The sequence below is a fragment of the Eschscholzia californica genome, unplaced genomic scaffold, assembly GCF_041429995.1.
Source record: "Eschscholzia californica isolate CP2 unplaced genomic scaffold, dmEscCali1.0.p SCAF_1, whole genome shotgun sequence".
Classification (NCBI taxonomy): domain Eukaryota; kingdom Viridiplantae; phylum Streptophyta; class Magnoliopsida; order Ranunculales; family Papaveraceae; genus Eschscholzia; species Eschscholzia californica.
This window is the reverse complement of record NW_028238198.1, coordinates 25,967,324-26,037,025: the sequence shown is the minus strand read 5'-3', so window position 1 is coordinate 26,037,025 and position 69,702 is coordinate 25,967,324. Positions and strand designations below refer to the sequence as shown.

Sequence of the window (69,702 nt, the reverse complement as noted above, 5' to 3'; positions counted from 1 at the left end):
GTGCTTAGAACGACCATGAAACACTGGGTTGGCAGTCATGAGGATGGCACTTTTATTGTCACAATATATACTAATAGGAGTAGATAGGCGAATACCCAATTCCTGAAGAATATAACCAATCCAAGTTAAGTCAGCAGTAGTGGAGGCAAGAGCCCGATATTCAGCTTCGGTGCTGGAACGAGAAACCGTAGGCTGCTTACGAGCACTCTAGGTGAGAAGATTCCGACCAAGAAAAATGGAGAACCCAGATGTAGAACGACGTGTATCAGGGAAACCTGCCCAGTCAGCATCAGAGTAAGCATGAAGAGAATTAGAGGCAGAGTCCGCAAACAACTGTAAACCCATGTGAATCGTCCCCTTAACATAACGCAATATGCGTTTAACAGCTTGAAAGTGGTCAACTGTGGGAGCGTGCATAAACTGGCACGCCACATTGACTGCATAGGCTAAATCTGGACGAGTTAACGTAAGATACTGAAGAGAACCCACCACCTTACGATATAGAGTAGGATCTGAAAAAGCAACACCCTGTCCTGACAACTGAATGCCTGTAGTCATAGGCGTAGAAGCTGGTTTGACACCCTCTAAATTTAAAATTTAAAGGATGTCTAATGCATATTTAGATTGAGTAAGTAAAAGACCATCCTTATTCGAAGTTGCTTCAATACCCAGAAAATAATGTAGAGAACCCATATTCTTCATATCAAACTCAGAAGATAGTTGAGAAATAATAGTATCAATGGTGGAGGAATCAGCTCCCGTGAGTATAATATCATCAACATAAAGCAACAAATAAATCATACCCACTGGAGTCGTACGAATAAAAAGAGAGGTATCAGACTTACTAACACGAAAACCAATACGGAGTAGGTAAGAGCTAAATTTGTCATACCATGCCCGAGGAGCCTGCTTCAAACCATAGAGAGCCTTGTGAAGACGACAAACATACGATGGATGGGAAGTATCAACATAGCCAGGAGGTTGGGCCATGTAAATCTCCTCAGTTAGATCCCCATGAAGAAAGGCATTCTTCACATCTAACTGAAGAATGGACCATCCACGAGAAACTGCAATAGATAAAATAATCCGAATAGTTGTAGGTTTGACCACAGGGCTGAAAGTCTCATCAAAATCAAGTCCAGGTTTCTGAGTAAAACCTTGGGCAACCAAACGGGCTTTATATCTGTCAATAGTGCCGTCAGGTTTGAGCTTAGTGCGAAAAAACCATTTAGAACCAACAATGTTCATAGAGGGGTCAGGGGGCACCAAAGACCAAGTACGTTGTTTCATAAGAGCTTCCATTTCTTCTTCCATTGCACGTTGCCAATGTATTGATTTACTAGCCATACGATATCCCCGCGGTTCCGTGATAGCAGATAAGGCAGCATAAAAGCTGGAACCAGAAGAACCAAAAATATCAGAATCACGGGGAGAAATAGGGTACCGAGAATATACCTGAGATGGAGTCGTGTCAACTAGTAGAGCATCACGCATGATTGAGTCCATCAACCTGTAACCTTGAGGACCACACTCCGAGCTAAAATCTAATGAAACCGTCGGAGCAACCCCTCCCGTAATCGAATCCGTCAGAGAACGCATGGGAACCGGAGTAATACCTGCCAAAGAACGAGGACCCGATACTAGAGGAGTGGTAGGAGAAGATTCCGGTGGTGTAGTAGAAGGAGCTGCGGAGGGGCCCTCAGTCGAGACTGAAGGCACCTCCCCAGTAGGTGCAGGAATAGGGGTCACGAATGAACTGACAGGGGTATCATCTAGACGAATTGTGGTAACTAAAGGTGCCTTTGAGGCAGAATCATCCACCGGAATGGGATTGGCTTCAATGCTAGGGGTAGTAGTGGAAGACGAGACAGACATTAAGGGACGAGTATCAAGAAAACTCACTAGATCATCAGATGAAGACACAAAATCAGACGTTTTAAACGGGTAAATAGCTTCATCAAAAATAACATGACGAGAGATAAATACCTTCTTGGTGGTAGGATCTAAGCATTTGAAACCCTTATGAAATTGACTGTAACCGATAAACACACATGGGAAGCTCCGAGGTGAAAGTTTGTTAGAAGCATAAGGTCGCAAATAAGGGAAACAAAGACATCCAAACGAACGCAACATGGAATAGGAAGGTGGCTTACCGTATAAAGTGGAGAAGGGAGAAGCATCCTGGAGCACTGTCGTAGGCATTCGATTAATGAGAAAATTTGCTGTTTGAAAAGCTTCAACCCAATAAACAGCAGGTAACCCACTATGGAATAAAAGACTCAGTCCAGTTTCAGTTACATGACGATGTTTACGCTCTACACGAGCATTTTGAGCAGGTGTATACGGACAAGAAATACGTCTGTCAATGCCATTTTCACTTAGAAAATTTAAAAATTGAGTATTGTGAAATTCACCTCCTCCATCTAATTGAAGAGTCTTAATTTTAGAGTCCAATTGATTTTCGACAAGAGATTTAAATTTTACAAAGACTTGAAAAAATTCAGATTTAGCACAAAGTGGATAAAACCAAGAAAATCGACTGTAATCATCAACAAAAAGCACAAAATATTTAAAACCATTAGAATTAGGAACAGGAGAAGGACCCCATAAATCAATGTGCACAAGAGCAAGAGGAGAAGAAGCTCGTTTATTATTCAAAGTAAACGGAAGTCTATGACTTTTACTCATATTACAAGAAATACAAGTAGAAGACATAGAATTCTTGGAAACAGACTGAATTAAATTATCCTTAATTAAAATATCTAATACCCTAGAAGACACGTGACCAAGTCGACTATGCCATATAGCAAGTGGTGCTTTGACTGAGACTGAAGTAGAACTAAAAAATGAGGAATGAGCTTCATCCAAGACAAACAAATTTCCTCGCCTACTGCCGGTGCCCAGAATCCTTCCTTTCTCCTGAAAGATAACAAAACCATGTTGTGAAAATAGAACAAAACAATGAAGATCATCCACAAGTTTTCCTATAGATAATAAATTCTTAGTAAGAGAAGGAACATGAAGTGAGTCAGGTAAGGTGAGGACACCATGAGGAGTGGGAAGAGAAAGGGAACCTTTATGTCGAATGGTGAGAGGCGAACCATCACCGATGTAGACTTTATTTGAACCAGAATATGGAGTTAAGTGAGAAAAGTTACCGGAACCTGACGTCATATGACTTGAGGCACCACTATCGGCATACCAAGACGGATCTGACGGATTGGTGATGACGAGAGACTGAAGAGCATCAGCGGCGGCTTCAATAGATTCAGCATCGGCAACGTGGGCTTCTCGGCGAGGTGATAAAGATCGATCATGAGGACGACGACGAGATGAGTCACGGGTTCGACGAGGAGAGGGTTCTCGGTACGGTTGTCGTGGTGAATATTGATCACGAGGAGAGTCTCTTTGACGTCGCGGTGGTCGACCAGTAAGCAAAAAACAACGATCAGCAGAATGCCCAGGCTTCTTACACCACTGACAGACAAACGTCGGTGTGGACCGAGAGGGTCGTCTATCATGGCGAGGGGGAGACCGAGAAGACCGATCATAACGAGAGGAACGTTGTGGAGACCGATATTGGCGATGACTTGAATTGTGGGTAGAGACATTAGCACCTTCGGTAATAGGAGGAACAACCCGAAAGGATTTTATAACACCTTCTTGAGCCTGAAGCATAGGTAAAATATCTTTAAAAGTTGGAAGAGGTGGTTTAGAGAGAATGGATCCGGCTAAAGTTTCATAATCCGGGCCGAGACCTTTCAAGAACCAGTATACTTTCTCAGCTTCAGAAATATGATGACCAGTGGTGGCTAATGTTTCACATAAAACCCTGTAATTACGAGCATAATCCGCTATAGATGCATTACCTCGTTTAATACATTGAATTTGTTCCTTGAGCTGAAGAGAGCGAGTGATGCATGGACTAGCATAAGTTTGATTGAGCTGAGCCCAAACATCAGCCGCTCGGGTTAAGCCTATAATATCAGTCATTGCCTCTTTGGAGAGAGAACTATAGATGATCGAAAAAACAAGGCGATCTGTAGTTAACCAAGATTCATAGAGAGGATTAACAGTTAACGAACCTGTAGGGGAAGCAAGTGTGGGTTCCGGTGGAGGGACCGTATTATCAAGATGATGAACCAGACGTTGACTTTCCAATAAAGATAAAATCTGAGGACGCCATAGCAAAAAATTTTCTGAATCAAGTTTTAAGTTGATCATAGAGCTAAGATGCGGATAAGATATCATAGTTGGTGCCGAGGGAGATAAAATAGCACTTGAAATAGAAGAACCGGGTGAAGATTCCATAGCAAACAAACTTAATAGTAAAACCTTTTGAAGATTTTAACCTCGATATGAAATCGAAAAAAAAATAGCTCTTGAAAAGAAGAAGACCTCGGTAAAGATGAACCGGACAATAGAATAATGATCTCGGTTGGAGACAACCGGAAAAAATAACAAGGATCGAACTCGTTAGAGAATGGCTCTGGATACCATAAAAGAATATGAATAGGTTTTGTGTGAGGAAAACCATTAACCTCCCTTGTATATTTATATTGTTAATAGTTTACATAAATATGTAATTGACATAGATAGCTATACACAAGAGAGGAAAGAAAATACATAAGAGAGGAAAGAAAATACATAAGGTAGGAAATAGTATATACAATATATTGGAAAGAATCAAGTCCAATCTCATCCAAAATCTTTAGTCAATTATTTCCCGAATCTGATTATTATTACCATTATTAGAAATTACATACTTCAGGGCCTCTAAGTTTCCTCATTACCTCTAGTAAATGACTAGTAAGATGAACACCTAATGAACTCTTCTTCTTTGTCATCATACTCTTAGCTTCATAAACAAATTTCAATGGATCGGCAGATCTTCTGGGCGCTTCTCTTTAAGACCGAGAGTGCTTATATCTTGGTAGGTATTTCTGTTTCTGTTGGTAGTTAACTTCATCTTCCTCATTCTCTTCTTATCTCTGTGTACTCTCTTACATAGGGTGTCATTGGTGTGTGGGTTTCATAGGTGTCAAGATGGTGAATTGAGAGGATCATGATAGTAGTGTTAAATCACTGTCCTCTCCGACAAGGGAACAAAATTGTGGCGCGATAACAAAGCCGATATCTCTAGCTAGACTGACTGAATGGGATAAACAGAGAAGCTTAGAATTGGAGAACTTCTTGGTTGATGTTGGACTACATAAAAGCATAAAAGAAGCTACTAAGAGAGAAGACATTATTGGTAAGATTAAACAAATAGTTGAAGTCTGCCTAAAAGTGGTAACACACCAAAATAGCATATACAAAAAAAGGGTTGAAGACGCTAGCTTTATTTGTTGGCCCAGCTTACGTAAACTAAGCCGAGGATTTCTTCATTAGTTTGCATGATATTCTATGCCATATGGAGAAGTAACATAACTTCAAGGAATTCCCGATGCATATGTTCCAGTTATAAAATTCAAATTCTTAGGAATATCGATTGATCTTCTTTATGCGAATGGAAGTTGTTCGAGTGCAATATGTTAAGTGAGTCTGCTTTGATGTTGAAGGATAGTTGCACGCGAATATGCGATCAAGTACATCGATGTGTGAAGTGCTATTGAACTGGTCTATCTAGCAAAGTGAGAAGGTCATTAAGTGTAGAAATTTTTAGGGTGGAATAACAGTGGAACTAGCAACAGGTTGGTTGTGAGGTCAAATCAATAAATCCAATTCAGATTCCTCCAACATCTTAAATCTACTCCTATCTAAAAATCAGAAAACTAATAGTTTTAGGGAAGTTTTATAAGGCCTCCCCAATTTTGTTAAAAGGCCTCCCCATGAACCATTTTACTTGCTAAATTATCACTGAGAGGAGGCCTTTTAACAAAAATGAGGGGGCCCTATAAAATCTCCCATAGTTTTATATATGAAGAAAATTAGATACGTATAAAAATTTCGGCAGTTGTGATTCTTTGTTGTAACTTGTACGAGACTTTTCAATTATATTCAGTGAACCCTTGATAATCTTATACAAAAATGATAGTTGGACAGTTTTAGAACTTTTCTTATGATTCATTTAATTATCATGCACGAACTATAACAATAGCATGCAAGATATGAATGAGACTCCATGTAAATAAAATGTTAAAAGGATTATTTTACTTTTACTCCTTCAAGCTTTACATAATTTAGTCTCTGTCCAAAATTAATGCGCTATAGATAAATCATTGTCTACTATCCCATGTTTATTTCACTCGAGCAAGGCTCAGCTATCTTCACTTGCTTAACGAAATACCCTTTCTCCATCCTTTCACTTCAGTGATACCCGTAATTTTTCATTTAAGACGGACTTGCGCATTAACATAGAGAAATAGAGAGTTGGTGGAGGATCAAAACCCAAACGCCATTCCAGATAGGAGAGTGCTACAATGACAAAATCCTTGATTAATAGCTCATTTTCACTAAAAGACAGAGTGTTTTCAAAATTTGACTTTAATCTAGACCGTTTTGTACCTGTGTGATTCATCAAATCAAGTATTTTGTCGAAAATCCGTTGTACACTTAGCATTTCCCTTCCAGATAAACCATCATCGTCCTATACACAAGAGAGGAAGATAAGTTCCTTAAGGATGAATTGACGTTTAAATTATTTTAGTGATTAATATCAAGTGTTCGCGAAAAAGTTAACTCAGTTGTATGGAATATTTAGTAGCATTCTTCAAGCTTTAGCTCTCTACTCTTATTGTCCAAGGCCTAAACATTAGATACGAAAAGAACTCCACTCTTTTTAACAAAAAAAATAACAATAACTCCACTCACCACACCTGCATACGGGTAATCATGAAGAAAAAATAATGTGTCGAGTTGCTAAATCATTATAACAGGTTTATGCTTAGTACTACGGTCATGACAAATCTTTCTTGGCTAACGTCAGTAGATCACACTTTTTGGAATCTGCATTCCAAAAAAAAAGGTGACCAATACATGGACAATCAAATACCTTGCGTGCACAACAATTTTATGTGGACAAACGATAAATTAGAAATCTTATATGGACAACAATTTTATAAAGGGGCATTACTCTAATATTTTAAGTTATGTCCTCTAAAACTAGAATTTTCTTCCATAAACCCTATCACCTTCGCCTTCCTTCTCCTTCTCCTTCTCCACTACCAACAACTAAATTTATAAAGATAATAACATAACAAGTTTGATTCTGCCAAAACCATATACAATTGAACAACATAACAAGACCCAGACCTCATTGGTTTTGCAGGACGTATAACTTGGGTTCATGTTGTATTGAAATAGTCAAAGAGGAGGAGAAGTACTGGAGTTTAATGCCTCCATTGCCATCATATGGTTTTGGGCGAGAGAGCATCCTCGACCTCGTACTTGAGTCTGATCCAATGATCAAAATTTCACCGATATCATTATCATTTGTAGAATCCATTATATAATTTAAGGGGGTATATCTTAGTTTAGCAACTAATTGATTGTTTGGTGCAAAATCATGATCCACATTTGTTGATGAACAAGGCACAATGGAACCATAGATGGACACGATAAAACATGGTGGGATAATTCCTATTATAAAAAACCTGGAAAAACATTTTAATGGAGATTGGGAATTTTATCTTTCTTGATCTAGGGTTGGAGAAACAAAATAGTTAAGGGAAAAAAATTTTAGTCTACTTATAATAGTAGTAAAGAATAAGAAGAAGAGGAAGAAGAAGAATAAGAGAAAAGAAAAAAAAATAGAAGAAAGAAGAATAACAATGGAGATTCTAATGAGAATGGAATAGCTACTTCTAATGAGAATGAAATAGCTACTGAATTAGAGGACTTGAAGGTTTTTTTGAGATGAGTTTTGTGATGCATGCTGCTTTAGGTTTGTTTAGGTTGTGATTATACTTTCTTTAGGTCTAGTTATCATGTCTAATTTCTGTTAATATCTTCTGGTGCATCTTTTTACTTTCGTATCTCTGTTTTTTGCTTGGTTATCTCGCTTTTTTGCTTTTTCTGGTCTTTTCGCTCCTGCTTTTTTGTATTATAGTTTCTTTTATATTTTCTCGACTCTTTTGTGTTTCCTGTGTGTCGAGGTGACCTATCTTAGTACATCAACCATTAGTGTTCTTGATCTTGCTTAGGTCTTTTAAGGTTTCTGTCGTCTTGTGTAGAGGTGACCTATATCTTCAAGTTAGTACATCAACCATTAGTTTTTGTGTTTCCGGTGTGTAGAGGTGACCTATCTTCGAGTTAGCACATCAACCATTAGTGTTCTTGATCTTGCTTAGGTCTCTTAAGGTTTCAGTCGTCTTGTGTAGAGGTGACCTATCTTCGAGTTAGTACATGAACCATTAGTTTTTGTGTTTCCTGTGTGTAGAGGTGACCTATCTACGAGTTAGTACATCAAACATTAGTGTTATTGTTCTTTCTTAGGTCTTTTAAGGTTTCAGTCGTCTTGTGCAGAGGTGACCTATCTTCGAGTTAGTACTTCCACCATTAGTTTTTGTTCCAGTTTATTTTGATCCCGTTTTCTTTTCTCTTGGTGGTCTGATGTACTAATGATATATGTGTGTGTATATATATATATATATATATATATATATATATGTCTCTAGTATCTTCTCCTTAAGTTTTAGTTCATACGTTTAGTACATTATCGTATTACTCTCTGGTTGCTACTTTTCTGTTTTCTCAGCTAGCTAACAGTGTTGATTCTCAACTGGGGTGGGATCGCACAAGCCACTCCCCTCCAGCTGGGTCTTTCTGTTTGAGGTGCTTTTAGACTTATTTCTTTGTCTCGTTTCTGCTTTTCTGCTCTTTGGTTGTTAGCAGACCCTTCTTGGGCTTGGGTTCCTTCCTTCTCTTTCTTGTCCCTTGGTCATGCAAACCCCAATGGGCGTGGCCCTCTTGGCCTGGAATGTTAGGGGTTGTGGAAATTTCACTAATAGGAAACACATGTGGCGTCTAATTAAAGAGCATAACCCTGATTTTATTTTCCTATCGGAAACGAAATGTATGAATGTTAATTTAGACAAAATTTTAAATCTGAAAAAAATTTACAAGCACCACACTGTGGATCCTATTAACAAAGTCGGGGGTCTTTCTTTGTACTGGTCTCCTGCTTACTCCTTTGACATTATTTATGCAGACCATAACATGATTCACGCTAAAGGCACCAAAACATACATCAATTATCAATTCTATGTCACTGGTTTCTATGGGTCCCCCTGTAGTAATAACAAGATGAAGCCCGAAAGACCTTAGCTAACCTCACCCCTGACACCCCAAACCCCTTGGATAGTGATAGGCGACCTCAGTTGTATTTTACACCCGTCTAAGAAACAAGGAGGGAAAGAGGCTCAGTGGTCTATCATGTTCAAAGGTAAACAAGCCATTAATCATCTGGGCCTCCAAGACATTGGTTACTCGGGACTTCCCTTCATTTGGTCTAATAAACAATTTAAGGGAAATCTCATCCAGGAAAGGCTAGACAGAGCTCTAACCAATCACAACTGGCTTTCCACTTTTCCTCACTCTAAGCTCACCCACTTTCCCACGCTTGGCTCTGATGACAATCCCATCCTCCTCACCACCAAACCAAACTCCTCTCTGGGCCGCAAACCCTTTAAGTTCATTCGTACCTGGATGTCTCATCCTAATTGCGCTCAATTTATTAAAACCAATTGGACTTCTCTCCCTAAGCAAATTCAAACCAAACTCAACTCTCTCACCATTCGTTTGGCGAAGTGGAACAAAGAAGTCTTCGGTCATCCAGACACTAACATTGAGAAACTTACCAACAAAATCCAAAACATTCAAGACCCTTCTCTTTTTCAAGACACGTTTATTCAAATTGAAACTCTCCTGCTCCAACAAGAAAGTCTTTGGAAAGAAAAATCGAGGATCGCCAACATAAACCTGGGAGATAGAAATACCAAGTATTTTCATGCCAAAGCGGCTACTCGTAATCGTAAAAACCAAATCCACTCCATTAAGAAAGATGATAACTCGTGGACCAATGATGAGGCGGGAATCTCTTCTATCTTTTCTGCGCATGTATTGAACATTTCCACCTCAACAGAGTCCACTCTCTCGTCTAACCTCTTAGAGTGCTTCTCCCACCAAATTAGCCCCCTTCAAAATGATTCCCTTATCTCCATCCCTATGATTGAGGAAATCAGAAAGGTGATTTTCTCTCTCAAACTAGAAGCTGCCCCGGGCCCTGATGGCTACCCCCTCCTCCCCTTTCTTCTACCAGTCCAATTGGGACACAGTTCAGGAGGACATTAAATATATGGTAACCCACTTCTTTAACACTGCTTCACTCCCTACTCATTCCAATCATACTCACATTTTCCTCATTCCTAACACCAAAACCCCGCAAACCCCGGCTGACTACAGACCGATCAACCTTCTCAACACGACGTACAAAATTATCACTAAAATCATGGCAAACCGTCTTAAAATTATCCTGGCAGATCTCATTTCCCCTTTTCAGGCAGCTTATGTGCCAGGAAGGCAGATAACAGATAACATCCTTATCATCCAAGAGCTTGTTCATTCCTTCAAAAAAATTCGAGGATCTAAAAGTTATTTTGGTCTTAAACTCGATATGTCTAAAGCTTTTGATCGAATCGAGTGGAGCTACTTGAAAAAAATCATAACAGCTATGGGATTCTCTAATCACTGGATCAATCTTATCAAGGCTTGTCTCAATTCCAGCACCATGGCGGTGCTTATCAATGGCCGCCCTGGTCCGACTTTCGAGGTTAGTAGAGGAGTCAGGCAAGGCAACCCTCTCTCTCCCTTCTTATTCGCCATCGCGATGGAAGGTCTCAGTCGTATGCTGGAAAACAACAATAATACGAACTCTTTCGTCGGCTTCCCCATTCCCAACTCCAGTCTTTCCATTAAACACCTTCTTTTTGCGGATGATTGCATGATTTTCGGTCAAAATACTCTTGAAAATATGCATAATCTTAAACAAATTCTGAAAGAATTCAGTGAGGCCTCCGGCCAAGTGATCAACTACGCTAAATCTAACATCTTTTTTCCAAAAACTCGCATCCCAAATTTAAAAGGATGATCATCTGCAATCTCAAAGTGCATCAACCTTCGTCCGAAGACAAATACCTCGGTACTAATCTGTTCATTGAGGGAAACAAAAAACAGGCATTCAATTCTCTTCTCACTCAAATTCAAACACAAACTCTCCAAGTGGCAAGCCAATCTTCTCTCACAAGCTGGTCGCTCGATAGTGATCTCCACTATTGCAGCAGCCATTCCCGATACCAAATGCAGTGCTTTGTCATTCCCAAAGGCATTTGTAATAGCATTGAGTCCCATACAAAGGACTTTCTGGTGGGAAAATCCAAAACCTTCCATACCATCAACTGGTCCTCCATTTGTCGTCCACGCAAAGTAGGAGGACTAGGTCTCCGTCTCCCTCATCTTGATAATCAAGCCTTCCTCAATAAGCTAAATTGGCGTCTTATCAATAATTAATCCCCAGTCTATATGGGTTCAAGTGTTCAAAGCCAAATATTTTTCGAAAACAACGAAGCCTTCAACCCCTAAAGCGAATCATTCCTGGCTTTGGAAAGCAATGAGCAAACAACTTAGTCAAGTTGTCAGTTTAGTTTTCTGGGACATCAACAACGGCTCTCAAATTAGCATCTGGCATGATTTTTGGATTCTGAATCATCCTCCCTTTTTAACTAATGAGAGCAACTCTAGTCTTTAACTGTGTGGCCCAACTCATTACTAATAACACTTGGAATATTGATTTAATTAATAATTCTTTTGACAGTGATTTTTGTAGTGCGATTTTAAGCATTAACTTGCCGAATGATCAGGAGGACACCACAAAATGGACCCTTACTAAATCAGGTAATTTTTCGATCAAATCAATGCATAATTATCTGAGAACATGAAGCAATAGGTCTATGAACGACCCCACTGATTGGTTTTTTATATGGAATCTAAATACCATACCTCGCATAAAACTATTCTTATGGAAATGATGTACGAATAGTCTACCAGTTAGGGACAAAATTGCCAGTTATATTGGTAATATCTCCACATGTACATGCATTAATAGTGATAATACTGAAACTTTAGACCATGTTATGTTACACTGCAACTACGCCAGAGCTATTTGGTTTCACTTTCAGGTTAGAGCAGAACAATTAACCACGGTAATGCAATGGATACATCAATGGAAAGAACTGGATGCCAATCTAACTACTTTATATGCAAAAATTTCATGATTTATATGGAAAGCTAGGTGCGAAAATTGCTTCACCACTCACAAACAAACTCCCATACAGATGATTAACCGAATCAACACAACGACAACCACACCACTCAAAATCGAATCCATATTAACCAATAAAAGCAAGGAAAAACCACGGCAACAACAATGGAGACCTCCATCGACACCATTTCTTAAGATGACACTTTTTTTACGAAACTCACGGAACCGCCAGGAATAGGTTGCATTATTCACGGTGATGAAGCACAATTTATCATAGCGCTACACAGTTAGAGGACAAAATGCAGAAAAATGCAAATGTCTAGCGATATACTATGGCGTCTTATGGGCTATCCAACTTCAACTACAACATGTTCACATCGAAAGCGACAATCAAAATATCATCAATCACATCAATAGGCAAGACGAGGGAATTCACTGGCAGTCTAAACCATATGTCTCTGAGATTCTCAAACTCAAGCAACATCTATTATATAAAACGCAAAGTTTTTTGCTGACTGGGACAAGTCGAAAGATAAATCCGGTCGTTCGTTCGATTTGATCTTAAATCTTGGCGGTTAGATGTATTACCCACCTAAAAAATATCAAATTTATTCACCCACTCCAGGGAAGAAGGTAAACATATTGACGAATCTGGACCGTTAGAAAAGAAAAACTTTCTGCGTGTTCCATCATCTCCACCGTTACTATCTTCCTTCTTCACAGTCCCTGATCTGGTCCGCTGAAATGTATAGGTGTCCACTTGAGATTTTTCTAGCCGTCCGATCCCAACATTAATGCCTTAATGGTAAGGTTTTTCAGTTTCAATTTCACACGAACATACTTCTCCTTTCCCTCTCTAAGTCTCTCTCTAATCAAAGGAGCAAATTTGTAACTGAAATGACTATGTAATGGGAAAATGGAATGGGTCGGTTTTGATTTTTTCTTTTCGAATTCTGTCTTTGTAACCCCCTTTTTTGCAGCATTTTAAGTTTTATAGATATTTGCAGTGTTTAATCATCGTTTGGACAACTCCCTCAACACAACGATTCCAAAAAACTAATAAGACCTACTACTTGTTTTTGATAGATTCATTAATAGTGGTGATCCGTTTCTTGGTATTTGGTGTTTTTCTAGATTCGGTTTGCTGTTTTTGGTATTTTTGTTTCTTGGTATTTTACTGTGATTAGTGTTCTGATTTATCTCTCTTCATGTTTCTATTTTGAGGGTTCAGAGGAATCAAGGTGAAGAAAGGTATGGTTCTGATCTCTTTAACTAAACCTTAATCACAGTGAGTGGGAGATATTTTTTTTTAATTCAATTCGAATGTTTATTACTACTTGATTAGGGTTCTGATATACTCTATATATATCATAATTTTTTTACTTTCAATTTTGTTACTTGGTTAGAAATGTTTAATTGGTTGAAAAGTGTTTGATTAGTTTGGTCTGTCTGTTAAAAGTTCATAACCCTAAAGCTATAACACCTATGGTAGAGACAACTGAAGCCTTCTCATAATCTAAGCGAGTCAAATTTAAGTTTTGTTATGAATCTGGATTTCCTCTTTAACTCAATGCTATACTGCCCTAGAAATTTAAGCAGTACATTTTATACGGTTTTTTGTTAGGCTTCACTCATAGAGAGTAATGGAATCAACTGTTCTTTACTACTAAACATCTTGGATATACTACTAACTTGGAACATCTTGCCCTTTTACTTCTATTACTGCTGACTTGTGACTATAATTTCATATTTTCATCTGGTTTTTTCTACTTTCTTCTCTTTTTTTCAGGGCTCTGCCGGAAACTTCGTTGCACTCTTTGTTCGATATGTCATCATGGCACACATTGCTGAGATGTATACGCAGAAATCTGGTACTATATACATCAAAATGCGCTATCCTATTATACGCAGAGATCTGGTACCATATGCATCATGGCACAAATTGCTGATATGTATACGCAGAAATCTGGTACTATATCCTCTGTACAAGTAAGCTTCCAAATTTACGTCCGAATATGAGAGATGTGGTAAAGATGTTGGTTGATGTTGATCCTTCTATAGTAGTCATAACTGCTGAAAAAATCAGAAGTATTGATAGTTTGTAAGTTTTTCGTGGTATGAAAATCGCGTTACCGATTTTTTTTTCAGAGTTCAACTTAATGGGAGCGTGTCAATTTTCTGGAACATCATTTGTGCACAGAATGTTGTCGTGGATTCTATATGATGAGGCAGATAGGTAGGTTTTATTTAGTAGTGCAACGACAATTTCTGTTTCTTATTTATTTCATTTTGCAGTTCAATGCCGTCAGTTTCTTTCTGCAGTTCATTAGATGTATTATGGGACTGACCAACTAAATGTTAATTAATTAATAATGTATGTGGCATATGATGTTAAATTTGCTTATCCTTCTTCATATCAACTTTAATCAGCAATCCATTGTCGATAACGACAATTGGTTTCTCCTCATCCATTGTCTGCTTTCTAACTCAACCTGTTAAATATATAGAAAGCACCCGAATTTATCCAGATTGTTGCAACGTTGGGGTTTCCATACAACATCTCGAAGACTCGTTACTCTATGTTTATCAAACAATTGGCTGCTATAGTCTACTTTTCTAGGCATATATTAAATGAACAGTGAATCAGTAATTGGTGCAAGTATGTTCATAAAAGACTAATATTATTTGTATTTCTAATAGTTTGATGTTTTTGGTTGCAGCATGTTCAACCTTGTATTTTTGCATGTATTGGGTGTGCCATTTTGATGTGGAGAAAACTTGAATAAACTATTACTTCGTCTTCGAATTGGCTCTTTCCAAAGATCTTACTTACGGAGGTACTTCATGATTTGTACAACATCAATTATGTCATCACTATCTCTCCAAAATGAGGACTTACATGGGAAGTATCATTGCCATTTATTATAGAGATTGGTTTTACATTTTCCTTATGTGTTTTGAGTTTTCTGTTTATTGTGATATTTTGGAATGTCAAGTTGGAATCAATTACCAAGTGAGATAAGTTGGTAATTTCATGTTACATCATTTGGGTAATCTGGAAAGGAAGAAATTGTGCGATCTTCGAATGGAAATCCGTAGATGTTGATCTCTTTGAGTTATTGATTCCCTTATGAGTCATGAAAGTCTTTTTTAAAAAGTGAACTCAAAACATCTGTTTTTTTTTAATGTGGTTTTAGTTCAAGGAGCTGCTGGGGATGCCAAATAACTGATGATGGTCTGTACAAAATATCTTTATCCAAGTGTGTCGGAAACCTCATATAGATATCCTTATGGGGTATGTCTGGTATCACAGATACTGGTGTAGTTCATTTGGTACGTAACGATTTATGCTCTTTGTACACAGACCCACACACATATATAGACTTGGGAAAGTTGAAGTGTCAATTTGTTACTGGACTATGTTTTTGCAGGTTTCAAGAGCTGCTTCCTTGCAATTAATGAAGTATTCGTACATAGTGCTTTCAGTTAATCTTATTGTTCACCTCAAGGGTGGAAACATGATTTCTATCGAGGAAGACTGGTTTGATAGGCTGCTCTGATTAAGTTGACTCTGGAGTCTGGACTATAAACTCCCAAATAACTTAAGTGGTGTCTTTTTTATTTGTCTGAGTCTGACTCGTCCAAGTCTGAGGTCGTCTGGGTATGACTTGTTTTATTCCGACTTAGTTTATTTTTTACTCAAATCGACCAGAAATCTGACCGAGACAGCCACAGAAAGTTAGAAACAACAAACAAGGCAACCCCATGAGTCATATTAAAAAAACAGTCTGAAATTCGACTCGAGTCAATTCACATTACATATTATGTCAGGCCTTCTAAAGAGAACCAATACTAAGGTACCCTGGTCTAGCCCATCAGTAGTTCAACCTATGATTCACCTGAAAGGATTGGGACGAATTATTTAGTTAACATCGTTTCTTTCGTCTGTTGCAGACTACTGTTTTATGGAGTTGTCGCCACGTTACTGAGAGTGGGCTTCTCACGCTTGAAAATAACTACCTTAAGCTCGAATCATGCAATGTTTGGGGATGAGACTTCCATCAGCTAGCTTCATTGGTTTGCTTCCTATCACACCTGCTCTTCAGATAAAACCTAGAAGTGAGCATCTAAATGTTGGAATTGGTCCTCTTCCTCATCTATGGCCAATGCCATGAAGTTGTGAATTTACACTTCTATCACACCATTGAGTTTTGTAAATATCATTTATGTAATCACCTTGGTGAACACTCATTCTCAATGTTTGCTTGACACTGAAGTTGAATATGCTATCTATACTTGTAAGATATAATTATAATAATTGGTTCACCTGTAATAATTGGATACATAAGTCAATCCTACCAATAAAAGATTTTTCTTTTTCTTTTATTTATAACAAATTTTGTTGAAGGTTGGGTTATAACTAGTCTATATAATAAAACACAAAGTTTTTTAGGACAAACAAAAAGACAAATCTGGTCGAACGTTGCGGTTTTATTAAATCTTGGTCATTAGATATATTACCCACCCAGAAAAAACAAAATTCATTCACCCACTGAATGGAAGAGAGTAAACAAGATGGTGAATCCAGACCGTTCACCTCCCACGTTAATGAGGAATCGCGGGTTCAAAATTCATTAATGAGAAAGGCTTTGATAACACACTCTCTCTCTCCATTTACTACCTACGTTTTTTAGAAACGGAAGTGGGATGCCTCTCTTATTGTCTTGCTTTGACTACCCTCTTCTCCCTCATTGGAGTCAGTTTTAAAATCCTCTATTGAAATCAGTTTTTAAAACCTTTCGTTTCGCAAGTATCATTTTGGTCTTCTTCAAGAATGAAATTTTAGGTTGTTGAGGATGATTTTAGGTTGTTGATGCTGATTTGAGGTTAGATTATATTTTGTAACAGTAAATTTTTTGAATAGGTTGTTGGTGTTGATTTGAGGCTCAGTGGATTTGCATGTCATCAGTCCTTTAAAAATCAGTGAAAATGAGTCATTAAGTCAAGAATTTTGTCATTATAGCACTCCCCTTTTCTAATAGTGAGTTTCTGAGATTATTTCATGGTTATTAGAGATTTTAATTTGTGGTATTCGTTTCCTAATTTTCCTTCATAGCTAATTTTCTTCAGTTATGATCTAAAGATGAGTTACGATCTAAAGATCAATGATTTGTTTTATGTTTGGGGGGCGCCAATAAGTAGTTTGCAGGTAAGATATTTATTTGAGGTTTATTCGATAAGTTTCTCATATAAGCATTTAGAGGTATACCTTACCATTCTATTTAGATTGTTAAGTTGGTTATGAATTGGGGTTTTAATAGTTTCTCTTATATTGTGTGAACATCTTGGTTTGTAATAGTTTTGTTGGAGCTGCAGAAGTCGCAGGAAGTGGTTTTGCTGCTACTATTACTGGTTTCTCTTATATTGTAGAATGCATTTAGAGGTATGCCTTACCGCACACTTAGTGTTCGACAAAATTCCTAACTGAACTCATTACATTACCCCTTTTTTGTTATTGTTTGAGAGGAACTACATATGACTAGAATTTGTAACCATTTGCACTCTTGAGAATACGAAAAGAACTTGGATATGATTAGAATAATCAATTTTAGGAATTTTGCTGTGTTGTGGCACAGTTTCAATTCAATTTTTATTCTATGATAATCTTTATGTTTCAAAGTACTAATAACATATTACCATCGAAAAACAGGAAAATGATCATTCATCAATGTATACTTGGATATTGGGCACTGGTTGGTGGAAATCTTGAGCTCCTGTCGACCCGGACGTTGTCTTTGTGGTTGGATTCTTGTGTATTTGTTTACTAGGAGGCTTCATTTACATCAACAGGTTAGAACTCTTTCAGAATACATTTTACTATTTTTCTATCTAGGAATAATACTCTTCATTATGGTCTTATATGATATATAAATCTCATTTGAAACTAAGACTACCCATTATATTCCAAACTCTAAACGGGTGACCACACTTATCACCTGATACCTGAATAACCGACTGAGTTGTGTACAATGGTGAAAGCTTTCCTCCGTGGATATCATAGAATTACGTGATTTTCATATGAAAAGGTTATAGTATCCACAAGGTGATTTTGTTTTGTAAAATTTACTTCTGACCAATATGAATGGCCGATTCGGATTGATTTTGGGTTTATTTGAATCAGAGAACAATAAGTCTTAATCTAGAAGTTTATGAACCTACCAAGTATATATCTTTATGGGTTTAAAATGTAGTCGAGCTTGTTTACTCAAAACAAAGAGTACTGCATCATTTGCTACTTGTGATCATCAGCGAAAAAAAGACTACATCTGCTTCTATTTCCCGCTTCCTATTCTGAACAGACATCATTCTTCCTTCGAATCTAAGACTAAAAACAACATGTAACATTTTACCACATAAAACAAAAAAGTGGATGACTAGAATGGTTCATATAACCTTTATTAACCATAAAAATGTCCATTAAATAAAAAAAGATAATCAAAAGTTTACTTGTATCAAGACAGTAGTATAATTTTTGACAAACTCTTGGAGTTGGTAAGATGAAGAATTGCTCATCTGGGGCTTCACCAAGTACACTCTTATATATAGAGGAGACAATATGGTGTTGTGCTTAACTAGGTTTTGTTGGGACTGCTGGGTCAAGTTATGCAGAAAGTAGATTTTAAGAAATTCTCACTTAGAATCGGGAACATCTTAACTGTCATGTCAGTTAAGATGGCATTTTCTGGTAGATTTGGGAGGTCTTATAAGGTAAAGCATGTCACAAAATATTGCATCGAATCTTCAGTCTCCTTTAGCTTTAATGCTCAATGTTGATAAACTATGCAGGAAAAGGAACCATATGACCTTGTTCAAGTTGATAAATTGTTCGAGAAAGCTTTAAAGCAAGAAGTTGATTATTTGTTCATCTTTTTTTTTTAATTAATTATCTGATTTCTAATTTTATTTGGACGATAATGTGTTCAGTGTTTATGAAAATGGAGAACCATCTAAATGAACATAAGATTTGAGTTGCAGATTTTGTTTCGGATGGAAATACTCTGGTTAGAAGTTGGGGATTTTATGAAGAGATTGTATAACAGAAAGTTGTGAAGTCGATCTGCTCTCTGTTGGATATCATTCAGTGCCATCTTAAGGGAGTCTTTTTGGAGACGTTAGCCTTGATGCATATGTCAAAAAGAATATAAAAGACATGTAATTTGAGCTGATTCTGAAAATGTTAAATAGGTATATGGGTTTAGTAAGCGTGAATATTATTGTATCGAAAAATTAATTTTGTTATGTTTCGTCATGATTTATTCTACTTTTTTTTTAGCGTTGGTAGATGTAGGATTGGTGGGTTTGGTGGATGGTTGTGTAGAATTGGAGGATCCAAATGAGTTCGGAAGAGAGAAATGCTCTTTCCATTTAGGAATCTAACTACTGACTATCTCTTCTTTTAGGGACATTTAAGTGTTAAATTTGAAATTCTTTTTAAAGATTTGTCTCTTTTTTCTCCCTAACGGTATAAGCAATAGCATTGAAGTTCTTCAAAGAGCAATCTGCTGGGGAAAAACCCGTTCCATTCATACGATTAACTGGTCTGCTATTTGTCTTCCTAAAAAGCTTGGTGGTCTAGGATTTCGTTTTCCATATCTTGATAACCAAGTCTTTCTTAGTAAACTGATCTGGCGTCTTCTTAAAGATCCTGGCTCCCCGTGGGCGGAGATTCTCAAAGCGAAGTACTTCACCAAAGAGCATAAACCAAAAGCGGCAAAAAATCATCACTCGTGGCTCTGGAACTCCCTCTACAAACAGGTTGATAAAGTGACCAAACTAACCTTTTGGGATATTAACAAAGATACGAATATTAGTATCTGGCATGATTATTGGATCCCTAATCACCCACCCCCCATTAGTAATATCAATAATAGTACTCTCACTGTAGTTTCTCAGCTAATTCGTAATAATACGTGGAACATGACTATTTTATCTCAATGCTTTAACAGTGATATCTGTAATTCTATCTTGAGCATTAATTTACAGGCACAGATGGAGGATGTACCCAGATGGTCTCTTACAAAATCAGGTAAATTCTCTATTAAATCTATGTACTACTATCTTCGTACTGAACACCATCCAATCGAACAAAAGGAATGGGTCTTCATCTGGAATATGCATATACAACCTAAAATCAAACTATTCCTCTGGAAATGTTGTACTAACAGCCTACCGGTAAGAGAGAAAATTGTTAAGTATGTGGGAAATATTTTCAACTGTGCATTTTGTCAGGAATACGAAACGATGAATCATATCCTACTACATTGTAACTTGGCGAGGAGAATCTGGTTCCATTTTAATATTCTCTCTATCAATATTACGAACCTTCTGGACTGGATTATATCCTGGAAAGATCTTGATGAACAAATAAGTAGTCTTTTTGCTCATACTCTTTGGCAGATTTGGAAAGCAAGGTGCGATAAATGCTTCTCCAATACTCAGATTGTACCCATGAAGATCATTGATCAGATCAAATGTTCTACTTTTGCGTCAAATCCACAGAACATCAATAGGAAGATTGACAGAACTATCTTATGGTCGCCACCGAAACCGCCCTATATTAAGATTAATGTGGATGCCTCTTTTTTGACTGAACAAGAATTAGTAGGTATTGGTTGCACTATGCATGATGACAAAGCAAATTTCATTGTGGCAATGGCCTGCAACGTTCGAGGACAAAATGCGGAAGAAGGTGAGTGCTGGGCGATCATTAAAGCTCTCCAATGGGCCATGAAAAAGAGCATTTCATATCTACATATAGAAAGTGATAATAGTAATATGGTTCAGCTCCTCAACAACGAGACCTCAGATATATCCTGGCAAACAAGCAAAATCATAGATACAGTACATCAGCTCGAAGCAAATTTCTTCAAAGTTCTCTATACCCACATTCACAGAGAAGGTAACCACAAAGCGGACCAATTAGCCAAATGGAGTCGTATGCACGCGGGATCCTGGGTGTGGCTGTCTCTGTCTGATCTTCCAGTCTCTTTGTACGATTGTTGCTCTTAGGCTCTGTTGTTAGGTCGGCTTTTGACAAATGGAGTCATATGCCCGCGGGATCCAACCTTTTTATTTGATATATAAGATTTGACAAATAATTTTATTGTCACGGATTTGAATAATTTAGAAGGGATGTAATATTCTTTCTTACAAACTAAATGCATTAGACTATTGTATTTGCTAACTAAATAATGCACCCAAAGATATTCGCCGTGCCGGAGGCACGGGTTATACCTAGTTTCATATATATCAAATTCTCTTTCGCTCCCAGAGAATGCAACTCTAAAGCAGATGGGCTAACTAAATGGGGAAGGAAACATCTTCAGAAAAATATATGGAATGTAATCCCACCTTTTATTTCTTCTTTAAATTAAGGTTTTCTCCTTGTAAGAATTTCGTTTTAAGTTTAATATATCTCATAAAAAAAAGGATATATGTTTAATTCATGAAGCTTTTATTCATACCTTTCATTTGTAGGAGAGTAATTCTCTCATACTGTCTTTATGTTATGTGTAAAAAATTGGAAGTGAAGCTGGGTTTCTAGAAATTTTCCAAGAAGAAAATTACCCGTTAAAGTCCCCGTACAAATCCAAGGTTTGCATGGCTTATTGTTTGAAGGATAAATGACCGTACAGGTCAGAGTATTTTGCTTAATAACTAAAAAAGCCAGGTTCTTTTATAAATTAGCAAACAGTGGTGGAATAATAATTTGAATTGCTCATTCGTGAGGAAAAAATATTCTTAATTAATTATCAGGTCATTTTTGAACTTTGATTATCCCAAAATACCCCTAACAGCAATAAAAAAGATTTTCTCTTTCTGTCTTTCACGTTATTTCTGCTCCTTCATCTTATTATTCTGATTAGGATTCATTAGGTTAGTGTTTTACATCTCATGATGATGATGAATCTATTGTTTTAATCTCCATCTCTGAATCCAAGTTTCATCTCCCCACAGTAGAAATATTTAGGTTTTCTTCTTCTTGGATTCTTCTCTGGTTCTCCTTCTTCGATGCTTCTCGTTCTTTTTCTTCTTGATTCGACAAAACTTATTCAAGTGTGCGTGTTGTTCATCTGATGTTGATGATACAAACTCAAGAAAAATGAACCCTAAATTTGGGATTAAGAAGGGTTACATGAGGATCATAAATTCATTTTCGTGATTCAAGCCGGATATAACTACGAGAATATGACGAAGCCTTTTCTTAGAAGACTACTTTCTATAACATTAAGTGACTCAGTTTGGAGAAGTAAGTGAGAATAACTGGGTGGATATATTGTGCTGCCAAGAAGAGCGAAACTTCAACTCTCTAAGTATTTATAAGAGATACCAACATAGCTCATTAGGTGTTTGACGAAATGCCTTAAAGGAACCTTCTTTAATGGACAGGTCTTATGACTGGATATTTAGTGGAATGCAAAGCCAAGGTTTTTCCTGCCATTTTTGACATTAGAAGATCTTAAGGATATGGGTGTTAATGGTGTTGGTTCAGGAAGGAAAATGTAATATGACATTAAATAGCTCATAAGGGGGTTCTCCAGAGACTCATTAGGCTGTGCTTGATTCATTATGGGGAAAATGTAACCACTGCCTTCTTATTGCATACTTGCCTTTTCTTTGTACCTGTTGATGAATCGATATTGTTAATTCTTTCTCTTTCTAATTTCAATTTCTTTTCTTCCACACTTGTTGAAGCAATATTTTCATCCTCACACTAAGATCGATCCTTAATACTAGTTAATACTAGTAGTAAATCATGTTTGCAATTTAAATTTTGCAAACACAGTTTGCATTTTACATTATGCAAACATGTATTTGCAGAACAAATTGTTGCAAACACGTGTTTTTAGAACATGTTTGCAAAACAGAATACATTATGCAAACACATGTTTGCAGTTTACATTATGCAAACACATGTTTGTAGATCAGATTGTTGCAAACACGTTTGCATACTAGATTGTTGCAAACACATTTGCATAACAGATTGTTGCAAACACGTTTGCAGAAAAACGTAAAAGAAAAAAAATACCGTTTTTTTCTGGATTTTTTTTTTGAAAAAAAAATATTGAAAGTGGATCTTGTTAGAAAGCTAATGAAAAATCATTTCTAAATATATAATTTTTATAGAAATCCAACATCTCAAACAAAAGTTATATCGATTTAAAGTTTAAAAAAAAAATAAAAGAATTTAGTTACACAAAATGACAAAAAAGGGTATTTTAGTATTTGCACACTTTTTGACCTGAACAATAATTTTCAAATGTTTTGTGCTTTTCTACTCATTTTCAATATTATTTTGACCTTTCTAGAAATTACCCCTTGTTTGAAATATGAATTAGGGTATAAGTTTGTTTTTCGTTTGTTGCTTTCAAAATGCAATTTGATGTTTATAAAATTACCCGATCATTTTAATATTAGAACATTAAAAATTAATATTAATATTTGAATATTAAATTATACTTAATATTAAAAAAGTCAACATTATTAAAAGTAACAAAAAGAATTAAATGATCCCATCAAGTTAAAAAGAATATTAGAATTAAAAAGCATATTAATTATTTAAAAATAATATTTATTTATCAAGTTAAAAAAGTTAAAAGAGTATTAATATTAAAATATTTATTTATCAAGTTAAAAATTAAAAAAAATTTAATCAAGTTAAATATGTATTAGAATGATGATATTTAATCAAGTTAAAAATAATATTAGAATATTTATTTATCATGTTAAAAATGAAAAAGAATATTAAAATTAACCTATCAAGTTAATATTAGAATATTAAGAAAACTAATTATATCAATATTAAATAATATTAAAAGGTTAATATGATAATATCAACATCAAGTTAAAAAGGATATTAATTATTTAAAAAGAATATTTATTTATCAACTTAAAAAAGTTAAAAGAGTATCAATATTAAAATATTTATTTATCAAGTTAAAAATTAATATATATATATTTAATCAAGTTAAATATAATATTAGAATATTTATTTCTAAAGTTAAAAATGAAAAAAATATTAAAATTAACCATCAAGTTAAAAATAATATTGCTCTACCGATTGATGGAGGGGGTGGTAGCATCAATTTGGAGGGTACCTGTAGGTTGTTCTCGGTTTTGTAAAAGTGATACAAGGTGGCGGTATTGCTCTACCGACATCAATGTTGCTGCAGGCACCCCCATATCTTGTTCAACCGTGGCAACCGAAGTGGGTCGAGGTTTGCGGAGATGATCCGGGTAAGCATGAAGTTGATAACAAGTCGCTTTGATTCTTTACTTCTTCTGCTAAGGACCTTGACAAATTTTGAACATGGGCACTTTGTTCCAGATTGGATACTTGGAATATTGCAAGATAAGGGGATTCAGCAGCTGCTACATATGGGCTTGCCCTCCAAAGGAGGGTCAGGGTTATATTTTCTATTGCCACCAAAAACTCAGAAAATACTGGAACCTTATAAGCTCCGGGAATGGTGAGCTTAATATGAACTTGACTAGTTTTTTTTTGGGACTGCTAAAAATTTAGTTTCTTTCTCCACAAATACCTCTTTGGGATGTATTAACTCCTATTATTTCAGATATTTAGCAATGTTACAGAAGGCTTCGAAGGAGGGTATTGTAGTCGAATTTACAAATTTGTATGATCATTTTTTTAAATCCGTCGGTGAATGTAAAGCTAAGGTGACAGCAGCTCGCATACCATACTTTGACGGTGACTGCTGGCCTGAGACTGCGGAGTATATAATTAATCAACTTCGACAAGATGAATCTAATCTTTCTGCAACCCTGTCAATAGATGCTCTATTAATGCAAGAAGTAATTTTTATTTCCATTTTGGCTTGGTTGTTTGCTCATTATTATCCTTTCTTTTTAAAATTAACCTATCAAGTTAATATTAGAATATTAAGAAAACTAATTATATCAATATTAAATAATATTAAAAGGTTAATATGATAATATCAACATCAAGTTAAAAAGGATATTAATTATTTAAAAAGAATATTTATTTATCAACTTCAAAAAGTTAAAAGAGTATCAATATTAAAATATTTATTTATCAAGTTAAAAATTAAAATATATATATTTAATCAAGTTAAATATTTATTAGAATAATGATATTTAATCAAGTTAAAAATATTATTAGAATATTTATTTATAAAGTTAAAAATGAAAAAAATATTAAAATTAACCATCAAGTTAAAAATAATATTGCCCTACCGATTGATGGAGGGGGTGGTAGCATCAATTTGGAGGGTACCTGTAGGTTGTTCTCGGTTTTGTAAAAGTGACACAAGGTGGCGGTATTGCTCTACCGACATCAATGTTGCTGCAGGCACCCCCATATCTTGTTCAACCGTGGCAACCGAAGTGGGTCGAGGTTTGCGGAGATGATCCGGGTAAGCATGAAGTTGATAACAAGTCGCCTTGATTCTTTACTTCTTCTGGTAAGGACCTTGACAAATTTTGAACATGGGCACTTTGTTCCAGATTGGATACTTGGAATATTGCAAGATAAGGGGATTCACCAGCTGCTACATATGGGCTTGCCCTCCAAAGGAGGGTCAGGATTATATTTTCTATTGCCACCCAAAAACTCAGAAAATACTGGAACCTTATAAGCTCCGGGAATGGTGAGCTTAATATGAACTTGACTAGTTTTTTTTTGGGACTGCTAAAAATTTAGTTTCTTTCTCCACAAATACCTCTTTGGGATGTATTAACTCCTATTATTTCAGATATTTAGCAATGTTACAGAAGGCTTCGAAGGAGGGTATTGTAGTGGAACTTACAAATTTGTATGATCATTTTTTTAAATCCGTCGGTGAATGTAAAGCTAAGGTGACAGCAGCTCGCATACCATACTTTGACGGTGACTGCTGGCCTGAGACTGCGGAGTATATAATTAATCAACTTCGACAAGATGAATCTAATCTTTCTGCAACCCTGTCAATAGATGCTCTATTAATGCAAGAAGTAATTTTTATTTCCATTTTGGCTTGGTTGTTTGCTCATTATTATCCTTTCTTTTTAAAATTAACCTATCAAGTTAATATTAGAATATTAAGAAAACTAATTATATCAATATTAAATAATATTAAAAGGTTAATATGATAATATCAACATCAAGTTAAAAAGGATATTAATTATTTAAAAAGAATATTTATTTATCAACTTCAAAAAGTTAAAAGAGTATCAATATTAAAATATTTATTTATCAAGTTAAAAATTAAAATATATATATTTAATCAAGTTAAATATTTATTAGAATAATGATATTTAATCAAGTTAAAAATATTATTAGAATATTTATTTATAAAGTTAAAAATGAAAAAAATATTAAAATTAACCATCAAGTTAAAAATAATATTGCCCTACCGATTGATGGAGGGGGTGGTAGCATCAATTTGGAGGGTACCTGTAGGTTGTTCTCGGTTTTGTAAAAGTGACACAAGGTGGCGGTATTGCTCTACCGACATCAATGTTGCTGCAGGCACCCCCATATCTTGTTCAACCGTGGCAACCGAAGTGGGTCGAGGTTTGCGGAGATGATCCGGGTAAGCATGAAGTTGATAACAAGTCGCCTTGATTCTTTACTTCTTCTGGTAAGGACCTTGACAAATTTTGAACATGGGCACTTTGTTCCAGATTGGATACTTGGAATATTGCAAGATAAGGGGATTCACCAGCTGCTACATATGGGCTTGCCCTCCAAAGGAGGGTCAGGATTATATTTTCTATTGCCACCCAAAAACTCAGAAAATACTGGAACCTTATAAGCTCCGGGAATGGTGAGCTTAATATGAACTTGACTAGTTTTTTTTTGGGACTGCTAAAAATTTAGTTTCTTTCTCCACAAATACCTCTTTGGGATGTATTAACTCCTATTATTTCAGATATTTAGCAATGTTACAGAAGGCTTCGAAGGAGGGTATTGTAGTGGAACTTACAAATTTGTATGATCATTTTTTTAAATCCGTCGGTGAATGTAAAGCTAAGGTGACAGCAGCTCGCATACCATACTTTGACGGTGACTGCTGGCCTGAGACTGCGGAGTATATAATTAATCAACTTCGACAAGATGAATCTAATCTTTCTGCAACCCTGTCAATAGATGCTCTATTAATGCAAGAAGTAATTTTTATTTCCATTTTGGCTTGGTTGTTTGCTCATTATTATCCTTTCTTTTTTCGCTTAAAGTTATTTGGGATTTTAATTTTCTCTCTCTATGATATCTGTAGTTTGGCGAGACAATTTCCCCCGGGAAAGAAGATCTTATCTTGGTTCACTTGCAATACGCTTGCAAACACTGTTGTAAGCTAATTGTATCTGGAAACTGCTGGGTTTGCAATCAATGCAAAGGTTTCCAACTTTGTGACAAGTAAGCCTTCTTTAAGAGCTAAAACATAACCATCTAGTTTACTCATGAAGTGCAATTTAGTAGTCGGATGTTCCTTATAAGTTAGGAGATGATTTCTTTAATCTAGTTTTACCACTTATGCAACTGGGCTTGGGTCTCAATTCTCCTTAAACTTTCATGCAGATGCTATGAAAAGGAATCGGCCAAACACCCTAGTAGGGATAAACATCATTTTCGACAAGTAAGTTCTTTTCCAAATTCATAGTTTTATATATTGATTCAAAGTTTTTTTAAAAAATCTCTTCTAATTCTGCCAAACCTACTTTTTAGTGCACAATTAGGCTGTTTGAAAAATCTTAATGGGATAAGTATCTAAGCAGGTGGTTGAAGTCAAGGGTGAAGCAAATACAAAGGACAAAGATGAAATCCTGGAGAGCGCATTCTTTGACACCAATGATCGTACATATATATATGTATATGTATACATATATATATATATATATGTATATATATATGTATATGTATATATATATGTGATCGTATATATATATATATATATATATATATACACGATCACACATATATATATATATATATATATATATACATAAATATATGTATATATATCTTTTTACAACCAATTTAGTCGAACAGGCGAAGCTACATTTGGATTTCCTCTCCAGTATGCATGAGCAGTCCTGTTTATCCAATTTAGACCTCCAGATACTTTCTTTACCTTCTTGAATTCCTCATCCCATGGTTGAATATCTGTTTCAGGCCTGCATTTTGCAATTTGATCAAAAATATTAGCTCAATATAGTTACAATTAGAATCATTTCGTGTCTCTGCAATGGGGTTATCAAAGTTCGGATATTACTGTCTCAAGAAAAGAAAACACAGGCTCTTAATTATTAACTTCTTTTATAGTTCGTTAAAATCTGTGTATAACAATTTAAAATATAAAATTATCACATATTAAAGATTCCCAGACAGCTAAACGACCCAACCACGCTCGGCATGACACTTCAATAGGGTGTCTTGTGTGATGCCGGCCCCTTGACTCCTGAGCACGGCATTACTGTGCCCTTGTCGTTCATGTACCATAACGAGGTAGGACAAGCATATTGGCCAACTAAAATGCTTGTGGGCGGGCCACAACAGGCTGGTGATGCCAACCTCTGGACCACCGACTAGCTGTGCTGAACCCTTTTCCAAGTCAAACACGGCATGTTTGAAAACTTACCAGACCCAAAACGACCAATCCGGAAATGTGATATCAAAATGTCCATCAGTGGTGCAGTACTGGAACAATGGTGGCGGGGGCCATCTCTTCCGGGGCCTATATCTTGAACGACTAACCGAAGGCCTATCCATACAATGGAACATAAGATCGACATCTGGGATCATCCCAGGATACCTCCTCAGAAGTTGAAGCAATCCCCATAATGTAAACATCGCCCGCGTTTGTGTACAAGAATAATATAAATCCACATAAAGTCTTCCCTCAACAATCACAACACGAAATACAGCAAATCTCTGAGCTTCCATCAAGTTTGATTGAGATATACGAGAATGAATCCACGGCTCAAGATCGTAGTGTATCCAATGGCAGAAAGACGGACATGTGGAAGTCGTATTATGGTATTGATGTAGTTTATTTTGTATTGGAACACTGGTGCTAAATAGACAAGATAAATAAGAGCATTTGAGCAATTTGGAAGCTTTTGAGTAGTTAGAAGATTCTTCTTCTTCATTGAAGTTCTTGGGAGGGAAATGGTGCCATGGGGTTTGACCCAAGTTGTGACCAACTACTGTTTTAGTTTGTGTGGCTATTTGAGATGCAATGTCATCTACCTGCCACAAGACACAAAATTGAGAATACTCCTATATGAAAAAAATACTATAGTAATAAAGAATATAATTTGTAAGTTTTATCTGCTCTTGGTTAGTTGGTTTCGAGAGGCGCTCCGAAAAATTGTTATAGGCCCGTCCTCACTCTTAGGGCCCCTATAGACTAGGAAGTCTGAGGATACTCGGACTAGACCTAACCTGTGCTTGGTTTGGACCAACACAAACTCAATCCAGTCAGAGGGCTCTTGAACTGCCCACAGGTGGTGGTAAGAGAAATGCGAGCCTATGGCAAATTTCAGGAGCGTCTATAAACCCATCAGTTCTGAGTTAAATGCCAACAAACTAACATGGTATTAATGTTAAGCCTAACACGTCATACATAAAAGAAAGACACGTTGTAGACTCAAAAAACACCAAATGTAAAAGGGGCGTCTCAGAATAGTCTCACGTGAAAAAAGTGATAACTAGTGTCAATTTAGTTTTGAGTGAGAGGGCCCACAAATTTAACAGAAACCCGAACATATTTTATAGAGAAAAAAACTAAGGAATAGAAGAGAATAAACTATGAATAACCAAGAACAGGTGGTGTATAATAGACCTATAATGGTCTATTATATAATGAAAACAGAGAAGAGATAGAGACGAGTGATGAAGGAGGGAAAAGCTAATTCAAAATTGATTCTCTTGTATTGATATTAATCAGTTTACATTGGTATATATATAGGGAAGTGAAAGGAGATATTATAGGAATACAATAAGATACAAATCTAGTTTGTTACTTGACCAAGTTGACGAGACATGAAAATGTCTCGTTTGAATCTCTTAACTTAGGTTAGTTAGTCTAGTTCGAGCGGTTACTCTGACGTTTTGTTTGATTTTCTTTCTCAGGTCTCATTTCGGAGTTCGATGCGAAAACATCGTGATAAAGACATACTTGAGGGGCATTTTGGTCATTTTAATAACAAGGGTATTCTGGTCAATATTAGGGCTCATGTGAAAGTAGAATCCAATACGAATCTATCGGCGAAAGCAGAACTGGAATCGGAGTCCGGACCAGGGAATAATAGTCAGTCAATGTTTGGGTCAAAAGCAAATCTTTCTGTGACACTTGGCATGCAATCTGACGGTTACTTAAATTATTTCCGTACACTGGTGGGCGCAAGGGAGTACATTCGGGATCCAAGCCAGGCGCTGATTCCATGTGCTTTGAAGCAGAATATAAGGATGATCCCGTCCACGTGGTACTGGATCTAGAGGCAGACATTCACCCGACCGAATCTCGCATCCAAGAGCCAACACTCCACCTGCTCCAGCAGCTTGCAAAGCACCGGATCATCTCCAATATCTCTCTCTCAGTAATTGGCGCGTAAGTTTTGTGACTCAATCTTTTCCCTCTCCATTCTACTGATTCTTTTTTGGATATTAAACTGAAGAGAGAGAGAGAGAGAGAGAGAGAGAGAGAGAGAGAGGATATAGATGGAAGATAAACCGAGAAGGAAAAGAAAGATAGGAGCTGATTAGAAAGAGAAAAGAAAAGAAGAGAGAAGGAAAGAATGAGAAGAGATGGAAACCGAGAAGGAAAGAGGAGGACTAACCGAAGCACTACATTTTAGAGAGAGAAAGCTCTCGGATTTTCTTTCCATATGAAGAGAAAGAGATTACATGAAGAGAAGGAAAGAATGAAAGAGGAGAGGAGAATTATTTTTGATATATAGACAGAGAGAGGGAGACGAATGGGAGTATCAATCGACGGCTAGAAAGGGAAGAAAAGCAGAGTTTAGACAGAGAGAAAGAGGAGAATCACCACGGTTTAGAGAGAGAGAAGATCATCATCATTTGTGTTTTTACTTTTCTTTTCCCATTTTTGTTCCTTCCTCTTTGTGAGAGAGAGTGAGATTACAGAAAGAGAAAGAGAAATTGTAGAGAGAGAGAGAGAGAAGTAAAAGAAATTTACAGAAAAAAGGTTGTTCTCGGATTTTGATTATTATTGTTATTGATTTACTGCATTCTTAGTGAGAAAGATAATACAGAGAGTTCTAATAGAAAGAGAGAGAGAAATAGAAACAGTAGAGTGAAGAAAGTTAGAGAAATTGATTGGAGAAGACGAGAAAAAAAGTGTGGAAAAGAATTTTCTCCCAACTTCTAAGAAAATAAGTCAGAGACTTCGGGAGAATGGAAAGATCTTTGAGATGCTTATCGGAAAGTAAGTGAGCAGAGATAGAATGGAGTAAGCTAGACTGTTATTGCTCAATATTGGATGCCCCTTGTCTGAGTGTAGCCTCCTGTATTTAAAGTGGTAGAGGGGGGTCGTCTTCATGACGACCAACTAGTAACGGTTGCATTTACTCTGCGACGTTACTCATGGGAGGTGATTAAGGGATCTGAGGGATCGACCGTCAGATGAGTATTCGAATATCTTGAGGGACGGCCAGGATGTTATCGCGTGTGCGATAAGCTACTGGCTAGTAACGTCTGTCTTTAAGTCGTAGATACGGGATATTTAACACCAGCGTGGTTACGGATTGTGCAATAATCCTATGGCCGTAAGATAGCTTAATACTGGCAGGTGGCTATCGCGTGACACGTGTCAAATACGCTTAGTGTCAAGCGGGTATGGTTTTGCCTGCTAGAGTTGAGACTTGGGACATTATCGGGCCTTGTGATCGGGCTTCGCAAATTTATCCTTACGAAGCGGTTGGTCCATTATCTTACAAGCACCTCGTTGGGCGGATATTTTCCCATACAACCTATAAAAGAAGCAGTAATGAATCGTAATTAATGATTAATGGTTTTTATTCTATCTTAGGATGGTAGAGTAAAAGTGTTAATAACCTGAAGCTCATAACGTCAAGTTGTTTGTTTTTTTTGAAATTCATTACGATCAACGATAGTTATTACATTTGGTATTGATACATCAAAGATGTGATAAGTTCGATAACCGCCCATTCAAACTCTTACAAGACCGGACCCATAGCCTAAAGCCCAACTACATTATTTATACCCTAATAATCTCAATTCAAATAACCAAATATTCCACCTTCTCTGAAATTCAAACCTGGGCCTCCAGGGTTTTTGGAGTTTATGTCAATACCTTGGAACCACTTGGGCTACCAACTGTTGACTAATGTGAAGTTGTTACATGTAAACAAGTTGTGCGTAAAAGTCCTAGTTACATCTGAGTGTCAAAATATTTTTAGTTAGTATTAAATTTTCTTAATCATAACAGGTTTAGAATTAAAGCATCTTTCTCTCAACCGCCAAATTTTCTCCAGCTGGATTTTGGTCCCACATACCAATTTTTATTGTTGTATTTATTAGATGTCTTTTTTTTATTCAGTTTTGAAACAGCTCCTATACTTTTTCTCCACAGAGAAAATTGTATAGTTCTAGAACTCAATTTGACCATTAGTGTTATATTTTCACATAATCATTTATGTTAACTATCATTGAAATAAATCTATTAGTCCTAAGTAGCCATGATTGTTGTGTTAATGTATAATTACATGATTTTGGTGTAAATGTCTTTTTCTTCTTTACTTAGGGATACAAATGTAATTGTACATCTCATCATTCTCATATATAAACTACTCATGCCTAGGGGTGGGATAACGGCCCGGAGGCCCGATACCCGCTTGGGTCCGCCCGGGTCCGTTAGGTACCGCGGGTACCCGATACCCGTGACGGGAAAAGCCCGGCCCGTCAGTCGGGTAGTTAGCAGGCGGGAAATGGTCATATCCCTTTGACCGGGTGACCGGACCGATTAACCCGTCCGATTAAAGACCGATGGTTAATACCGATAGGCCCGACTATTAAGTACCGAATTAACAACCTACCCGACCGATAGGCCCGTCATATCCCTTTGTAACTAATATACTAATATCTCACTTTTCCCTTTTGTTAATTTAAATACCCCCAATATTGTAATGTTACTTTATTTTTGTTGAAAGTATTATAAGCTTACATGTAAATTGTAAGTGACCAAGTCTAAGTCTAAGTGGTATTTAAGGGTATAAGAATAGTTAATGAAATCTAATTTTAACTTTTCATGTAGGTATTATTTAATTGTAAATTAGGTGGTTTGGCCCGATACCGTCCGACCGACACCGGTGAGTCCCGACCGGTCTCTCGGTCACAAGCGGGATTTGGTCAATGGAAATGTTGATTTTGACCGGACCGGACCGACCGAGTAAATAGGCGAACATTGATTTTGAGTGCCCGACCGAGACCGACCGATGAAGTTAAGGCCCGCGGTCGTCCCGACCGGACCGATTCCCACCCCTACTCATGCCCTACAATGAAGGGCATCCTAATTTTCCAAACTCACATGGTATCAGAGCTGAAACGATCCTTAAGAAAATCCTCTTAGTTTCTTGTGCCTTCAGCCTTCTTCTTCTCCTTTCTATTCTTCTAAACTTTCTTTTCTTCACTGTTTCATTCATGGCTGGTTCAACAGCACACCCACCCTCTTCCCCTACTGTTCTTTCTTCTCCCCCAACCCACACTACCTCTGTTCCTACCTTACCTTCTCTTCAAAATTTTGCTAGTTTGGTTTCTATTCGCCTTGATAATACGAACTACCTCCTATGGAAAAGCCAGCTGTTACCCATCCTTCACTCTCAGGATCTCTTCAAGTTCGTCAATGGCACATTTCCTCCTCCTCCTGAATTTTTGACAACCTACAATGATTCCTCTTCTTCTTCTATTCCTAACCCAGACTTTGTTTATTGGTATCGAGTAGATCAGATGCTTCTCTCTTGGCTAAATGCCACTCTCACAGAGCCTATCCTTGCTCAAGTTCTTGGTCTTACCTCTTCTCGTGCTGTCTGGGAATCTTTAGAACGAAGCTTTTCCTCTTTCAACTCAGCTCGTTTATTGAATCTTAAGCTTCAACTTCAAACCTCTAAGAAAGGATCCGTCTCAATCTCTGAATATCTTCTTCGTCTCAAAAGTTTAGCCGACTCACTAGCTGCCATTGGCCACTCTATTTCTGATGATGAACTTGTTCTCATCATTCTCTCAGGTCTTGGGTCTGATTATGAGAGCTTCGTTACCTCTATCACTACTCGTTCTATACCTCCAACCTACTCTGAGCTTCACTCTCAACTACTCACTCATGAGTTTCGTCTTCAGCTTCTTCAATCTCAATCCCCTTCTCAAACTGCTCTGTTTTCTCAAACTCCTCAAACTAACACTCCTTTCTCTCAATCCACACCACCAAACTACTCTTTTGTTCCTAGAGGACCTCGTGGTCGTTCTTATGGTAGAGGAGGTGGTCGAGCTTCAGCTAGAGGCTCTTACTCTAACAGAGGCAAATTTCGATCTAACTCATCCTCTGTTTTGGGTAAACCACCAGATAATTATCCAGTTACCTGTCAATACTGTGGAAAAACAGGGCATACGGCTCGTAAATGTTTTCAAATCACTCGCACTGCTGATTTAGCTCAATCATTTGCTGCCCTTGGCCTTGATTCGATTCATCAAGATCCTCATTGGTACATGGATTCAGGAGCCACCTCTCACATTGCTTCTGATACTTCTTCTGTTGTTTCTCGCAATGATGTCTCTGCTCCTAAACAAGTTATGGTTGGAAATGGTAATACAGCTTCAGTCTCGGGTGTTGGTAACTTTCGACTTCACCCTAACTTCTTACTCAAGAATGCCTTAATAGTTCCATCTTTCAAAAAGAACTTAATTTCGATTTCTCATCTCCTTCGGGATTTTAACTGTGTTGTATTATTCTCTCGCCATGGATTTTTTGTTTAGGACCTTCCAATAGGGAGGATTCTTCTCGCAGGAACGATTAAGGATGGTCTCTTTCGTCTATCCTCTGCTCCTGCTTCATCAATTCCAATCTCTCTGTTCACTCAATCAATGTCCACTGCAAGTCGAGCTTCTCCAGATGTTTGGCACTGTCGTTTGGCTCATGTTCATCTGAACAATTTAAATTCCTTAATTAAGAAAGCTGTTCTTCCCTTATCAACTAATGTAATGAAAAAGTTTAAATGCATCAGTTGTGTTTCTTCTAAACATCATCTTCTTCCTTTTACTTCTGTCAATCATTTGTCAACTAGCCCAAATGAAATTATTCACACTGATGTGTGGGGACCCTCACCAATCTCATCTAATTCAGGCTTTCGTTATGTTTTGTTATTCATTGATGATTTTACAAGATACACTTGGATTTACTTCATGAAACAAAAATCAGAGGTTAAATCCATTTTTCCCCTTTTTAAAGCTCATGTGGAAAAACAATTCTCAACACCCATAAAAATCTTGCAATCAGATGGTGGAGGAGAATTCATTAGTTCGGATTTATCTCTATTTCTCAAAAATCATGGGATTAAACACCAAAAGTCCTGCCCCCATACACCACAACAGAATGGGGTTGCAGAGAGGAAAATTCAGCATATGGTAGAGACATCTCTCTGTCTTCTACATCAATCCTCTGTTCCAAAACATTTTTGGCCTGAAGCCTTTCAAACCGCAATTTTCACAATCAATCGCCTCCCTTCTTCGTCTATAAAGGGTCAAACACCATTTTTTAAGCTATTTAATAAGCACCTAGATTACTCCATCTTTCGAATATTTGGGTGTCGATGTTTCCCCCTTTTGACAGCTTATAGATCGAACAAACTTGATAACAAAACCATCCCATGCATATTTCTTGGCTATAGCTCAGATCATAAGGGCTATCGTGTTGGGTTTTACACCCTTCTACTAGTGTTTATAGCGGAATTAAGACATCCAATGTCTACACTAGTATTCTCAGGATCACATGCATAAGTCTATGATAATCATTAATTAAAACTAGAAAGATAAATACCTTATTCGCTAGTTTTCCCTCGAACCTTTCCAATTGCTTATGAGAAGATCAAGAGCTTCAAGTGTAGCTCCTCTACTTGGGACACGAGCAATCAATTTGATCTCCCACCTTGTTGTATAGCTAGCACACCAATGGTGGTTGGAAGAAGAACTCCTTTCTTCTTGACTAGATATAGATAGTTAATGGGAATTAGCTCACTTTCTCCTCTCTACTTGATGTGGTAGAGTAAGAAAGCTTAGAGAGAAATTCCACACCTTATTCTCTGCCCTAAGAGTGTTTATATAGAACTCTAATAAGAATCCACCTCCTTTTAGGTTTCCTAAAACACCCTTTAGAATAAGATTTAGGGAAATAGTCGAAAATAGCAACTATTGGTATTTTCTCAATTGCCTAAGGATATGACGTCCAAACCCAGCCAAAATTGGCAGATTTAATGTTCATAACATAAGGAAACGTCCCTCAAAAAATCAGCCCAATCCGAGCCCTAAAAGTGCCCGAATCGGCCTAGGCCCAAAAACCCTGTTTTTGGCCTTTTTGTACTATCTTTGCCTAATTCCTTTTTAGGCCTATGAGATATGTTTATGGGACACTCCCATGATTATATCTCACTCCCACTAGTCATATCCTAGATCAATTTGTCACTCTTATGTGTAACCCGTTGTAGGATCCGATCGAAGTTAGCCGCGAATTACTTCGTAATTCGACGATCGTAGTTGGTCTCTAACTACAACTCTACGATCCCTAAATCAATCGGACTTGATGATCTTCCACATCAATTGTCCTATCCGACAAATTTTTCGCATTGTCACCTTGGTCGAAGGACATCTCCTTCAACTCCTTCATATCGGTGTCTTGATGAGAAATCAAATAGGGTTTATATCTCTCGTAATGTCATCTTTGATGAAGATTCATTCCCCTGTTCTCTGTCAACCCAACCTTCATCTCCTTCGAAAAACCCTAATTTTTCCCCCATTTTATTAGAATGGTCTCTCGACAATCGATTCTCCACTTTACCGACATGTCAGCTACCCTCATCCTCTCACAGTCTGACATCTGCTTCCACAGGACCTGTTCAAAACAACTTGTCCCCTCCACGCCACTTTCCATCCGACCGTTCATTTCAAAATTTGTCCTCTATAAATCGAACGACAGTGGATTCTTCTGCTCCCTCCACCTCTACACCTGCTTTCTCGCCTCCACAACTGTCTCTAGGTCCTGGCCAAATGGTCCCACCTCTAAACGCGTCACCTGCTCTTCAATCCATGTCCCCTGACCCAACTGCTGACTCAGCCCTACCTTCTTCCTCAACCGCACCTTCTATTCCTATTCCTTCCCCTCTTTCTGAAAACCCTTCGTTCCAACCTTCAACTTCTCCTTCACAACCACCACAACCTCCAATAACTTCATCCATTCATCCAATGATCACTAGAAGTCGTGATGGCACAAGAAAACCTAAAATTTTTCTTACAACTGATGCTGCTCATGAATACCCACAATTAGAAGAACCTCAATCTTTTATTCAAGCCTCCAAACACAAACATTGGTGTGATGCAATGACAGAAGAATTTACTGCTCTCATGAAGAATAACACCTGGTCTCTTGTCCCTCAAAAACCAGATATGAATTTGGTAGATAGCAAATGGGTTTATCGAATTAAGCAAAATTCAGATGGATCAGTCCTTCGGTTTAAAGCTCGACTAGTAGCTTGTGGTTACACTCAACAAGAGGGCATCGACTATAGTGAAACGTTTAGTCCAGTAGTCAGGCCTGAAACAATTCGATCAATTCTATCCCTAGCAGTCACTCGAAATTGGTCTATTAGGCAATTAGATGTGAAAAACGCGTTTCTAAATGGTGATCTACAAGAATCTGTTTTCATGATTCAACCAAAGGGGTTTGTAAATTCAGCATTTCCGAATCATGTGTGTCGACTAAACAAGGCTTTGTATGGTCTAAAACAAGCCCCTAGGGCTTGGCATCAACGGTTCAGTGATTGTCTCCTTCAGCTTCAATTTCATCAATCAGTGTCTGATCCTTCTATGTTCTATCTTCGAACTCACTCTAATCTAATCATTCTCTTGTTATATGTTGATGATATTATTGTAACAGGTTCATCTTTATCTCTTCTTCAAAATATCATTTCTCAACTAAAGTCCAAGTTTGATATGACTGACATGGGTTCTTTGAGCTATTTTCTGGGAATGGAGGCCTCAAGAGATGACACTACACTAACACTCACTCAAAGGAAATATACGTTGGATCTATTACATCGATTTGGACTAATTGATGCAAAACCAGTTAATACACCAGTGATTACAGGAACAAAATTGTCTAAACAGGATGGTGAACCACTAAAGGATCCACAAATTTACAGAAGTTTAGTTGGGGCATTGCAGTATCTCACTCTCACGAAACCTTACATTGCTTATAGTGTGAACCAGGTCTCAAAATTTATGCATTCTCCATCAACAACACATTTCATTGCAGCTAAAAGGATATTGAAGTATTTAAAAGGTACAATTTCGAATGGTCTCTGTTTTCGTAAGGCTACTTCACTTCCAATACTCGGCTACTCAGATGCCGATTGGGCTGGCTCGCCTGATGATAGAAGATCAACAACTGGATCATGTAAATTTCTTGGACCTAATCTCATTATTTGGTCATCAAAAACACAACCAACTGTGGCTCGATCATCAACTAAAGCCGAGTACAGAGCTGTTGCCTATACCAGTGCAGAAATTAGATGGTTACAAAATCTCTTGAGGGAATTAGGGATATCTTCTTCTTCCCCACCAACAATTTACTGTGACAACATCAGTACAACCTACCTTACAGTCAATCCGATTCTTCATTCCAAAACCAAACATGCTGCAATCGATTTCTTCTTTGTTCGTGAACAAGTAAAATCAGGAAATCTGAGGGTTCATTATCTGCCCGGAGATGATCAAATAGCAGACATCTTTACAAAAGGTCTCTCTTCATCAAGATTCAATGATCTAAGATTCAAGCTCTCACTTGTTGGCTCCCGTTCGGCTTGAGGGGGGGGGGGGGGGGTGTTAATGTATAATTACATGATTTTGGTGTAAATGTCTTTTTCTTCTTTTTTACTTAGGGATACAAATGTAATTGTACATCTCATCATTCTCATATATAAACTACTCATGCCCTACAATGAAGGGCATCCTGATTTTCCAAACTCACATGTTGTTCCGTGATTGATTAACATAATGGCCAGTGTTTTGGGGAAATCAGCAAAGTTTCCGGGGCAATAAGTTTTGGGTGGAAACAAATTTTTTTTTGTTCCCTCCAAACATCACCTTAACTAGAACACATGCAACTTCCACCGGATTCCGACGATTTCTACCATTAACGTCGGCGACCCTCTCTCTCTCTCTCTTCTGCCTCTCTCTCTCTCTCTTCTCTTTCCCAAGTAAACATGGGTTCTCTTCTCTCTTCCCACTCAATCCCATTACAAAAATGAAAAACTCCAAATCAGATAGGCCATAAAAGTAAGATAATGATTTCTTCATACTTTCTCTCTCTAGGTTTTCTTCACATTTCTGCTTTATAAGTTTTACTATAAATCTTCCCCAGAATTAAAATACCAAATAACAAAAAAGAATGAGAAAATGATTTTAGTGAGAAATCAGATTCATCATTATCATAAAAAACAAAAGAAGATCATGAATCAATTTTCAAATTAAGTTTTGATCTTTTTACAGCAGCTAGAAGAACTATATGTTTTCTATAAAGGGTTTTTGATTGTTACAGCAGCTAGAAGAACTATATGTTTTCTAAAAAGGGTTTTTGAATGTCAATGGTTTCATCATCATCCTAGTCTTCTTCTTGCCATTAAAAGGTAGTAAAATTTTCTATCTTAATTTCTGTTTTTTCTTTTTTTAAATAAATTTTGATAAGTTGATTGAATTAATTGTAGATATGATGAGCTTTGGATGCCATTATTATTTGATCTTAATCTTAAATCAATGACTCCCATGGTTCTTCCTCCTTTAGATATTCAATGGGTTTGGTTCTGTCATACCCTCAATCCAGTAAAGAACTATTTCATCTCTCTAACTTTCTCTATCAAGTTTCAATTGAAAACAAAATTCTAATGAAAACCCGTTTTTGCAGGCGAAGGTCGGAATTTAGAGAGAGAAAAAGGAGAAAAACAGAAGAGAGAAAGAGAAGAGAGAGAGAGAGAAGAGAGAGAAGAGAGAGAGAGAAAAAGGTGCGTTTGGTTTGTGGTGTTTTTGGTTTTGCACCGTCTTCCCCGGAAAATTTTCTGCTTTCCCCAAAGCGCTGGCCAATATAATTTATGGTACTGTAAGAATAACAAACACTAAGTAGAGCATGAGATTATTCCATATCAATCTTAACTAACACATACTTTTTTTCTAATTTGTTGAGATAGAACAACGCTAAAGTTTGAAGCAAAATCTTTTTACCAAAATTAACAACATTATTTGTTCCGTCAAAGGAATAAAATTGTTATAATGAATATATAGTGCAAAATTATTTCTTCTATTTTTAAGGCCAGCGCTTTGGGGAAAGCTAAATAGTTTCCGGGGTGTGAAATTTTAAAGGGAATATGCAAAATTTTGAAAAGTTTCCGGGGAAACATATTTTATGGGGAAAATTGTTCAAAATAAAAAACTCTCCCCCTCACCTCACCTCACCTCCCTCCACCTCATCTTCTCTCTCTCTTCTCCGATAGGTCGCCGGCCGGAAAATTTTTCCGGCCGGCGACCATGAAATTTTTTTTTTTTCTCTCACATCTCTCTCTCTCTCTCTAAACTCCGGCGAAGGGGGTTTCCCTTCGCCGGAGTTCCGGTCTGTTCTTCAACAGACCAGTTCCGGTCTGTTGAAGAACAGACCAGATCCGGTCTGTTCTTCAATAGACCGGAACTCCGGCGAAGGGAAACCCCCTTCGCCGGAGTTTAGAGAGAGAGAGGGATGTGAGAGAATTTTTTTTTTTTTTTTTTCATGGTCACCGGCCGGAAAATTTTCCGGCCGACGACCTATCGGAGAAGAGAGAGAGAAGATGAGGTGGAGAGAGAAGATGAGGTGGAGGGAGAGAAGTGAGGTGGAGAGAGAGAGCTGAGGTGGAGAAGCTATTTTGCTTTCCCCCTAAATAAAATTGTCAAACAAAATTGACCAATTTTTGACCAAATCTTCACACCCCGGAAACTATTTAGCTTTCCCCGAAGCGCTGGCCATTAAATCTGGACTTCTGCTCCTCCATGCAAGACAATGTGAAAACAAGATATAGTGCAAAATGCCCAATTGTAAGGAATATATCTTTCATTACAAAATACAAACTCAATTGGCTTGCAAGTCAAGGACACAAAATAATAACATCAAAACTACCTTCTTATATAAGGAGCACCTTCTTAACCCTAAAATCATTTCTACCTCTCTCTCATTCTCACATTTATGCGCCTTTCTATCCAGACGGAACAAGTCAGGTAGGGTTCATAAAAGAACATCTTAATCACCAGCTTATCTCCCTCAATAAAATATTATCGTTACTTAATCCATCTCTAGTTTCTCTCTACAGGGTTCATTGTAATAAAGCGGCTCACACAATGGATGCTCTAGTTTTATCTTTGAATAGGCCAACCAATGAAATTTATCCTATCTAAGTTAATAAAATGTATTTACTCAGGGTTAATTAATTATAATAAAATGGCACACTCTAGAGCTACCCTAGTTTTATCTTTGATTAGGGGAGGCCAATGGCCAATGGAAAATAGCCAACAACTCTTGGTAGGAGCTGTAAGAGGTATAGTCCACTTCAGGGGCGTGTTTGAGGGGGTGCAACCGGTGCCGTCGCACCGGACCCCCTCAAACCACCAAATATTGTTAGAGAAATAGGGGCCCCTTAATATGGAACAGGTATTATAGTTTCGCAGTCAGAAATTATCCCAAAATGTAATGCAGCTTAGTTGGTTAACTTCTTGTGCACTATCCTTGAGGTCTCATGTTCAAATCCCCTAGTTGGTAATTTTTGTTTATTTTATCAACTCATTATTACCTTGGAAGTATTTCTTTTTTGTTAAGGAATTACCTCACTTCAAGTATTACTAACAACAACTACTATTAGTTAAGGTAATCCATTAGTTTTAGTTATACTTAAAGCCTAGTTATAAGTTAAATACTTGTTTTTCTATTTTTTTTCATAGGTGTGTGGTTGAATGTACAGTTTTTACATATAAAGGTTCAGGAGAAAAAAATACACAACTTGTATTCATATTGATAAAAAAAATTATCTACCTTTGTTCATTTGTGATATTTACTAAATGTATTATGTGTAAAAAAAAGATTACGTTCTAAATTAACCAGAGAAAGGGCCCCAATTTTTTTTTTTCTCACCGGGCCCCCAAATTCTCAGCCACGCCACTGGTCCACTTTGGAGGTCAAGGTTCGAAGCACGCGCTGACCATTCAAAAAAAATTGGCCAATGGAAGATATCTTGTCGGAACTAATAGAATGTATTCGAGATTTTTTTTTTTTTTTTTGTTAAGAGGTACAAGTAACATTAAGAAATCAAAGTGTTATTACAGTACATAGGAATTAAAAAGAAAGGTATTCGAGATTGTTAATGGAATATGTTTTGTTCTCTACAAAAAAGTAAAACTGCAACTGTCAATGTCAATATATTGGATACTTGTATTTTGATAGAGTTTTTATATGAAGGATTAGTATCCATTAATTGACCTTCATTAGACCACATTTGAGGCTAAATATAACCAACTTCCGCCCATCTTCTTCGGTATCTACTTATTTCAGTGAAAAATCCAATAGATTTGCTTTATTTTCGCGGCATCCCATTTACCATTAAATATTTTATGGAGATCATTTCATACATAAGCTCTTACAATTATAAATATCAATTAAAATTATGGCTAGTCGCCAACAACCCTTGGTTAGAGTGGTAAGAGGTATAATCTTCCACCTAGAGGTCAAGGGTTCGTGGCACACGCTGAACAATTCAAAAAAAAAAAAATTGGCTAATCACTTGATGTAAGTTTAACTTTTCGGCAAGATCATACTTATAAGGGGTCTAATGATTTGGATAATTTTCGTTATATCTCTTTGATTCTTTGAAGATGGGTTATATAGGAACATTGTGTTTGACTAGGCGGCCTAGACAATAATTTAATGTTTTAATGTACTACCTCTGAAAAACACTATACAAGACATTGTACGTACATAATAGTTTTGAAAAAACAACATGCAAAACAAATAAAAAAACACGTAAAAATATACTTTTTTTTTTTTGTTGAAGCGTAAAAATATACTTGGAATACTATATATTTCGTTAAGGCATTTTAAAATAACATATGATAATGAAGAAAACTACAGAGCTTAAGCCAGAGACCTCAAAACTAAATTTATAAATTCATCATTTATTTCTATCAATAGTATCATCACCAGGAAAATCAAAGCCTACAAATAGGTGGTTTTATTTTCATACAAAGGTACATCACCAAGTATAAAATTCTACGTTTTTTCGATTATTTCTTAATATTTTTCTTGAATAATCGAGCCCAAAGGTCCCTGCCGTTAACTTGGAACTGCACTCTTTCTTCGCCGTTTAATATTAAGGTTATTCTGGAGGAATTGTTGAACACGGTACGCCCAAAAGTTGGTTCATTACTTCTCTCTAGTGTCACTTCCTCCACAACATGACCCCAGTTCCTGCTATCACAAAACAAAAATCAAGTATATTAGTACTACACCATCTCAGTAATATTTATGGGGTGGTAATCAAATTTTCACCACATTGCATAACAATATTATTGAAGATTAACATATTTTATTTTTTCAGAAAATGCAAATGAAGATTGTAGAACTTACGCGGCGAAGAAGATCATTATTTCATCTCGGCGTAAAGGTGCACCTCTTGAAAAAGTAAGGAACAACGAACTTTGATCTTTAGATATTGGCTCCAAGACAAATGGAGTAGCATTCGGATTCAAATTTGAATTCGAGCTACTAAGTGCTCCTTCGCTGCTACTACCTTCTCCCTGATGATCGAAAACTAAGTCGCCAATAGTTACCAGTACTTCTTTGATGGCATTAAGTATGTATTCTTGGTTGTTGTAGAAAAATCTTCTATTTATCGGTGGATCACCCAGCACCAAACATAAGTATGGTGTATCGTTAAATTATGTGGGTTCGACACTGATTAGATTCTTCAATACTGTCCAAGCACGAAATTGACTCGGCATAGATTGGTTCGATTATCTCTTTCTCCGAAAAAATATTTTGGAGCAGACCGCTCGACCTACAACGTTCAAGCACGATCCAGAGTGCTATCACTCTACGAACAATGTCAACTGGTTTTTTCATGGTTAGGACCAAGAAATAAACAACTGTATATGCATGTTGTGCAATGGAAGAAGGACAAGTAAACTTGTATTAACCTTGTTGAAATATGATAAAAGAAATACTACTGGCTATTGGTTTCAATGACCTAAATTTGTATATGAAACACTGAGAATTTCTCTTGGTGTTTTATAGTGTTTTTTTTTCTGATTTCTTTTAAATTTTGGGCGTTCAATTATAAAAGTTATATTTCCTTTCAAAGTATCCATGACTCCAAACGAAATCAACGTAATCATTTATCACTATTTCAGAGAATACACTTGTAAGAGTCTTACGCAACGATATGATTAATGTTTTTCTATGATATAAATTAACGAAATCTGTAGTAAAAGCAAAGAAATACTAAGATACTATTTTGACTAGCGTGAAATTATGTTGTCTCATCATTAATTATTATTTACTTCCCGAGTTTAAGAGATAGTATATCCAGAAATTTTAAACAATGTCATCTTACAAGAACTTTCTTGATTTGTTGTTCATCTTATGGAAATAGATTGATTTTTATAATATCATATATTGTGTAATTATGATTTCTCATTTTGGCAAAGAGAATCAATCTATGAAGACATATCTAGGCGCTGTTACATGGTTTCTGGCCTTATCTAAATAGTAATCCATTCACAACTCACAAGGTGGTTGAATAAGTCAGACTTTTGCTATATTAACACAAAAATGTTAAACGGCAGTGGGCCGATTGCGGGGCAATAGGTGATGTAGCTGGCCCTATTGGTAATGTCGATAGGAGAGAGGAATGGTCGGACCATTTAGGATCGGCCACATCATCTTTAGGCCCATGGTCAATCCCAAAAATAGAACCGTTTAACCCATTGTGATCATTTATTACTCTCTCCGTCCCAAATTAAGAGTCTCGTTTTGAAAATGTAACTTTTTTTCACAATTTTTACTTTTCCATTCTTACCCATGTTAATTTTTACCATGTTTTTCAGAATTCAAAAGAATTAATATATATATATATATATATATATAAAAAAGATTAGTTTCCATAAACACAAATTATTCTTATCTCTTTCTAAAAGATTATACTTATACGAATTGTTTTATTAGGTAATTAATACATTATATATTGCCAATACGGGTATAATTGGAAAAACTATGGATTTAATATGACAAAAGAAGAAAGGAACTCTTAATTTGGGACAGACGGAAAAGGAATACGGGACTCTTAAATTGGGACGGAGGGAGTAATATTTTTTAACCGATCTGACGTATAAAATAAGCCGTGCTGAATGTTAATTAATAACTAATGTTCGTTTATTCTATCTTAAGTTGGTAGAGTAAAAGTGTAAGTAACCTTAAATTCACAACCTCGATTTAGTGCATGGAGTTATTACATATAAACAAGTCACGCGTAAAAGACTAGTTCAATTGAGTAAATTTTTCGGTTATTCTAATCTTAAGGTAGAGTAAAAGTGTTAGTAACCCTAAAATCATTTTTACTTCTCTTATTCTCACAATTATGTAACATTTATGTCGCCTTTCTATCCAGAGGAACAAGTCAATTAGGTTTTATTGAAGAATATCTCCACCGTCGGCTTATCTCCCTCTCTAAAAAGATTCATCATCTTTATTATTTGACTCATCCCCAGCTTCTCTTTCTACAGAATTCAACGATGAAGACAAAGAAGGACTTATAATCACAATTCAATCGAGTAGAACATAATTATTTATTTATTTTATTTCAAAGTATCATTCTCTTATATTGGTTACAATCTTAATTGCATTTCATTCCATGTAAGAGGGATATTTGAATTGATATTCTTTATTGTTCCTATAATCCTAATAGTGCGTTTAATTTCTCCACAGGAAACAATCATAATGTTTACCATAATCACAGTTTTTTTTCATTCTGTAATGTTAATAGGTGAACTTTTGAAGGCGGCTTCGAAACAAGGAAAATAATAATTTCATCTTGCCCTAGATAACACATTTCCCATATCTAGTCCAAATTTTGATGTTCAACCATTGACGAATACTATGTCTGACATTATATGTGATAGCTTCGAAAAAAAACGTGTAAAGCATCTAAGAAGACACGTAAAATGTACCTGGAATACTATCATTCTTTAAGGCATTTTAAAACAAGATATGATCATGAAGAAAACTAAAAAGTTTAAACCAAGAGAGACATCAATACTAAATTAGCATTCATAAACTATGTCTTTCTTATCAATAGTACCTACTTATGAAAACAAAAACAAAAAACATAAACCAACAATCAATATAAGGATATCGGAAAATACAACCTACAAATAGGTACTAGTATCAGAAAACACTTAGGTTTAACACTGTATTATGTCTGCAACTACAAAATTCAATTTTCTATATTCTTATTTATTTTCTTTTCGAATTTTCGAGCCCAAAGGTCTCTGACGTTCACTTTGAATTTCACTTTTTCTTCGCCGTTTAATATTACCGGTATTATTGATGAGTTCTTGAACACAATACGCCCAAACGAAGATTCTTTGCCTCTCTGTACTGTCACTTCCTCCACCAATCGACCCCAATTCCTGCAATCATATAACAATACATTAAGTTTATGAAAACTATACCATTTCCATAATAGTTTTTTCAGCATATTACACCACAATATTGTTAGAGGTTAACGTTTTTTTTTTTTTTTTTTTTGTATAATGCAAATTAAGATTTTAACACTTACGAAGCGAAAAACACCATTATTTCATCTCTGCGTAAAGGTGCACCTCTGGAAAAAGTTAGGAACAACGACCTTTGATCTTTAGATACTGGCTCCAAAATAAATGGAGTAGCATTCGGGTTCAAATTTGATTTCGAGTGAGTAAGTGCTCCTTCACCACTACTCCCTTCCCCCTGATGATTGAAAACTAAATCACTAATAGTTACGAGTACTTCTTCCATGGCATTACGTATGTATTCTTGATTGTTGTAGAAAAACATTCGATTGATTGGTAAATCACCCACGACTAAAGACAAGTATGGTGTATCGTTGAATTCTGTGGGCTGGACACAATTATATTCTTCGATATTGTCCAGACACAAAATTGACTCATTACATATTGCTTCAATTATCTCTTTTTCCGAAAAAATATTTTGGAGGAGACCGTTCGCCCCAGATCGTTCAAGTACGATCCAGAGTTCTACCACTCTCCGAACACTGTCAACTGGTTTTTTCATGGTTAGGACCAGGAAACTAAATAATTGTATATGCATAATGGAAGAAGGGAAAGTAAACTTGTATCAACCTTGTTGAAATATGATAAAAGAAAGACTACTGGTTTTCATGACCTAAATTTGTATATGAAATTGTGAGAAGTTCTCTTGGTGTTTTATAGTGTTTTTCCGGATTTCTTTTGAATTTTGTGCTCTCAAATCATAAATATTATATTTCCTTCAAAGTATCCATGACTCCAAACGAAATCAACGTAATCATTTATAATATTTTTAAGAGAATACATTTGTATGAATCCTACACAACGATATCTTTAATGTTGTTCCGCAATATAAATTAACAAAATTTGTAGTAGAAGTAAATAAATACTAAGATACTATTTTGACTTGGGTGAAATTAATTTGTGTCATCATTATTATTATTTACTTCCTGAACTTTCTGGATTTGTTATTTATCGCATGGAAAACAATTGAACCTCTCTGGATTTGTTGTTTATCTTATGGAAATATATTGTGGTTTTTAATGTCATACATTGTGTAATTATCAATTATGATTTCTCATTTTTGGCAAAGAATCAATCATATGAAGACATATATCTATGTGCTAATAGCTGTGTGTTGTAATAGAGTGATGTAGTGAGCTGAGATGTACCCTATCCTGATGAGAAACACTGTATCATAACCAAAGGTGGTTATAGTTTGTTATAAGTCTGTTAGGGTTGTTAGAGGTAAGTTATACTCAATCTTATAAATGAAGTTGTAATCTCTTTTTCGGTCAATGAGAATTCAGTTATCACTATGGTATCAGAGCTGATTCTCGCTCTCTCTAAAGCAATCGTCTTCAACCTTTAACCGTTTATCTCTCTAATGGGATGCTTCAAATTGCAGGTATCACACATCAAATGTCTTGCCCACATACCCCTGAACAAAATGGGGTAGCTGAATCGAAGCATAAACATCTTCTTGATGTAGTCAGAACACTTCTGATTCAATCACATCTCCTCTTGGATTGCTTTATCATGAGTCCCCTAACTATGGTTTTCTCAAAGTGTTTGGCTGCTCTTGCTATCCTTGGCTTAGACCATATGCTGCTAATAAGCTAGCTCCTAGGAGTAAGGAGTGCATCTTCATTGGTTATACTTTTGATTATAAAGGATACAAGTGTTTGGACTATTCTACTGGTCGAGTATACATATCCAGACATGTCATTTTCAATGAATCACATTTTCCTTGTTCAGTTCTTTCTTCTTCCGTACAAACTTCACCTATGTGAAAAGGTTTAAACCTTTGAATATAAAACACACTCGAATGTAACGAGTGGAGATGAAGAAGGTGATGCTCTCGGTTGATGACCGAGAGAGAGACAATGTCTCGGTTATAACCGAGAGGTATGTGACGACTCTTGGTGGAAACCCGAGAGTGGTGAAGCTCGGGTATGACCGAGAGTGAAGGAGACAATGTCTCGGTTATGATAGCCGAGAGACCGAGAGAGAGTGATGGTGATCTTGAATAGATAATCGAGATGGTGAAGAGAGCTTCGAGTGAGACCCGAGAAGGAGAATAGTTGATGGTGACGAGAGATAATAGTTTAGGTAAATACCTTGGTTATATTATTCACTTACAACTTGTACATTACATAATGAATGGATCTCTTTATATAGGTTTACATGATGAAGAGTTTTAAGCTATCAAAACTTATCTAAACTAATCCTAAACTAATCTAAATTATAATCCTAATACCTAAGGAATCCTAGTTGTAGTAGGATTCCTATTTGGACCAAGTCCACTCGGTTTGGCCGAGTGGAGTGGACCTTCCAACACTCCCCCTCAAGTTAGAGCGGGAATGGAAGTAACGCCTAACTTGCCAATAATGTTCTTGAACGGTTCTGCCCCAAGTGGCTTTGTGAAGATATCCGCTAACTGATTTTCTGTACTGGTGAAGCGTGTGGCAATGACGTTGTCTTTAATCTTTTCACGAACGATGTGGCAATCTATCTCAATGTGTTTTGTACGTTCGTGGAAGACGGGATTATCAGCAATGTGGAGAGCGGCCCGATTGTCACAGTAAACTGTCATCGGGTCAGAGTGGTTGATTCCAAAATCAAGTAGTAAATACTTGAGCCATTGTAATTCGCATGTGAGGATGGCTAAAGCTCGATATTCTGCTTCTGCCGAAGATTTTGCAACTGTGGGTTGCTTCTTTGATTTCCAGGAGAGAGGGCTGGATCCCAACATTGTGAAATACCCAGTAGTAGATCTACGGGTTGAAGGGCAGCCAGCCCAATCCGAATCACAGTATCCTGTAATATGGAGAGAGCTGTCTGCGGATAAGAAGACTCCTTTATCAAGAGTACCCTTCAAGTATCGTAGAACGCGATGAGCTGCGTCTAAGTGTACTTGGCTAGGTGTTTGCATGAACTGACTGAGGTTGTTTACGGCAAAGGTGATATCCGGCCGTGTAACCGTTAAGTAAAGTAATCTGCCTATGAGACGACGGTAAACTGACGGATCTGGTAAAGGTGTACCGTCGGTGGGACTGAGACGTAGTTTTTGTTCCATGGGAAACTCAGAAGGACGTGCAGCGGTGAGTCCAGAATCTTTTAAAATATCAAGAGCATATTTCCTTTGACATAGAAATATGCCTTGTGATGAGCGAGATACTTCGATACCAAGGAAGTATTGTAGGCGGTCCAGATCCTTTAGTGAAAAGGCTTTATTTAGAAATATTTTTAACTGGGAAATAGCATGATCATTATTTCCCGTGATAATTATGTCGTCTACGTAGACGAGGACATAGATTTGAGTGGAGTGAGATCTAAAAGTAAAAAGAGAATAGTCACTTTTAGACTGAGAAAAGCCACGTTCGATGAGAACGGAGGAAAATTTTGAAAACCATTGTCGAGAGGCCTGTTTGAGACCATAGAGAGATTTATGGAGACGACATACTTTAGACTCCCCCTGAGATGAAAAACCGGGGGGTAATTTCATGTAAACTTCTTCATGAAGGTCGCCTTGAAGAAAGGCGTTATTGACATCCAATTGATGGAGAGTCCACCCTTTAATGGCGGCAAGAGAGAGAAGGACACGAACAGTTACTAATTTAGCAACTGGAGCAAAAGTGTCATTATAGTCCAACCCCTCGATTTGGGTATAGCCTTTGGCTACTAGGCGGGCTTTATATCGCTCTATAGATCCATCGGATTTGAATTTAATTTTATACACCCATTTGCAACCGATGGGCTTTTTGCCGGGTGGTAAACCAGTGATTGTCCAGGTTTTATTTTCTTCCAAGGCTGAAATTTCCTTGGCCATGGCCTCCTTCCAATGAGGGGACTTCATTGCTTGAGTGAAGGAGGTTGGTTCGGTAGATGATAAAACCGAAGAGAGAAATTGTTGATGAGAATTTGAAAACGAGTTAATGGAAAAATAGTTTTCAAGAGGATATTTAACAATGTTAGTATTTGAACACACATAGTCATCTAGATGACTAGGCGGGCGGCGAGACCGAACCGGTCGGCCAGAATCGGCAACGACGGAGTCGGAGCTCCGGACGTCGGATGGAGGAATCGGCAATGAAGAGTCACTGCTCGGTGGTGTAAATAAACTTTCTGGAGGCACACCAGGACCCGGGTCCTCATTATAATTTGCTGGAGGCACCCCTGATGGGTTAGGCGGTCCACTGTCAGGTGGACCTGAAGTCGGGTCAGCAGGGGTGTCTGAAGGCACCCCTGTCGCCGAATTCAGACTCCTGGGGACAGGAACAGCAGATTCATCAGTGAATCTGCTGCTGTCCGCCGGTGGGATGGAACGAATTTTATCGTTTGTCGGAAAGACAAACGTGTCGTCGTCGTCGATAGTGATGAAGGGTTCCGGACGCGAGAGAGAAGGTTGTTCCATCGGTGTGGATGACATCGGGAATCGGTTTTCAATAAAAGTCACATCACGTGAGGTATAAATACGTCGGGTGGAGATATCATAGATTCGATAACCCTTTTGTCCGTTTGGATAACCAAGGAAGATGCCGGCGGAAGAACGAGCATCCATCTTAGTTTTGACCAAAGGAATTCGGGCATAACAAAGACATCCGAATACACGTAAGTGTGAAAGATTTGGAGGAGAACCCATGAGGTGATTTTCCATCAAGAATAGGTGTAGGTAACTTGTTAATGAGATAGACGGCGGTTAGAACGCATTCTCCCCAAAAAGAGAGAGGGAGATGAGCTTGAAGACGTAAAGATCGTGCAACTTCAAGAATGTGACGGTGTTTGCGCTCAACAACACCGTTTTGTTGAGGTGTATAGGTACAACTACGTTGGTGGGAAATTCCCTTTTCAAGAAACCAACGTTGTAGAGAATTATTCATAAACTCGGATCCGTTGTCCGTTCGAATTATTTTAATGTTACAATTGAATTGTGTGTGAACGTAATTAGAGAAATTCATAATTAACGTATTTGAGTCCGATTTGGAATTCATGAGAAATATCCAAGTACAACGTGAGAAATCGTCAACAAGGGTTAGAAAATAACGACACCCGGAGGTGGAGGGGACCGGAAAGGGACCCCATAAATCCATATGTACTATTTCAAATATACTTGAAGAAGTAGTAGTACTATTAGGAAAAGGTAAGCGACTTTGTTTAGAAAGGGGACATAATTCGCACGGTACTTTATTTGATAAAAAATTAAACTTCATACATGGAAGTCTAGAATTAAAATATTGAAAACGTGAAAAAGATGGGTGGCCAAGACGGCAATGCCATAAAACAAAAGACTCATGACTAGAATTATCTCGAACTAAATTTGAAACTGAAAGGATGGGACGCTCCGTGCGAAGGAAATAAAGGTCATCATGAAGACTACCAAGCCCAATCTCCGTCTTCGTTTTTCGGTCCTGAAAAAGACACAAATCATGGTCAAATAGGACGGTACAACGAAGGGATTTAGAAATCTGAGATACAGATATGAGATTAAATTGAAAAGAAGGGATGTGAAGAACATCCTTTAAATAAAATCTATTCGTAAAATAGATGGTACCAATATGATCAACCTTGACTCGGGAGTCATCCGGTAATCGGACATATAAATCCGGTGGTGCAAGGGAATAAGAAGAGAATCTTGAAAGATTGGAACAAATATGTTTAGCGGCTCCTGAATCAATAACCCATGGAGGATGAGAAGAAGAAGAGTACTTACCTGTGAGATTGATGAGTGGATCCTTGTTGGTGCCGTTAGAGTGGTCGGTTGGTTGCCTATTGCGGTCCAATAATGCTAAAATACCTTGATATTGCTCATGAGTAAAAGATGACGCTGCAGGCACCCCCGAACCATTAGTGTCCATAACCGAGGCAGTCACGGGATCTTGGCGTGAACGGTTCCTTCCACGTTGACCGTAATTGGGTGGATACCCATGTAATTTGTAGCACGAGGAAACATCATGTCCATGAATTTTGCAATTTTCGCAAAAGGATCGAGGACGTTTAGTACGTTGTCTATCGGAACCGTTGAATCGGTTATGTGAGTAATCGTTGGAACCAACCGCTAGGGCAGCAGTGTTAGAGTCAACATTCATGGGAGTAATGAGATTTTGTTGAACCTCTTCTTGGTTGATAAGTGAATGTATTCGAAGAATTGAAGGGAAGGGTTCAATTAACAAGATTTGACTCCGAATTGATGAGAACCGGTCATTAAGACCTTGAAGAAATTCCATAGCTCTATCTTGGTTGGTTCTTTCGACCAAGGAGCGACCATGACCACATATACAAGGCTCGGTGATTACCAAGGAATTGAGTTCATCTTGAAGAGCCTTGAGATGTGTAAAATATGTAGAAACGTCTAAATTCTCTTGTTTGAGACAAGAAATAGCTCTCTTTAATTGAAAGATTTTAGGAGCATTGGTTTGATGAAACCTATCAAAGAGATTCTTCCATATATCGGATGCCGTCTCATCATATAAGATAGATGATCGAAGAGGTGGGTCTACCGAATTAATAAGCCAACTAGAAACGAGATCGTTACATCGTCCCCATTGTTCTAATTCATTAGGATCGGTGGGTTTATCGATACTTCCATCTACGAAACCTAGTTTGCCCTTTGCCCTTAAAGCTTTTGACATTCCTCGAGACCATGAGGAGTAATTATCACCGGTTAGAAGTGGTGTAATAAGAATAGTAGTAGGAGAATCCGAATGGTGAACGTCAAACGGCCCACTATTGAGATTAGTGTGAATTTGAGAAGTTTTCGAAGTTTCGGGAGTAGTCATGATTCAAAGAGAAAAAAAATTGAAGGCTCTTATACCATGTGAAAAGGTTTAAACCTTTGAATATAAAACACACTCGAATGTAACGAGTGGAGATGAAGAAGGTGATGCTCTCAGTTGATGACCGAGAGAGAGACAATGTCTCGGTTATAACCGAGAGGTATGTGACGACTCTTGGTGGAAACCCGAGAGTGGTGAAGCTCGGGTATGACCGAGAGTGAAGGAGACAATGTCTCGGTTATGATAGCCGAGAGACCGAGAGAGAGTGATGGTGATCTTGAATAGATAATCGAGATGGTGAAGAGAGCTTCGAGTGAGACCCGAGAAGGAGAATAGTTGATGGTGACGAGGGATAATAGTTTAGGTAAATACCTTGGTTATATTATTCACTTACAACTTGTACATTACATAATGAATGGATCTCTTTATATAGGTTTACATGATGAAGAGTTTTAAGCTATCAAAACTTATCTAAACTAATCCTAAACTAATCTAAATTATAATCCTAATACCTAAGGAATCCTAGTTGTAGTAGGATTCCTATTTGGACCAAGTCCACTCGGTTTGGCCGAGTGGAGTGGACCTTCCAACAACCTATACTTCCCTCCTTACAAACTCATCCTATACTTCCCTCCTTAACATTTCAAACGCTACCACTGCCAGTTCTACAACCACCTTCACCTTAGCCATCTTTCCCATTACCTCAGATTTCATCTCCATTACCACAGCCATCTTCACCCTTACCTCAGCTTTCTTCTCCATTACCACAATCTACACCTACCTCTACCTCATCTTCCTCATCTACATCTAATACTCAGACTCCTATTAATAATCATCTTATGCAAACAAGAGCCAAATCAGGTATATTTAAACCTAAATCAGTGCTCATTGCCACCAAACACCTCATTTCTCCTATTCTTTTAGCTCAATACCTTCCACCCACTCCATCTTGTTTCAGTCAAGCCGATAAGGATCCTAAGTGGAGAGAAGCAATGTGTGAAGAGTTAACTGCTCTACAAAAAACTGGGACTTGGACTCATCCTAGTCAAAATTTAAAGGGTTTACAAAATAAAACAAAACTCAGATGGCTCTCTATTGAAAGGTACAAAGTCAGACTTGTTTCCAAAGGCTTTGATCAGCAAGAAGGTATAGACTTTACTAAGACATTCAGTTCAGTGGCTAAACCCGATACTATTAGAGTTCTCTTGAACTTAGCTGTTCAAAATGATTGGGAATTAAGAAATTAGATGTAAGCAATGCCTTCCTTCATGGTACTTTGAAGGAGACTGTTTATATGTCTCAGCCTTCAGGATTTCATGATTCAACTAATCCCAACAATGTGTGCAAACTTCATAAATCCCTCTATGATTTAAAACAAGCCCCAAAAGCTTGGTGTGAAGAATTAGTTGATTCTCTTCTTGGTTTGGGTTTTCAGAAATCAAATGATGATTCTTCTTTATTTGTTTACAAGAATGGGATTCATTTGGTGTTTATGTTGATGATATTTTGATCACTGGTTCTTCCTCTACTTTGTGTCAAGATATTATCTCATACTTAAGCACCGAGTTCTCTATGAAAGATCTTAATCCTCTTACACTATTTCTTAGGACTTGAGGCTCATAGAGATAAACATGGTATTACTCTCTCTCTCTCTCTCAGACTAAGTATATGTTGGATCTCTTGGAGAAATTTCAGCTCACGAGTGTCAAACCTTCCTCCACACCCATTGCTGCCAAAACAAGATTGTTACCTAATGATGGCGTTATTCTAAGTGATCCCACGAGCCATAGAAGTATGAATGGGGCTCTACAGTACCTTACTTGGACTAGACCAGACGTCAATTTTGATGTTAGTCAAGTATTTCAATTTATGCATAAACCCACTGATGTTCATCTCATGGAAGGGAAGAGAATTTTGAGATATCTCAACGGTTTTATTTCACATGGTATTCGAATTTCTAAATCAACCACATTTGGAATTCAAGACTATGTTGATGCTGATTGGGCTGGTAGTCCTTTTGATAGTCGTTTTATGGGTGGTTATATCATTTATCTTGCTGGTAACCCTATCAGTTGGTCAGCCAAGAAGCAACAAAAATTTCTCGCTCTAGCACAGAAGCAGAGTATCGAGCTCTTGCTCAATATATTATTGTAGTTATCTGGGTTTGTTCTCTTCTTAAAGACTTACACTGCTCTCTTTCGTCTCCTTCCAGTCTCTATTGTGATAATGTCTCGGCTATTGCTTTAGCTTCGAACCCCGTCTTCCACTAAAAGATCAAACACCTTACTCCTGACTTTCACTTCATCAGGGAATTGTTAGCTTCTAAACTGGCCGGGCTTCATTATATTTCAACAATTGACCAGCCAGCTGACTCTCTCGCTAAGGCATTACCTGGCCCTGAATTTCAGTTAAAGACCAAATTAAAGGTATGTTCTTACACTCCTTCAACTTGAGGAGGGGTAATAGTTATGTGTTGTAATAGAGTGATGTAGTGAGCTTAGATGTACCCTATCATGATGAGAAACATTGTATCATAACCAAAGGTGGTTATAGTTTGTTATAGGTCTGTTAGTGTTGTTAGAGGTTAGTTATACTCAATCTTATAGATAGAGTTGTAATCTCTTTTTCGATCAAGTTGTTGGAATCGACACTCCAGCAGGAACGTTTTTTGCCTTTTTGAAAATTTTTCGATTGTCGAAACAGCTCAAATCACATACCGTTGCATTCGTCTCGTCGAGGGCTTGAATTTCAAGCTTTGGTTTGCTCAAAACCGATTCCGTATGAATAAGATATTAATTTTCGAAGTTTGGGTTTAAATATGGAAATATGTGAAATATTTAAGGAAAGTCCCATATCGGGTAACTAAAAGGAAGGTGAAGGGTTTATAATAACTTGTTCTATCCTACTATGGTATGAACGAAACAATGGTCCAAGGCTTTGTGTGGTTTGCACCACGCAAACCGCGCACGCGCGTGGCGTGGGCGTTTAGGGCGCCCGCACGCACTTTGCACTTTGCACTTCGCTAGGAGCGTACGAGCCTTTGTTTTTATTTTCGTATCAAAGTCAATCCGATGGATAAGATTAAATCTAGATCCTACGGACCAGACTAAACCCGCGGATCAGTACATCCTCTCTTCAAAAAGGAGTTGTGACTGTTTCCTCCAAATGTGACTGTTTGTTAACAGTCACCTCTCACCTATAAATAAACCATAACATCAGACTTTAAAATTCACTTCGAATTAAGAGAGTTTAGGGCATTCAAGAGTTCTTCAATACTTACTGACGTTCGATAGATTTTCAAATCCAAGTACCTCCGATCCGAAAAGGTAATCCGTTGTATCCTGGGAGACAAATCGCCTATACTGTTGGTACATTAAACAGGGGCGAATTATTGTCTTAAGGAAAGAGATCCCTCGCCTCGGTTCTAACTAGACTATTTTATGTTCTTTACCCTCTTTTCTTATTTTATTATTTGAAATATTATTCTTGTCTGGAATTTTAAAAACAGAGTAAGACAATCTGTTTTTTTTACTCAAAGAATTTTATATTGTCTATCTCTGAATTAGTTCAGAAGGAAATTATCGTTGTTTGAAATAGGACGATAAATCAGTATACACTTAAAACAACACAAGTATGACATATATCTAGGTTCTGTCACAAGGTGTTGTTACAGGCACCTGGCGTAGTGGAAATTAAATGTCCTCAATGAGGAGAGAAACAGTCTGACAGTTTAGGATCGGGCCACATTTTTCTTTCCATCATCAACACCAAAAATCGAATTGTTTAACATTAGTCTTATATTTTCTCGTAAACATTTATGTTCATTGCCATAGAATAAATATTCTAGAATTTTTTGTGAAGAAACGAGAAAATGGGCCTAAATACTAAAATAAACCCACTCAAATTAATAATAGTATCAGAAGCCCAATTTTTAAAAATTAATAGGAAACAAGCCCAATTTCAGATCTTTATGCTCGAAATCTCATCTCGAGGCTTACCCTTTATATCTTAATACATTGATGCCCTTCCACATAAAACTTTCTATTAAATCAACAACCTCCACTCATTTCTCACTTTTTCGAGAAACACAAATATATTCTCTCTCCTCACCGAAGTTGTTGTCAGTTTGGCAAAATATTAGCCGGAGCTGCTCTTTGGTTTGGGTAAGATTTTGGTCATCTTCAAGCTTCATCTTCTTAAACATAGTCATCATCGTGTTTAACAACCTTGTTATCATCTTCATCACATTTTGATCATCTTCTTCTTTCTTAATCTTCAACTCATCTGCAACAACAACCAAGGTCGGATCATCTTTAATCTTTTTTTGCCGCAATTGTATTATTCATCATCCGTCTTATTTATTTATCTCTTTTAAAGCTTTGTTCTTCAAACTTTGATATAATCATTTTAGATTTGTTTTTTCATATGATTTGTTCTTCAAACTTTAATATGCTTTTAAATATGTTCTTCCAATTTTGATATAAATTTTGTTGTTCTTTGAAAACAAAAGTATAATTTAAGATCTGTTTTTAGTTTCTCTCTCTAGAAATTACCTTTTTATATATTTTGATTTTTAATAAACAAATTGACAGTGTATTGAACATTTTAAAATATGTTGTTAGTACGATTTTAATATAGCGAGCAAACTTTAAAATGTTTTATTTATTTTTATAAATGCTACCGTCAAACCTCAGATTTTGTGACTTACAAAAATTGATTGGTGTTTTAAGCATTTTAAATTTGTTGTAGAAACGATGTTGATGCAACGAGTAAACTCGAAAATATTTTATTTATTTCGTCATTTTTATTGACATTTTTTGTTATGTTTAAACATAACATCCATTTTTTTGGTAAGAAAAGAAAACAGAAACCATTGTTTACATAATGTAACTTTAACAACCATATTATTCTTTTTATTAATATTTATATAACGTCTAATGCTTCGAGCATACCATCTTTGTTCACTAAATAAATGTTTACTTCCACAGTAAATAGTTTCTTTGTTTGCAGAAATCATTAAAGGTATGACATATTCGTAATTGCTTATAGTAATACTATAAACTCCTTCCATACACGTATTTGTTTTGAATACACACTTAAATATCTTCCCCGTATTAGTTCTCTGTGCACATAATAAATTGTGATCGAAGTTAATATTGTTTTTTTCTGATTTTGGAAGAAATGCAGATGGAGGTTGATAGAACAACTATTGATTCACAAAAAAGGGACCGCCAACTAGTATCGGAGTCTTGAGACCCCCTATTTACTCACATAGGTCATATATTTCCTGGAAGAGTGAAAGGTTTCCGAGAGGCTCTTTGGGAGACATACAATAGGTACAAAGAAAAACACTATCGATGTTAATACTTGAATTATTTTTTGTTCTCGAAAATTATTTTTTTGTTTGGAGATATTTTATCTTTTGTAACAGGCACAAATTTTTTGAAGTTAATACTTGAGTTTCTGTTGTTTACTCAACTCATGGATGCTTTCAACATTGTCGAAGTTGTAAAAAACATTAAATGAGATGATACGAAAAAACATCGAAGTTGTAAAAAAAATTAAATGTTTACTCAACTCAGCATGCAAAATTAGACTATAACATTTCTTAAAATGTTCACAATAAAACATAATTTAATGAAACCAATGTAAAATATGCAACCGAATATGCCTCAATGTTGTGAAAAGTTAGACCATGACATTTCTTAAAATGTTCACAATAAAACAAACATTACTGAAACCAATGCAGAATGTGCAACCGAGTATGCCTCAATGTTGTTAAAATTTGTCAACATTAAGGGTCATCATGAAATACTAAAATATTTTTAATTATGTTCACAACATGTAAAAGAACTACTACCAACCAAAAAAATGCATCCAACCAGGTTAGTCTAAAAAATTTACAAAAATGCTCATAACAACTAAAAATCAACTTAGACCAATCACAAATATGTAAACAAATAACTAAATGCTGAAAAATGTTTTCCACCAAATAACTCACCATGCAGAATTACACTATAACATTTTATAAAATGTTCACAATAAAACATACTTAATTTACTGAAACCAATGCAAAATGTGCAACCAAATATGCCTTAATGCTGCAAAAAAATATCAACATTTAAGAGTCACCATGAAATACTAAAACATTTTTAAATATGTTCACAACAAATGTAAAAGGATTAATATCAGCCAAAAAAAATGCATCCATCCAGGTTAGTCTAAAACATTTACAAAAATGTTCACAAAAACTAAAAACCAACTCAGAGCAATCGCAAATATGTAACAAATAATGTTACATGTTAAACCCTTTGTATTAAAACAGTTTTGAGAATGCTCATCAAACCAATGCTTTTGCAACTAACAGATAGAATAGTACCACCATCTTTCTTTGAAAATCAAAAGCAAACTTTGATATGCAAAAAATTGAACGGAAAAGTTGACAAGATAGGCAAACTTTCATGGTTATTTCTTCAAATAAAAAAATTGTGAAAACACGATCAAATTTTTCGAGAAATCTCCTTAATATTTCTCAAATATACCAAATTTGTTTAACAATAAAGAAGAGCAATTACAACTAAATTGTTTCGATATTTCATGGTTTGAGAGAAATGTAGAGAGAGAATGAGAAGATGTAACTGTTTTGAGGGTTTAGTAAATTAAAGAAAGAGAGAGAAAAATTCCATCCCTATCTCTAACTTATGGGTGAAAATTTTGGGCAGGAAAGTGTATGTATACAGGGGGATACTGTAGAGACCAATTTATGTAACAATATTGGTGTTCTGAGCAAGTGTAGCATTACTATTGATTGATTTATATTTTATACAATTTCTTGTCAAAATAATCTATCCTTCCCCAATCACCTAATTAATCTCTTCAAAACACACCAAATAATTTCAATCAAACACACACCACAACCTAGGTTATCTCATCACTAAACCATAATCAGTTTTTTTCAATTTCTCTTACAACAAATCAAAAGCTTAGAAGAACAAACAACAAAGGTCTGAATACCTGAGAACAGTCTTTCACTTTCTTGTAGACATGCATGTTGTAAATATAGGGTGAAACGAGTTCTCCTCTCTCTCTTCCGAACAACGCCTAACTGTATTTTTCAACTCACCCAAAACCCAGCTCAATCTCTTAACCTGAACCACTAGAAATCACCTAGTTTTCATCTTAATACTAGTAATTAGTACCTAGAAGACTCCATTAAAACTTATCCCCTCATACTTGCTTCCTTCGAAGTTTAGGGGTAAGTGGGTAACAAATCGCCATTTGCAAAAGTTGGAAGATCAGGTGTACACGAAGAAACTTGGGCATAACGGCGAGCATGAACCACACCCCGAATTGATAAGCATGGTCTCTTTCAGCCAATCAGGGAAGTACTTCTTAACTTATATTCGGATTAAATATATAATCTAGTGGTATTTTTCTCTCTACTCTCTGTAGTCTTTGTATCATTTTTAGAGAATAGTCCCCTTAATCATGAGCAGTAATCATCTCGAGTTCATTCTGTTTTACTACCTTATGTTATGCATCAGCCTTGAGGAAAACCTTTTACCTGGTTTCACTTCTCCTATCAATAGAAACTCCTCAGATCGAGTTAAGATCGACAAATACTTTAGTTGTACGCCATACACCTCAAAGTTTCAACCAGATCTAGATCCTATTTGTCTTCCAGTCAGGCTGAACCTTCATGTCTCCTTTGATCATAGCTCTCTCTCTCTCTCTCTTCATATAGTGTTCATATGTTATCGTCCTTGTTATTATCAATTTAATCGGTTATCCAGTCTAGATGCACCCGTTGTGAACCGTTATATGTATAAGAATTCTAATCGTCCAGTTGGCTGGCCACGTCTGCCTTTCAATTAGATCAGTAATAAAAAGCATCCATCCAAATTTTCCTTTCGATCCCCGTCGACACTCTATTTTGAATATTATTCTCCATTTTTGTCATCCAGTTTATGTCGCTTATCTTCCAGCTCACTTTTTGTTGATAACATTTGTCTTTGATTTTTATATAGATTTAACTCTTAATCCAAGTTCCGTAACATGTTCGCTTCCACCTCTTTTCTCAATTTTATTGCGATCGATTGTCAGATTAGCTAGGTATTTATACTCGGTCTATGACGGCGATCCCATTTTCCAGGTGTCTGACCTGTTTTTACTTTGTAGATTTCGATCAGATATGGTCTCTTTATATGGAGAATACTGGCTGGATAATCCGGAATCATCGTTTGATCCATCTTGCAGACATCTTTATTTCTTCTTGAAATTTTGGATGTATATTTAATCTATCTCAAGTGTTACAGGAAGTTAGGTAAAAGTTGCATCTTTAAATCAATCAGACGGATTCTCAAGATCAAATATCAGATCATTCTCAAAAAGAGCTGCCAGCCGAGCAAGCTACTGAATGAAGACTACTAGACACATCGAAGATATATTATGCACTTCTTCAATCCTGCTATTTTGTTTTACTACTTTACTTACTGGAATTTTATTTTTTTACTTGGCTTATTGTAATAGACTCTTTCTATTAATGTATTGCCTTTCAACAAAAAAAGATACCTTTTTTGGTAAATGTGATATTATTCCATCCCCTTACTAATTAATGTACATTTGTCTCTAACTCGTAAAGTTATAACAACCATAAAAATTGAAACAAGATCTTCTTATTTAAATTAATAGAGTCAGTTTTTTTTGTTAAGGAAATTAATAGAGTCAGTTGTTCCATCAAAAGAATAATTAAGATTGGCCAGCGCTTTGGGGAAAGCTAAATAGTTTCCGGGGTATGAAGACTTGGTCAAAAATTGGTCAATTTTGTTTGACAACTTTATTTAGGGGGAAAGCACAATACTTCTCCACCTCACCTCTCTCTCTCTCCACCTCACCTCACTCTCTCTCCACCCACCTCACTCTCTCTCCACCTCACCTCTATCTTCTCCGATTAGGTCGCCGGCCGGAAAATTTTCCAACGGCGACCATTAAAAAAAAAAATTCACTCTCTCTCTCTAGAAACTCCGGCGAAGGGGTTTCCCTTCGTCGGAGTTCCGGTCTGTTCTTCAACAGACCAGATCTGGCCAGCCAGAGTTTCTAGAGAGAGAGAGAGTGCAATCTTTTTTTTTTTTTTTGTGTTCTTGGTCGCCAGCCGGAAAATTTTCCGGCCGGCGACCTAATCGGAGAAGACAAAGAGGTGAGGTGGAGAGAGAGTGAGGTGAGGTGGAGATAGAGTGAGGTGAGGTGGAGTGTTTCTTTTTTATTTCCCCTTAAAATTTATTTCCCCGGAAAATTTCTAAAATTATACATATTCCCTTTAAAATTTCACACCCCGGAAACTATTTAGCTTTCCCCAAAGCGCTGGCCTTAAGATTTTTTTATGAAGTCTACAAACTTATGTTAAGAGCACCTCATAAACCCTAAAATCATTTCTACTCTCTTATTCTCACATTTTTGTTACATTTATGTCGCCTATATTATCGAGACGAACAAGTCAATTAGGGTTAGTTGAACAACATCTCCACCGTCCACTTATCTCTCTCTAAATAAAGATTTGTCATCTTTATTATTTTGACTCATCCCTAGCTTTTCTCAGAACTCAACGGTGATGACAAAGAAGAACTTATCATCACAATCAATCGAGTAGCTAGGGACATAATTGTAGTACCCATATATCTTATGAGGGTGCCAATAGAAATATATGTGGGTTTATATAACTTAATACCTAAATTTCCTTTCTTGCCCTTTTAATTAATAGAAACCCTAACCCCCCCCCCCCCCCCCTTATTTCTTTTCCTCTCCACCGTGAACAACAAGTTGAGAAGGGGATTCTAGAGTGAGAAAGTGGGATTTTAGAGAGATAAAGTGGGAAAGAAGAAAAGGCATTCAAGGGAGTTGCTAAAGGATTTGATTTCTTCTTCTTTGTGCTACATTCAGGTAGGTTGTGTGTGATATATTACTTTAGGTTGTTGGCCTAGAAAGTATGGACTAGTCGGAACCAAGAATGATTGGCTCGACATGTGGGTCGATTGCAAACACTAGTTATTGATATGATATTGGATAACTTGGTGGACCATTGATGAGACATGAAAATGTTCCATCTGAGTCTCTTAAATTGGATGAGTTAGTCTATCTAGGGCAAGTTACTCTCATGAATTACCTCTTTTTCTACTCAGGTACCTTTTTCAGAGTTATGTGTTCAAAACGGATAAAAGTCGGGGAAAATGCAGACTAGGGGTATTTTGGTCATTTGTTGATTCTGATTTCATGGTCAAGATTAGTGCTCGGATGGAAAGTAGAGTCCAAGACAAACCCGTAGGCGAAAACAGAAGTCAAATCGGAGTCCGGATGAGTAAAATAGAGCGAGTCAAAGTTCGGGTCAAAATTGGTGGACTAAAAGTCAAGCGGGCTACTTTCGGTCTCGGGCAGGAGTACACCAAGCAATTCCCAACAGCAGTCATCTCCTTCTTCTTCCTTCTCTGTTTCTAAAAAAACAAAAATCACCAAAAGCTTAAAACCGACTCGATGGATTAACCAACCGACTTCTAAAAACCAACCAATCGACTGATGAAAAGGAAACAACCGACCCTTTAAAATCTATAGAAAGCATAAAACCGAGAGAGAAGGATTGAAGAATATGGTGGTTAGGATTGGATAGGAGAGAGAGAGAGATTGAGGGGATTCGATTCAAAATCAAATCAGAAACAAAGGAGGAGATAACAAGAGCTGGGTCTATAAAACAGGAGGGGACGGTTTTGGGGAGAGATAGAACAGTAGAGAGAGAGAGAAAAGGAGAGTGGAATCTCGGCTTTGATAGAACAGTAGAGAGAGAGAGAGATTTCTTTTAAACTCTAATCATTATATTTTTATTTTCGGATTGTAATCTCTTTGTTTGTGAGAGATAGAGAGATTACAGAGAGAGAGATTGTAGAGGGATCAATACAGAGAGTTTGTTTAGAGTTTTAAAAATCAATTACCTCTCGGTTTTATTCTTGTTTCCTTTCTTTTTGTTTCTTGTTTAGTGAGAGAGCAAGATATAATACAGAGAGAGAGATTAAAGTAAGAATAGAGAGAGAAAACAGAAAGTTTAGAGAGAGAAAGAGAGTTAAGGAAGGTGAGAAAATAATTTCCTCAGAGAGGAAAATATTTCCGGGAAGACGAGAAAATCGTTTTCCCAGAGGGTGCGTTTGGTAGAATCTCGGAAAATCAGAAGGAAATCACTTCCTTAGGCTCTGTTTGGTGGGAAAATCACAGAAAAGTAAGTTTCTTTTTTCTTTTTCTTATACTAATTCAAATATTTACCGTTTCTAGCATGAGTAGCTAAATCTTTTCTATCTAGGGTTTTAGATGAAGTCATAATAATTATTTTCTCGATAATTTATTAAAGTTTTTACCACTTTAATGATAAAATCTTCCGGGTTTTTAGACCGTTCATGGACTAAAACCTGAGTTATATAAAGAACTCTCTAATTAGATCAAAATTAAATTGTCGTTAGAATTATTAGGAAGACGGATTCGAAAACCCTAGGTTCCCTTTTTCTAAATACCGACTTATTTCTTTATTTATTTTTGGGTCTTATATTTTATTTTTATTTTACCACCATCAAACCATTCTTAAATCTCAATAGTTTTAAGGTTAGAATTTAGTTTAACTTAGTCTCTGAGGAACGAACCGGTCTTACCGGAACTATTACTTGACGCCCGTATACTTACGGGTGGAGACCTTTTAGGGTAACCTTCTAGGCCCATCAACCATGACCTTGAGTTCCGTTAATGGATTGAACCAAGACTGGTTGACTTGACATATGGGTCGATGCAAACACGGGTTTGTCAATATGATATTGGACAACCCAGTGGACCAGGGGCTTGAGTTCTAATATGGATTGACGGTTGTAATCCATAAGTAAGCGGTGGTTGGCTCGCATCCTGCTCATATGTAAAGTGCTCGTGTTGCACTGTGCTCGTGTTGCACGGATCCCCTTTTTGGGAGGTATCCATGGTTTATTGAGAGGTTTAAGTCGATGCAAACACAAGGTCATCCTTGTGGATCACATACTTCTAGTTTGAGAAGTAATTTACCAACTAGAGGTTGGCTCGCCTCCTGCTCATATGTGAATTGATCGTGTTGCACTGTGTTCGTGTTGCACGGATCCCCTTTTTAGGTGGTATCCCTTGTCTATTGAGAGATTTAAGTCGATGCAAACACGGATGACAAGTGAAGTTGTCTTTTGGACCTCAAAATTGGTTATGCCCCTCCAAAAGGGAGTTGTATTGTATGAATCTTTTCAACTGTGTAACAGGTTGACTTTATTGGTGTTGGCACGAAAGGTGTAACACAATGGACTATGTTATTGTTGTTCTTCTATTCTATGCTTGGTTTTGTTGTTGAATTGGTCTATTTAGACCTTAGGTAATTAGAAATCTACTAGCTGGATTCTGACCCACTCTACTATTTTTCAAGTGATAGAGATCGGGGAGCGCCACTAGTTTGATCCCAGTTCGTCAGCTCAGAGTTTTTTAGTTTCGCTTTCAATATTAGGTAGTTATTTAGAGTTTCACCTCTTAGACAGTTATTTCTTTCATTCGTTCTTGTCCGACCTACGTGTCGATGATTTGGAAACAATGTTTGAGTTTTGAAAGTTCAATAAATTCCTTTTAGATGATTTATTGATTCTTATGAGCTTCACATTTGATATTATTTGTCTCTTTTGATGATTATATCAACTATATTTACTGTTCCGCGGAGACATGCTTTAAGTTTAGGTTTTCATGGCGGCCGACGTGAAAATCTAGATTTGGGGTGTTACAATAATTATTTATATATTTTATTTAAAAGTATCATTTTTTTAATTATATTTCAGTCCGTGTAAGATTGGATATTATTGAGAAGTGATTCAAAATCATATTTAGCTGTTAAGGTCAATTAAGTAATTCAGTTGTGAGTTGAAGAAGTCTTATTCTGTTTTAGTCTATTCCTATTCTTTTGGTCAAGTACGTAGTTGGCGGATAAGTGGTTGTGTCTTGTGAGTAGTTGAGAGTGGGGGAGTGGTTGAGAAGAAAGTGGGGTTTGTAAGCCTATAAAGGCAGTAGATTTTCAATGAATGAAGCATTCAGATTTACAACATTGTGGTATCAGAGCAGGTTTTTTCATTTGGGTTTGAAATCGTAAGTGTGAGAAAAATAAAACTAAGAAAGAGAGAGTATTAAGCTATGGCATTTACACAATCTGGATCTGGGTCCACATCATTTCCACATATTCCTATTTTCACTGGAGAGAAGTATGAGTTTTGGAGTATCAAATGAAAACCTTATTCAAGTCATGAGATTTATGGGATTTGGTTGAATATGGGTTTCTTGATATGGAAGATCCAGATGAAGAAGAAGATGAGAGATTACGACAAAATAAAAAGAAGGACGCTAAAGCATTGTTTTTCATTCAACAGGTAGTGAAAAACACGATCTTTTCTCGCATTGCCTCAGCAAAACACTTCTAAAGAGGCATGGGAGACATTAAAAAAGGAATTTCAAGGAAGTTCAAAGGTGATTATTGTGAAATTGCAAACTCTTCGCAGAGAGTTTAAGACGTTGCTAATAAAAATAATGAATTGGTGCAAGAGTATCTTTCAAGAGTTACTGGAATTGTAAGTCAGATGAAAGCATATGGAGGAGAAGTCAGTGACAAAATAATTGTCGAAAAAGTCTTGAGGAGTTTATCATAGAAGTTTGATCATGTGGTTGCAGCAAACGAGGAATCAAAAAACTTATCTGTATTTTCTTTTGATGAACTAATGGACTCCCTGCAAGCTCATGAATCAAGAATCAATAAGTCTTGGAGAAAAATGAAGATAAGGCTTTTCAAGCGAAAGAAAACTTAACACAACAAGAGCAACCAGTAGAACAAAGAGCACAAAGAAGTGGTAGAGGAGGCTTTAGAGGCAGAGGCCGAGGAGGTAGAGGCAGAGGCCGAACAAGTTGGAACAAGGAAGTGAAATGTTTCAAATGTTTAAAATTTGGCCATTATGCTACTAATTGTTGGCAGAACGGTCAACAAGCTCAGTATGCAGAGCAGGAAGATGAAGAAGGCATGCTTTTATGGTTTATTCTTCTTCGTCGGAAAAAGAATTAAGTGTGTGGTTTGTGGCTTTTGGATAGTGGATGCTCTCATCATATGACTGGGAACAAGTCATCGTTTAAAGAGTTAGATGAGACTAACAAAAAACAGATTTGGCTTGGTGACAACAAACAAATACAAGTAGAAGGTAAAGGTAATGTTGTTGTTCACACTAGTCAAGGTAAAGAAAAACTAATTCAAAATGTCTTGTTTGCTCCCCGTTTGGCTCAAAACTTGTTGAGTGTTGGTCAAATGATGGATAATGGATTCTCTGTCTTGTTTGATGATGGAATGTGTGTCATTACTTGTAAAAAAACTGGTCATGTTTTAGCCAATATTCACATGACAGCGAATAGGATGTTTCCTCTTAAAACTTCTGATATTAATCATGCTTTAATTGTTAGACAAAAACATGAGGATGAATCTAAGTTGTGGCATTTGCGATATGGGCACCTAAACATGTCTGGGTTAAGGTTGTTGCGTCCAAATGAGATGGTTGTTGGTCTGCCAAAATTAGAATCAGTTGACAATGTATGTGAAGGTTGCATATATGGAAAACAACATAGACGTTCTTTTGTGGTGGGAAAGTCTTGGAGAGCCTCTAGATGTCTTGGATTCATTCATGCAGACTTGTGTGGGACTATGCATATTGAGTCACTTAGTGGAAGTCGATATTTTTTACTATTTACTGATGGTTATAGCCGCATGAGTTGGGTATATTTTTTGAAGTTCAAATAAAAAACATTTGAAAGTTTCAAGAAATTTAAGGCTTTGGTTGAAAATCAGAGTGGTAGCAAAATAAAGGTTCTTTGTACAGGTAGAGTGGGAGAATTTCTATCTCAAGAATTTAATCTATTCTGTGAGACTCATGGAATTCAGAGGGAATTGACAACACCCTACACTCCAGAACAGAACGGGATTGCGGAGAGGAAGAACCGAACAGTAGTAGAGATGGCAAGAAGCATGTTGAAGAGTCAAAATCTTCAAATAAATTTTGGGATGAAGCGGTTAGTACTGCTGTCTACTTGCTGAATATTTCTCCTACTACAGCAGTTATGAATCAGACACCATTTCAGGCATGGAGAGCTAGAAAACCATCAGTGACTCATCTGAGAATTTTTGGTTCTATAGCTTATGCATTAGTGAACCCTCACTTACGTCATAAGCTTGATGGGAAATCTAAAAAATGTATTTTTGTTGGTTATTGCTCACAATCGAAAGCTTTTCCTTTGTATAATCCCACAACTTGCAAGCTCATTATTAGGAGAAATGTGGAGTTTGACGAAATCTCTTGTTGGCAATGGAAAAGTGACAACAGGTCAGCTGAATTCTTAGAAGAAGAAACTCATAATGAAGCAGTGAATCAATCATCAATTGTTGTAGCAGAGCACTTAAATAACAATAATGCCAGCGGCAGTAGTAGCCCAAT

At 36.8% G+C, this 69,702-nt stretch overlaps 1 protein-coding gene and 3 long non-coding RNA genes across 11 annotated transcripts; 3 read left to right on the top strand and 1 right to left on the bottom strand.

Annotated features, from left to right (window-relative positions):
• The first annotated feature begins 13,057 nt into the window (after window positions 1-13,057).
• LOC147565521 (uncharacterized) lies at window positions 13,058-16,536 on the top strand. Of its 4 annotated transcripts, none has more exons than XR_015237282.1 (5): window positions 13,058-13,510; window positions 14,049-14,228; window positions 14,408-14,495; window positions 14,980-15,592; window positions 15,691-16,536. It is a non-coding gene; the product is annotated as an uncharacterized LOC147565521 (long non-coding RNA). The 4 variants fall into 4 exon arrangements; XR_015237280.1 differs by having other exon boundaries at window positions 14,049-14,248; XR_015237281.1 differs by having other exon boundaries at window positions 14,049-14,495; window positions 14,980-15,096; window positions 15,457-15,592.
• Window positions 16,537-16,711: 175 nt separating this feature from the next.
• Window positions 16,712-19,590, top strand: LOC147565520 (uncharacterized). 5 transcript variants are annotated; one of them, XR_015230215.1, is made up of 5 exons: window positions 16,847-17,105; window positions 17,184-17,468; window positions 17,619-17,702; window positions 17,970-18,109; window positions 19,295-19,590. It is a non-coding gene; the product is annotated as an uncharacterized LOC147565520 (long non-coding RNA). The 5 variants fall into 5 exon arrangements; XR_015230217.1 differs by having other exon boundaries at window positions 16,857-17,145; window positions 17,390-17,468; XR_015230216.1 differs by having other exon boundaries at window positions 16,857-17,300; window positions 17,390-17,468.
• Window positions 19,591-28,305: 8,715 nt separating this feature from the next.
• Window positions 28,306-30,325, bottom strand: LOC147565519 (uncharacterized). The gene is made up of 3 exons (XM_086652083.1): window positions 30,305-30,325; window positions 28,918-29,558; window positions 28,306-28,453 (listed from the first exon to the last, which is right to left on the bottom strand). The coding sequence occupies exons 1-3, from the start codon at window positions 30,323-30,325 to the stop codon at window positions 28,306-28,308; spliced, it is 810 nt and encodes a 269-aa protein (XP_086508209.1).
• Window positions 30,326-40,116: 9,791 nt separating this feature from the next.
• On the top strand, window positions 40,117-40,555 carry LOC147565518 (uncharacterized). Its single transcript, XR_015237428.1, has 3 exons — window positions 40,117-40,207; window positions 40,286-40,400; window positions 40,483-40,555. It is a non-coding gene; the product is annotated as an uncharacterized LOC147565518 (long non-coding RNA).
• The last annotated feature ends 29,147 nt before the right edge of the window (window positions 40,556-69,702 follow it).

Bases quoted from the DNA above. Each gene is read 5' to 3' on its own strand.
- LOC147565519 (XM_086652083.1), bottom strand. From the start codon at position 30,325: ATGTCTCGTCAACTTGGTCAA. The intron at 29,559-30,304 runs GTAACAAACTAG...TTTTTCATATAG, and splicing joins TGTCTCGTCAACTTGGTCAA to GAGTATTCTCAATTTTGTGT. The intron at 28,454-28,917 runs GTAAGTTTTCAA...TGCAAAATGCAG, and splicing joins GATTGGTCGTTTTGGGTCTG to GCCTGAAACAGATATTCAAC.